Raw genomic sequence first — 70,418 nt, 5'->3', positions numbered from 1 at the left:
GGTTGCGATGACTGCAGTTTACTCTCAAATGGTTCAGCATAATGATAACAATGTGTGCACTTGTTTGTGCATGTCAGCAAATATGATAAAACAGTAGGAATTGTTGAAGATAGGGAAGAGGGATGTAGAAGTTCATTGCATTATTGCTGCGATTTTTCTCTAAGTGTCTTACTTTTTCAAAACAAAAAATGCAACAAGCCTTGGTGTCAGGCTCTTTGGATCCCAGCCCGGGTGCTCTTTGGTGTGTCCTTTAGAAGCTATTAACTGCTCTCTGTCAGATGGGAGTAAACAGTACCTACTTTGTAGCGTTGTTACAGGTAGGAGACTAAGTGTAATGGCTCATACTACCAAGGGCTTCCTGGGAGCCCAGCACTGTCCTGAGGGCATGTACAATGTCCCAGGCAGAGCCTTTGTTTCCAGCACTGAACCATGATCAAATAACGGTAGTACTACTATTGGAGCCTCGCACAGGGAGAAGCGCGTAGCTGGTGCTCAATGATATTTTGGTAGTTAGAAGTAGGCTGGGGCTTCACATTAGGGCCCTTCTGCTATGACAAATCCAGAAGTGATAGATGCTGTGCAAAGGGAAGGACCAAAAGTCCCTCCACACTTTGATGCATTGGAGTGTGGGAAGAAGTCACCAGGACTTCTGCTTACCCCTGATGCCGGCTCATGATGTCCTGCAGGAGCTTGCGGGCGGACAGCTGGCCCAGCACCTTCCGGTAGCTGTTGGTGAAGATGGCGTCTGCATACCGAGGGATTCTATATGGAAGGAGTCAGAGGTCAAAGGGCTGGGTGGCAGGGCCAGGCAAGGAAACAAGGGGAGCTGTACTCATCATGTCTCTGTAAGGTCCTTCAGCCCTTTGCCCTGTGCATCCCCAGGGAGGGTAGGATCCAGGCCGGGAGGCTTCTCTGGAGCTCAGAGTCTGCCCCCCCTCCCAGAGATGGACCATGGGAGTTGCTGAGGAGATGGGTGGGGGGCAGCTTAGAGCTCCATCCTGCACCCCATAAATCATCCCCCAGTGGGTTGCAGAGATGGTTTTGAGATGTTAGGAAACTAGGCCCTGGTGGTAGGACTGCTTACCTGATGGGCAGGGATGGCGGGGAAGAGTGGGAGCCACTGCTGAGGGTGAGGATCACCAGGAAGAACACCCAGAGCAGCATCTTTCACCCCTGCAATGGCTCCTAGAAAATGATAGAAGGAGGTCAAGGGTAGCTATAGCCAGAGGAATGCCCTTTGCTGGCTGGGCCCAGCCCTGGGCTTGGCTCTATGCAATCCTTAGAGCTTGTCCTTTGGAAGCTGTGATGTAGGAAAAAAAATCCAGACTCTGGAAGTCAGACAGACCTGGGTTCAAGTCCTGCTTTTGCCAGTCACCAGCTCTGATTTTCTGCATCTGTAAAATGGGCACAGTAAGCTACCCTGCTGACCCTATAGGGTTGAGTGGAAAATTAATGATATTGGGGAAACTGCCCCTTGCTATAGGGCATTATATGTGGAATTCAGGCCCCATAGGTAGGGGGTAGTACCTTCCCCTGGTAGCTTAAGTCACCCCCACCCACTGTGGCACTGACAGCCAGTGAGCAGGGCCCACAGCTCAGGCCCTGAGTCATACAAATCTCAGCTCATATGTGGGTTCTAGCTGTGTGTCCCACTAGCTGTGTGTCCCAAGACAAGTAGCTTCTGCTTTCTGGGTCTCAGTCTCCCTATCCATAAAATGGAGTCGATAACTATACTGACTGCATAGGATCCTTGTCAGTGTTAGGTGACACAAAAGTAGCTTGGCACATAAGGAATTCTCTGAAACGCCTGCTGCTGTGACCTCATATCAGACCCAGGCAGGCTCCTGTCCTGTTTTGTTATATATGCGAACTCAGGGGGAAGGAAAAGCTATATATCTTATTCCAGACATTTCGATTCTGCCGAAGGGTTTTAGCATTGAAAGAGACCAGGGAGCCTGAGTAGCCAGTGTGGCAGTCATCTAATAGATCATGTAATTACCCTTAATTGGGGCCTACTGACACCGTGCTCTGCAATCAGGGGGAAAATAGGCAGTTTGGGGTGGGGTGAGGGGAGTGCCTGCCTTAGCGGGGAGCCGAGCCTCCCCTTGTAAGTCGGACCTGCCCCCCTCCATGGAAGCGGAGTGACTCAGCTACCTAGAATTGGGTCTCCTCACTTCCCATGCCCCTTCACCCTCAGCAGGATATCCACTCCATGGGGATAGAGACAGGGACCCCTCCTTTCCCAACATCACCCCATGTCTTCCATTTTCTCTCCTGTCCCATTGAAGACTGATTTTCAGCAGACAGGGGTGGAATCACCTTTCCTTTTCCGGGCTCACCTGCCTTCTTAGGATGTCACCTCCCTTCTACCAGACACCAAGGTCTTGACTAACCCAGGCATGCCTGGAGACCCAGCGGGATCTGCAGAGACAGCTCCTTGCAGCCTGAGACCCTGTTCCTCCAGAGCTGGTGTGTAACCCTGTTTGGTGTGCAACCCCTCCACTCCCTCCAGCCACTGGCAGTCCTCCAGCTCCTGCTCAAATGCTCTCTGCCAGTGAGTGACGGGGAGCTCACTACCTACAAATCAGTACATCCTATTTCCAGCCAGCTTTTCTTGTTGGGAGGTTTTTCTCATCATGTCAAGTGCAAACTCCTTTGTCCTGCAAAGATGTGCTAAGCTTCTACTCTTCTGGAAAGGATGGGGGCTAGAGAAAGGATGAAACCATGGCATCTGCCCACCTTCCCCCCAACCCTCACCCAGGCTTTGACATCCACCTGCTGGGCTACCACAGCTTCTGCACCTTCATCCACATGACAAAGCCCTTTAGATGAGTTTTGCATCTGCCTTAGGCCTTTGCTGTCCCAGCCAGAGGATCTCCATGTTCTATCCTCCTCATTCCCACCATATCACATCTGGCTCTCCTTCTCCCAGCCTGGCCCAGCCTTCCTTGCAAGCCACGAAATTTCCTAAGCAGAGAGATCTTTGGAGGTGAAGAGGGCCCCTTCACGTTGCTTTTTCTGTTTCTTGGCTGCAGCCTGGACTTTCTTGCCTTCTTTGCTGCTGATCTTTTAAAGACCTGGGCACATCCAGGCCCCTAATCATTTCATTCCCCCGCTCAGAAGCCCTTGGTTGCCCACCCCGTCCAGAGCAAACCCCAAACCCCTGCTCTTGGCTTAAGCTCTCCTCACCTTCTGCACCTTCTCCTGTGCTCCCCAGCCCCAAGTTCCACAGACACACACACACACACACACACACACACACACACACCTCGCTGCGCCAGCCCACACAGCCCATCCTCACAATCTCCCCTCTGGAGCAGGTATCCCAGTCTTCATTTTACAGCCGAAGAAACGAGTCCAGGGAGCAGAAGGGCCTTTTTCCATGGTCCTCCATCAAATTAGTTTCGGAGTGGGCACTTCAGAATGGGCCTCACAGTTCCCAGGCCAGCAGGCTTCCTCCGGCTCCTTGAGGCAGCCTCCCAGATACAATACCCTATTCACAGCGCTCCCTATTCATGGGCGCTTCAGAATTCATCACCTGCACATGGGAAGCGGTTCTGAAAAAAACTGAAAGCTTTTGCTCTTTGTCATTAGATCTCTAGGGAAGAAAAAAGGGGGACAAACAGGAACACCTGCTTGGTCGGCCCCTTCCTATGTATGTCCAATGGTTTCAGGGAGTTGAAAATAACCTGATAGGAGGGCAAGTCCTAGCAAATTCTGTAAACCCCAGCTTATTTGGAATGCGGCTAAGCAACCATATAGTCTGGACAACTAAGGAACACAACACTGGCTGCAAACCATGTGCCCCAGGATGGGTCAAGACCCCATTGCAATCTCCAGGCTAGAACCTAATCCATGGTGTGGTAAAATTCCACTAGACAAAATTGGGAAACAAAAGTTTTTATCCCTTATAGCCCGATAAGAATAGAGCATGTATCACCAAGGATAAAATAGCTACTGACAGACATACTCCACACAAGTGGTCTACAGAGACAGCATTCCAGTGAATTAAGTGTAGCATAAACCCAAGAGTATCATCAACGACTCCCTGAATGCTCTGAAGACATTTTAAGGTTTATCATCTACTGTTATGAATATTAGTTAGCTTTTTGCAGTGTTTACAGATGAATTCTGTGGTTAGATCTATTTGAGGTCATCTGGATTCAGGATAAATGGGCACTTGATCTACATTGGTTGGCACCTCTTGCCAGCCTCTATGCCAAGAATGTCACGAGAATTCTGCAGATGCATCTTCAGCTAATGATAGAGATCAGGTCTCAAGGGTCCACTTTTGAACAGCAAGGAAGAAAATCTCTTACTTTTCCTAAACATACTGCTTTTGTAATTTAAGAATGTTGAAGCGGGCAGCCCGGGTTGCTCAGTGGTTTAGCGCTGCTTTCAGCCCAGGGCCTGATCCTGGAGACCTGGGATCGAGTCCCATGTCGGGCTCCCTGCATGGAGCCCGCTTCTCCCTCTGCCTGTGTCTCTGTTTCTCTCTTTCTCCATATCTCTCATGAATAAATAAAATCTTAAAAAAAAAAAAAAAAAGAATGCTGAAGCACTGACATCCTGATCCAGTTTATAAACTGTTTCAGCAGTAGTTTTCCAAATTGAAGGAGATCTAAGTTTTTAATGAGGAAACATCTTGAATTGTCATTCAAAAGAGGGACACCCGGGATCCCTGGGTGGGTCAGCTGTTTAGCACCTGCCTTTGGCTCAGGGTGTGATCCTGGAGACCCGGATCAAGTCCCACATCGGGCTCCCTGTGTGGAGCCTGCTTCTCCCTCTGCCTGTGTCTCTGCCTCTCTCTCTCCATGTCTCTCATGAATAAATAAATAAAATCTTAAAAAAAAAAAAAGAGGGACACCCCCACCTCCTTCCAGAAAGCGTTTGAGGAGGCTTATGTTGAAAGACACAAATACTTTGGACCGTCAAAGCGTGGATCAAGAGACAAGCGTGGGGGTAATGAAGCACTCCAAGGGCAGATAATTGCATCTGAAACCTTGAGTAAGGAGCGCAGGTGCAGTTGAGCAAGAAAGCAAAATGTTATCAATTTCCAGGCAATTATGTTGAATGGATTCTGAGCGAGATAGATGGGTGGTATTGATTTGCACAGCCACTTGGCTCCTTTCTGATCCATGGCAGCACCCCACTGTCGACGGGTGACTCGAGCCAGCTCATGTCTTGTCCCAGATGCCTGCCTACACACCTGTGAAGGAGAGCTGAGACCTCACCCGCCCCAAACAAACACTTGAAACTCATCTGTCTGCCTGCTACCTTTCTGTGGTTGGGGTGCCACGTATTCGAGACAACCTCAACATGGTGCCAGTCATCTAAAGCATGTTCCAGATCCCTTAACCAGGGGCCCGAAGGGGCTCACAGGCAAAAAAGATGGTGGTGGGCCTCTTTGACTTGGTGTCTCTGACTTGGTGAGAAGGTCAACCTTCTTGCCCCATCCAGCCCAGCCCCCAGGGCCACCCTCTCTCACCTCCGACGTGGCAGGTGTCCCTCTGCTATGAGGCGCTTCTCCTGCTCCCTGGACCTCAGGCTCAGTGTTTGCTGCTCGGCAGCTGCGTGGTGCGCCCATCATTTATACCTTCATTTTCCTAAGCGTTGTCAGCGTCAGAGAATCAATTACCCAGAAGTGAACCAAAGGCCCGTTTTTAGCATCACACTGACAAACCTTAATAGGGGAAAGAGGTTTTCCCCCTTGCAAATGAAGACTTTTATGGAACTTTCCCTTTATCTTGGAGGGAATGACAGAGCACAAAGTAATAGCATTATTCTGAGGTGAATAGAGAGTATAATACCGCTTCTCTAATAATTGGAGGCATCATAACCATGAAACACCAAAGGGTTCATTCACTCTCTGGGTTAGATGTGCCTTTTCAAACCTTGATATCATTTTGTTTTTGTCCACGCACCACTTTATTTCACTTTAGGGTAGTCAACATTACAGATAAGTGTTCTCCTCTCCTTGGCGAGGAGGGTTGCTTGCTATCTCTCTCATCCAATTATTGACATTTCCCCCTGTTCCATTTACACCTGCTGGGGCCACAGGCCAGCCGAGGCAGCTAGCCCGGGAAAACCCGCTGGCAGGTGTCGAGGCAGCCGAACACGCGGAGTGGCCTCAGAATGTGTGAAGTGAGAGGAAAGATGGAAAACCTTGGGAGGGCTGTGGTGTTTCAGGATTTTATGAGCCCGGAGCTAAAGAATCCTCGAGAATGGCATAAAAGTGTGTGAGGCAGAAGTGCCAGCTTCCCACACGGCTGTTGTGGAAGAGTAGAGAGAGCTCTAAGCTTCCAGCCCAGAGTCCCGCTGCCCCGCATGTGTCTGTCAGTCATGACCCCTCTGACCCTTAGCAAATTACTTCTACCCTCAGGCCTCAGTTTCTAAGCCTGGAAACTTGAGGACTGCCAGCGAATAGCAGCTTTCAAACTTCAAAAAAAAAAAAAAAAAAAAAAAAAGTGGCATAGACCTTTCTCTGGAAATCATCTTCTTCTTCTTCTTCTTCTTCTTCTTCTTCTTCTTCTTCTTCTTCTTCTTCTTCTTCTTCTTCCTTCTTTTTAAGATTTTATTTATTTACTCATGAGAGACACATACAGAGAGGCAGAGACATAGGCAGAGGGAGAAGCAGGCTCCATGCAGGGAGCCCAGTGTGGGACTGGATTCCTGGACCCCAGAAGCACCCCCTGAGCCGAAGGCAGATTCTCAACCACTGAGCAACCCAGGCGTCCCTCCTCCTCCTCCTCCTCCTTTTTCTTCTTCTTCTTCTTCTTCTTCTTTTTAAGAGTTATTTATTTATTTGAGAGAGAGAGAGAGACAGAGTGAGTCCAGGGTGTGAGTCCAGGGAGAGGGTGACTAGCAGACTCCCCACTGAGAAGGGAGCCCTGGATCCTGAGACCATGACCTGACCTGAAATCCAGAGTCAGATGCTTGATTGACTGAGCCACACCACGTGCCCTTTTCGGGAATCTTCTATGGAAGTGCAGTGTATAAAGCAGATTTATTTATTTATTTTAATATTTTATTCATTTATTCCTGAGAGACACAGAGGCAGAGACATAGGCAGAGGGAGAAGCAGGCTCCCTGCAGGGACTGGATCCGATCCAAGGATTCCAGGATCATGCCTTGGGCGTGAAGGCCGACGTTCAACCTCTGAGCCACTCAGGCGTCCCTATAAAGCAGATTTAAAACATGAGACTGCTCTGGTTGAAGTGGGGCAAGCGAAGACTCCCTTTGGCTGCCCCTGAAGGAAACCAGTAGTTTCTGAAGGAGTCTCCCAGCAGTTTATTGTGATCTTTCTTCTTAGCCTGCACTGCGCTGTGTTCTTGCCACACAGCACACAGAGGATGTTTCCCATAGAAGCAGGGGCAGAGTGGCATGTCACTGTGCCAGCCTGGACACAAAGTGGTCAGGTCAGCCGGGTCCCCAGGGACTAAGCATGGGCAGATAGGTGGGAGACAACCCCCCCCCCCCCAATACAGCCAGGAGAAGTGAGGTTATTTCAGGGAATGCAAGGTGGGGGCTGCATAAACTAGAATAGACACCAGGCCAGAGAGCAGATGTAGGGCACGTGAAGCAGGCTGGAGAAGCCATGGGGATCAGAATTCAGCCTTAGTGGAAGCTCCCTTGCCTGGCAAGCATTATGCTAAGGGCTTCATGCCTGTTCTCAGTTTTCTCATCTGTAAGATAAGAATCATAGGGCCCAACTCATAAGGGTGAGGATTAAATGCACCAGTGCATTATGTACAGGCCTGCTATAGAACAAGTCTCAAGAATTAGCTCTTCCCATTTTTATTATTGTAGTTGTAATACACGAGAAAACAGAGGCTCAGAAAGGTGACCCACTTATCCACAGTCACACACCTGGATGTGGGCTCAATTCCAGGGCCCCAAGATTATGACCTGAGTTGAAGGCAGATGCTTAACCAACTGAGCCACCCAGGCACACCTCTTCTACTCCTTTTTTTTTTTTTTTTTTAAAGAACTTTAACAGTTTTATTAAAGTATAATTCACACACCATAAAAGGCATTTGTTTGAAGTCTATGGTTCAATGAGTTTTCATAAGTTTATAAAATTGTGTCACTATCACACAATCCTGTGTGGAATACCTGTTACCCAAAAGTTCCCTTTAGCCCATTTGCTATCAATTCCCACCCCAACCCCAGCCTCAACAACCACCGATCTGCTTTCTGCCTCTCTAGGTTTTTCCTTTATGGAATTTGGCAGAAAGTTCATATGCATTATGGAGTCACATGATACGTACTCTTTGTCATCAGGCTTCTTTCACTCCACCTCTTGCTTTTGAGATTCTTTGGTGTTGATCCAAGTGTCCACTTTATCGCTGAGTAGCATTCCATTGTATGGAAGTCTGACAGCTTGTTTACCCATTCACCATGATGAACATTTAGGTCGATTTCAGTTTATTTAGAGGCTATTATGAAAAATGCTGTTATGAACACTCGTGTGCAAGACTTTGTACGAACATGTGCTTTTGTTGCTTTTGGGTGGTTACCTAGGAGTGGAATTGCTGGGTCATATGGTAAGTGAATGGTCAGCTTTTTAAGAAACTGCCAAACTGTTTCCCAAAGTGGCAGTGCCATTTATATTCCTGCCGGCTGCAATGGAGAGCTCCCCAGGCTATTCTAAAGCGAGCATTTCTTTATTCCACAAACACCTATGAAGCACTGAATTAGGCCCACACAGCGCTTGTCGGACCAGGTGTTCATCAGTTTCTGAAGGCCTGGTCCTATTTCTAACCTTAGAGGAGTGGGATGGGCCTCCTCCCCCCCCCCCCCCACATTTTCTTGGGTACTAAAAGGCAGGCACTTGTATTCAAATAGCTGCAGGAGGCAGGCAGGTGAGAAGCTGAGCAATTACCTCAGGCAGGGAGATCCAGAGACAGACATACTGTTAAACGTTCCCAGAATCGAGAGCAAGGAAAAGTCATGTAAAGCTCAGAGAGCATCAGACAGGAGAGAGAAGCATGAACCTGGGGGGCAAAAGGATTTGGATTTGAAACTCAGCTCTGCCACTTGCAAACTGTGTGATTCTGGGCGAGAGGTTTAATCTCTCTGGGCCTCGGCTATTGCATCTGTACAATGGGGATGATAATATCTACCTCAGCAGCTTGTGAGGATCAGAAATATGCTTGTGAAATGTCTGATGCATGTGGCAAGAGGCAGCTGTTTAGGGTAGTTTTTAATGATCAGAGCTCCTAAAGCTGGGCAGGGTGGTGGCGAGGAGAGCTGGGTGCTGTCTGGGATGATGGGCTTCATTTGCAGTATATTCTCCAACCCCTTGAGGTTGAGGATGAGGGAAGAGGCCAGAACAAGCCTTGAGAGGAAGAGCCCAGCCCCCTCCACCAATTCCTGCAGGCAGCCAGTGGCCTCATCCTTATCTTCTGAGAGGCGGTGGGAACGCCTTGCTCACCGCCGGCTTTCTTCCCAGGACGGGTTTTAACCCAGAGTTAATTAGCGAGATCGTGCCTGCACTAGGAGCTAGGGACTTGAGCTGTGGAAAGAAAGCGCCCCAGAGAAAGGCAGGCTCTAAAAGGCCCCAAAAGGCTGGGACAGAGAGGCTCCACCGAGAGAGAGACAAGCCGTGCATTTGTGTTGCAAATTTCCAGTGTGCTGGAGCCAGCCATTCAAGGAGGGTGATGCTAAAGGCGGTGGGCCTGAGGGTTGGAGGGGGGCACGGGGAGGGAACAGAGGAAGTCAACAAAAGGGGGCCTGTCTGAGGGCCTCAGACCCTGCTTTGTAAAAGCTGCTTTCATCACCCTCCCTGGATGGTGGCAGCGTTCCCAGCCTGAGGCCAGTGTACAGGGAAGGGGAGCCTGGACCCCAGACTCCCAGATTCCCTTGACACTCCACACCCAGCATGCCTTCTAGGCCTGTTTTTATGGAATTGGCAGCAGCAGATGTCACAGAAGTACTCATGAGTGCTATATCAGGGTAAGGGACCAGGGTTCAAGTGGTTGGCCTTCTTGGGGGTGCCTCAGGCAAAGTCACTGAGCCTCAGTTTCCTCTTCTATAAAATGGGGCTAATGGGGTCTTTTCTCCCATTTTGTATCCCTACCCAGGTGGAAGTGCCTGTGATTGGTTGGTGATCCGATAACTATCAGAAGTTCTTCTCTTTCTGGAAAAAGTCTGTATTTGGGAAGGTCATTTGGAGAGCTTTTTTAGAGAGGTGAAGTGGATTGTATTTAGCAAATCAATTAAGTAATTCTGGGTTGCTTGGAAATGTTACTCCCATAAGTATTTTAAACACTCACTTTGCTTGGAATCTTTGAGCCTGCCCCAAGGCAGTTATGAATGTTAACCAGGTTGGTTTTCTGGGTTGATCGATGCAGTGCAGGTGTCAGGCACGCTGACACAGGAAGGCTGTCCCCAGCTGATCCCGGAGGCAAGCTCTCTTTGGTGGAGATGTGTCCAGGCTTTAAAGACCTCCTTGGATCCCACCTCTGCAAGAAGGGTCCCCATACCCTGCTCCTCCCTCCTGGCCTGGCCTTGTGATTCACTGACTTTATATGTGGGAATGTCTCCTTTCCTGAGACACTTGGGACGTCTGCAACCAGATATGACGAATTTTTGAGCTTCCTAAAACTTTATTTTCCCAGATTTATTGAGATGTAACTGAAATCTATTAACACTTTCTAATCAAGGTGTGGTTCCTTGACCAGCAGTATCAGTATCTTCTGGGACCTTGTTAGAAATGCAGAGTCTCGGGCTCCACCCCAGACTGACCGAATCAGAGCCTAAATCCCTTTGTTCCAGGATTCTAAAGGTGTCAGGCACCTAAAATGGTCTCTGAAGGCCTGTTGGTTCTCTAAACAGGGAGGAAGGCCGTGACCACAGGCAGCCGGGAGGTGTCGCTATTCCCCAGTCTTTGGGGATATCAGGCTTCCCTACAAACACCAGAGGCCCCCCAAGTTCTGTTTGCTGTGAAATCCAGGAGCACGAGGGGTCCAGGTCAGCTATGTCTGTCGGGCCACCTCCTCCGCAGCCCCCCTGGGGACATCTATCTTTCTCTGCCCACTTCCTGCCCTGGGTTCTCAACTATGTTTCCAGTTAGGGGAGGCTGTGTGTTCTGCAAGCTTAGCCCCTGTCCCAGGATCCCCAGGAGAAAGCCCGGAGGAAAAAAATCTACCCTGCGGAGCCTTCTTTCAGCCTGGCTCATCAGGCAACAACATGGCCAGGCAGAGGAGGGGGCATCTATCCGGTGGGAGGCCCCTTCTCATTTGCAGAGTTGGAGGATCTTAGGGACAACAGGACCTGCAGACACAGCCAGAGGAAGTTCCCATTATTTGACTATCTACAGGAAAACCCCACAGCCTGCCTGGGACTCCAGTTTCTGGTTTCCCATCTGCTCGGTGTTAGAACCAGTTTATGGCTTCACTTCCCCTTGGTGGTTGTAATGCAGTCAATGGATCTCCATTAGCTATAGATGCAGCAAACCTGAGCTCCAGAGTCAGGGCCAAAGACCAGAGGCAGAGCCACTGGTTTCTCTCCAGGATTGAAGTTTCCAGTCTGGCCACATCCTCCTGACCTTCCCCCATCACGTGTCATCTGGTCTCTGAACACCCAGGCCACAGAGCGGAATGCGGATCAGCTTCTACAGCCAGCCCCACCCTTCAAGCTGGAACTCTAAATCCCAGAATCCACCCCCAATCCATGACAGACACCTGGCATCCTGCCTAACTCCAGCCCCTGGGTCAGCCCAATGCGTCCTTACCTAATTTCTTGTAGGAATCCAGTTGTCCTGGTGTTGAGTTTAATAAGTTCTTTATAGATTTTGGAAACTAGCCCTTTATCTGATATGTCATTTGCAAATATCTTCTCCCATTCTGTAGGTTGTCTTTTAGTTTTGTTGACTGTATCCTTTGCTGTGCAAAAGCTTCTTATCTTGATGAAGTCCCAATAGTTCATTTTTGCTTTTGTTTCTTTTGCCTTTGTGGATGTATCTTGCAATAAGTTACTGTGGCCAAGTTCAAAAAGGGTGTTGCCTGTGTTTTCCTCTAGGATTTTGATGGAATCTTGTCTCACATTTAGATTTCTCATCCATTTTGAGTTTATCTTTGTGTATGGTGAGAGTGGTCTAGTTTCATTCTTCTGCATGTGGATGTCCAATTTTCCCAACACCATTTATTGAAGAGACTGTCTTTCTTCCAATGGATAGTCTTTCCTCCTTTATCGAACATTAGTTGACCATACAGTTCAGGGTCCACTTCTGGATTCTCTATTCTGTTCCATTGATCTATGTGTCTGTTTTTGTGCCAGGACCACACTATCTTGATGACCACAGCTTTGTAGTACAACCTGAAATCTGGCATTGTGATGCCCCCAGCTATGGTTTTCTTTTTTAAAATTCCCCTGGCTATTCAGGGTCTTTTCTGATTCCATACAAATCTTAAAATAATTTGTTCTAACTCTCTGAAGAAAGTCCATGGTATTTTGATAGGGATTGCATTAAACGTGTAAATTGCCCTGGGTAACATCGACATTTTCACAATATTAATTCTGCCAATCCATGAGCATGGAATATTTTTCCATCTCTTTGTGTCTTCCTCAATTTCTTTCAGAAGTGTTCTATAGTTTTTAGGGTCTAGATCCTTTACCTCTTTGGTTAGGTTTATTCCTAGGTATCTTATGCTTTTGGGTGCAATTGTAAATGGGATTGACTCCTTAATTCAGTCTCATTGTTAGTGTATAGAAATGCCATTGATTTCTGGGCATTGATTTTGTATCCTATCATGAAATGGGCAAAAGACATGAAGAGAAATTTCACAGAGGAAGACATGGACATGGCCAACATGCACATGAGAAAATGCTCTGCATCACTTGCCATCAGGGAAATACAAATCAAAACCACAATGAGATACCACCTCACACCAGTGAGAATGGGGAAAATTAACAAGGCAGGAAACCACAAATGTTGGAGAGGATGCAGAGAAAAGGGAAGCCTCTTACACTGTTGGTGGGAATGTGAACTGGTGCAGCCACTCTGGAAAACTGTGTGGAGGTTCCTCAAAGAGTTAAAAATAGACCTGCCCCACGACCCAGCAATTGCACTGTTGGGGATTTACCCCAAAGATTCAGATGCAATGAAACGCCGGGACACCTGCACCCCGATGTTTCTGGCAGCAATGTCCACAATAGCCAAACTGTGGAAGGAGCCTCGGTGTCCATCGAAAGATGAATGGATAAAGAAGATGTGGTCTATGTATAGAATGGAATATTCCTCAGCAATTAGAAACGACAAATACCCACCATTTGCTTCAACGTGGATGGAACTGGAGGGTATTATGCTGAATGCAGTAAGTCAATCAGAGAAGGACAAACAGCGTATGTTCTCATTCATTTGGGGAATATAAATAATAGTGAAAGGGAATATAAAGGAAGGGAGAAGAAATGTGTGGGAAATATCAGGAAGGGAGACAGAACATAAAGACTCCTAACTCTGGGAAACGAACTAGGGGTGGTGGAAGGGGAGGAGGGCGGGGGGTGGGGGGGAATGGGTGACCGGCACTGAGGGGGACACTTGACAGGATGAGCACTGGGTGTTATTCTGTATGTTGGTAAATTGAACACCAATAAAAATTAATTTATTAAAAAAAAAAGGAATCCAGTTGTCCTGGATCACAGCAGAATAGCTGTTATCTCTAGATGCTTACTATGTGCTAGTCATGTAACATACATGATCTCATCCAATAACCTTAAGGGTTAGGAGTACGAAGCGGTTGCATTTCACGGTGGAAGAAGCTGAGTGTTGGAGCCACTGGGTAACTCTCCGCTCTCACTCAGATAGTACATGGGGAAGCCAGGGCTAAAAGTGGCACTTGTCTACCTCCAGACAAGCCCTAGTGCCCTGGAACAGTGCTACCCCTGCCCCAGCCTCAGCATCTTAGGACTGATTTCTGCCAGCATCTCACAACAGGTATCAGATTTCCCTTTGAGCAGCATCAGTAGGGTCTCTGTGGATCCTGTGAGATGGAGTGATAAGTGTAATGAGTGAAAATTTCCCATGGCCGATGACAAAGATGGCACTATACATTTCACATGCACTTGTCGTGGGGATAGTGACATTTCTTATTCACATCAGAACTTTGATGGTTTCATCAGTGAGCCTGGAACCAAAAATCCTAGGCTCACATTTGACCCAATTCACATATCCTTCAGGTTAGAAATAGACTCAGGCATGCATGAGCTTTTCAGAATATTAATCAATGATGAAAATTCATCATTAATTTATTTGCATATTTCATCATTCATTCAGGCTTTCATCCATCTTTTGACAGTTCACCCATCAAACATCAATGTAATTATGCCTGCTGGGTGCTAAGCATTATGTTTGGTAGCCAGGAACCAAGAAATGGTAAGATGCAATTCAAATCAATAGATATTTCTCTAGTGCTTGCTGTGTGCTGCTGTTCAGTGTGTTGAGGGTTCAGGGATTCTGTGGACTTACCTTGGTGGAGATTTTTCTAACTAGGAAGGCAGGCAGGCAAACAGATATATTAGATATGGTGTGATACCTACGGTCTGTAATAGAGGTGTGTGCCACATGCTAAAGGAACAGAGTGGGTGGGGAATCTGCTCTGTTAGGGTGTAGCAAAGGCTGCAAAGGAGATGACTTTTAAGCTGGACCCTGAAGAGAGGGGAAGAAACTTTACTACAGCATGAGCAGAAGCTGGGAGGCATGCTCAGCATGTGACAATTTGTTTGGTGGCTAGAGGGTCCTCAGGCCTTTGCATGCATTGGACCTGGACACCCACATTCAGTTGTTGGGGATAGCGCACAGGGTTCTGCAGTTTTGTTTTTTTAAGTAGGCTCCATGCTGGGCATGGGCCAACTCAGGCTGAGTTCATGACTATGAGATCAAGACCTGAGCTGAGATCAAGAGTAGGACACTTAACTCACTGAGCCACCCAGGCACCCCATGGGTTCTGCATTTTTAACCAAGGCCCCGGGTGATTCTGATGCAGGTGTGAGATACCACAGTCTGAGCAACCCGGCTTCACTGGCAGGAATTGCAGAACATGATTCTTGAACAATATGTGAAGGCCCAGCTGTGTGGGGTGTCAAATACCATGCTTAGGAATTTGGGCCTTTTCTCTTCTCAGTGGAGAGGCCCCCATGGGAGGCTTTCAAGCCAGCAGCCCAGAGGGGGTACTGAAAAACAGAGTGGCCACAGGGAAGGAACGTGGCCAGGAAGCTTTTACAGCTGTCCAGGTCTGTGGTTCTGAGGGCCTGAGCCAAGACCACACCCCCTACCAACAGCAAGGAGGTCATTGGGAGCACGTGGGGTGGGCTTTGAGAGGGCTCTGGAAGATGGGACCACTGGGCCTGGGGTAGAAAGGACAAAGGAGGCAGAAGGATGGGGAGATGGGGAGAATGAGCTGATGTTTCTAGCTGGGGGCCTGAGGGGTTGTGAGGGGGAGCAATAAGCTCTGATTTACATGAGGTAAGTTTTTAGGACTCAAGGGACCTCTAGAAGGGAGCAGGTAACAGGCAGTTGAAGCCAGTCTGGAACTTAGATCTGGGCCAGAGGCCAGTGCAGAGAAAGGAGCCAAAGCTGTGGAGCATGGGTGGGATCTCACAAGGAACATTGCAGGGCAGATAGCTGCAGAATCAGAAACGGTGGTCAAGAAGAAAATTAGAAAAGGACACTGTTTTGTCATCAATTTATGACTTCCGTGTTGCAGATGGGAAAACCAGGACTAAGACATAAATGTCATGTCTTTGGTCAATGTGCTCATCGGGGTGGATCCAGGACTTTGAAACTGAGCCTCTTTTGGCTCAGCATCCATATTGTCTTCTCTACTGAGACTCCAGGAAGCAAAACCCATCCCCGGAGACAAAATAATTGAATTCATAGATCCAGGGTGGGAGGCTGGAAAAGATGCAGCAAAAACAACTGGCGAGGGGAAGATGGTAGGAAACAGTCCATTAAGGGAGCCATATTTTTCTTTACCTTTCCCCACTAGCATATTTTGAAGCAAATACTAGACCTCTTTATCATTGCACCCATAAATATTTAAGTATGTAATCTCCAAAAGATAAGGGCTCTTTCTTTAACATAGTCACAATACCATTATCACACTTTTAAAAAAACCTAACAATAATTCCTATTAAGTGAACCTACTGAGAGCAATTTGACGAGACCTCAGAATAGAAGCCGGGCTTGCTTATCTTGAGCCAGTATTGTCACAAAGCCATGATAAGGAATTTAAATTTTCCCCAGATAATTACAGAGAAGGCGAACAGGGGATTGGAAATGCAGATTTGAGAAGCTTGTCAGGGCCCTGGGAAGGAAATGTTATAAAGGGGAGAAAAAAGAAGTCTGGGAAGATTTGCAGAGTACAAAAGAAAAGAATCTTCTTTCTGACTTCCCTTCTCTTCATCCAAAGGCCTTTAGTCAGAAATGTGAAATAGGAACCGGGTCTAAAGTGAAACCAAACAGATTAAAAATAACATGAGTAGTTGTTAAGATGCAAGAAGACAGACTTCTGGGGCTCATTTCCCACTAAGACTCTCCTGACCGATCACTTCATAGTGAGCTAAGGACTGCTCTGTTTCTGTTCAGAATGCTAGCCTCCTGGGAGGTCCTATATATTGTTTATTAACTGGTTTACGAACTGGACTCTGCCCTTCTGCTTGGCATCTGGAAACCTGGATTCTGGGTCCAGCTCCTCTACAAAGTTGCTCTGTGACCTTGGACAAGTTATTTCACATCCCTGAGCTAATCTGCAACGAACATGAGGATGTGAGACCACAAGATCTCAAAATTCCCTTCAACCTCTGAATTCTCTGACCCAATGAACACCTAATGAAATGTCGCCCATCCCCAAGGGTTTGGGCTTTGGTTTGATGTTACCCTGTATCAGCAAAATGCTTGGCTGACTTGGTTGAGCAATGCCATGAAGACCCCACGTGTTTATTACGCAGGTCCTTGCTTCCCAAACACCCCGGTTGTATTTGACCCCCCAGAAGGAAATCCAAGCCACCAAGAGGTGGCTCCACGTGCGCTCACGGGAAACCAGTGGGTAAGGAGCAGATGGAAATTGCCCAGAGCCATCTACAGATGGAACTGGCTGCCTGAGGCCCAGGAAGCAAACCATAGAAATAAGTTTAAAGGACAGCCCCATGTTCTTTCGATGGCAGGTAAAGGAACTGATGAATGGCAACCAGGGATTTGGGGCCGAGATGGAGCTAAAGGTAAGCAAGTGGTCTTGAAAAGCTGTCAGATCATGGTGCCATATGTTGCTGGCATTCTGGGCTTTGGCTGGGGGAGCTGCATTAGAGCAGAGTCCTAAAAACCCAGGTTAGAGCGGAGCCAGAGGAAGACACCTAAGCACGTGAACCAAAACATGGGGAGAAATTCAGACCCCTCCCTGGACAAGAAGAGCAGCCCTTTCCTGAAAGCCTGCCCAAGGTCCCCAGTCCCGGCACCCCACCTCCATCCCTCCGCCCCCAGCCTGGCTCCTTACCCCACCAGTGGCCTGACTTTCATTTCTTCAGTTCCTCCAATGTGTTCTCTCCCTCCCATGAGAGGGTTTCTGCTGGAGTCCTGTCCTCTGCCCGGATGGCAGCTCTCTTCTCCTGGTAGCTTCTGCTCAGAACTTAGCTCAAACCTGTGCTTTCATGAAGCCCTCCTTGACCTCCCTACCTAAGACAAAGCACTCCATTTCTAGGTCCTTCTACCATTTCTATCATTGTGTACTTAAAAAATAAATAAATAAATAAAAGCACTCAACACTGCTACAATTTCCAAGTAGTTATGTGATTTTTTTTTTTAATTTCTTGAAATAACTTCAAGCTTTCAGAAAAGTTGCAGAAATAATACAAAGAACTCCCAAATACCCCTGGTCCATCTTCAACAACTGTTAACATTTTGTCACATGTGTTTTATTATTTTCTGTTTTCCCTCTCTGTGTATGATAGATTATATAGGTTATATATACAAACTACATGTATAGCTAATATATATATGATCATTATTTTTTTTTGATCATTATTTTTTTAACTACCTGAAAAAAAGTTGCAGACATCTTGCCCTTTACCCCTAAATGTTTAAGGATTATTTCCTAAGAACAAAATCATTCACTTACATAACCACAGCACAATTAAATCCTTTGATTCTTTGAGTAATGTCTGCCTCTTTTTTTTTAAGATTTTATTTATTTATTCACAAGAGACAGAGAGAGAGAGAGAGAGAGGCAGAGACACAGGCAGAGGAGAAGCAGGCTCCATGCCGGGAGCCCGATGTGGGACTTGATCCCTGGACTCCAGGTTTATGCCCTGGGCCGAAGGCCGGTGCTAAACTGCTGAGCCACCAGGGATCCCCTGTCTGTCTCTTTCCACTCAAATGTAGACTCCATGAGGGCAGGGGCTACTCTGGCTCACTGCCCGAGCTCACCCCCTATCATACCGTCTGGCACATCGTTGGTGCTCTACAAATATTTGTTGAATGTATAAGAAATTGGGAAGGACTTGTCAATGCTGCATTCTACCCTAGCCACAAGCTTTCTCACTCAACAAGATCCGGGTGTTGGATTGGGGTTGGTTGTTTGAATTTGTTGCCCGTCTCCATTGTGGAGAATAAGAATCCCACCGTGGTAAATTATAGTGCCTGAAGATTTGGCTTCTGTCATTTTAAAATCCTCCCTAACCAGCCTTGGCCCTTGCTCAGCCTCAGTCTTGAGTGGCACCTGTTGGCTATTGCACCCAGTTAATTAGCTCCATGAGAGAGTTCTGGCACAGACAGCTGGAATGCCAGCCAATCTTTCCATGCAACTGCTTGTATGAGGTGTCGGCCTCTGCCTTGGAAACCTCCCGCTGTAGGCTCTTGGCCCACTAGGTGCTTTGAGCTACCTTGCAACCTGTGTTGGGCCATCCTGTGGGATGTTATAGCTGCTTAGTTAACAGAGAAGCTGATGGAGGGGATGGAGGGAATGGATGTGCTCCAGAGGGAGCGAGAGCTGGAGCCCACAGCTCATGGAATCTTGAGTTGGAGAGGTCTTTAGAGATCTTTTAGGACAGAGGTTCTAGGGGAGCCTGGGTGGCTCAGCGGTTAAGCATCTGCCTTCAGCCCAGGGTGTGATCCTGGAGACCTGGGATTGAGTCCCACGTTAGGTTCCCTGCATGGAGCCTGCTTCTCCCTCTGCCTGTGCCCCTGCCTCTCTCTCTCTCTCTCTCTCATGAATAAATAAATAAAATCTTAAAAAAAAAAAAAAGGATAGAGATTCTCTAAGTACAGTTCTCCAAACCACAGTATTTGCACCTCCTGGGAACTTGTTAGAAATGCCCACCCAGACCTGTTGAATTAGCACCTCTGGGGATAGGCACAGCAATCTGTATTTTAACTAGCCCTCCTGGTGATTTCGATGCGTGCTCAGGTTTGCAACCCTCTGCTCTAGGCCAATCTCGCCAGTTTTCAAGGGGGGGAGCTCAAGCTCCTGGAAGGTCACCCTGGTGCCTCTTTTCACACAGAAACCTTCTCTGCTCCTTGCTGCCTTTCCGCAGCTTGCTGTTTTTTTTTTTTTTTTTTAATGTTTTCAGAATCATAAATAAGCTTTTCACAGGCTATTACATTACCATGGCAACGTGGCAGCTGGCTAGAAAGAAGCAGGTAGCACAACTGCCTTGGGGGGTCTCAGTGGAACTAAAGTAATTGTGATTTTTCTCTCTGCTGGGGTCATTCTCTTTATTCAGGGCCTCTTTGTTTCTCTCTTTTCCTCCTTTGTTCTCTTTTCTTCTCTGCTTGGCCCTTATTCCTACCTCTTCACATTAGGAGCAACATGTGTTCTAATTGTTTTAGATTTTCCAAGGGCTGCCAAATCTGACCTGGGCTTTGAAACTAACAATCACACTGCAAGGTGGGCGGATGTGAGCAGGGCTATTTGACTGCATTTGTGTTCCCATCAAAATGTTGTATTAATTTTTAAAAATTGATTAACTTAACTTTCAAGGAGTTACATGCAGAGTGCAAAATTAAAAAGGTACAAAACAGGACACATTAAGAGGGAGTCTCCCAAGACTCCTGGGGTCCAGGTCCCCTCCCTGTGAGGGGGGGCATGTCCCATTTCCTGTTTCTTGTGCATCTTTGCTGGGATAGCCCATGCACACATAAGCATATGCTTTTATCTCCTTTTTAAATATACACAACTGGCAGCATTCCATACCCACCATCGTGTACCTTGTTCATTCACTCAATGATGTCTTAGTGATCCTTCTCTAGCATTTCCAGTTGTCTCATGCTTTTTAATAACTGCATATTCCATGGTGTAAATGTACCATCATTTATGTAAACAGTCTCCTGTTGATGGTATTTGGGTTGTTTCCAGTGGTTTGTTATTTTCATTCCCATTTTACAGCTGGGAAAGCCATGATTCAGAAAAGGAAGTGATTTGTAGATATTACCATAGCAATTGTGGGCATCTGTAGGCATTGCTCAGCTACAGAATCAAAGTAAAAAAGGAAGAGTTGATTGACTCCTGAATTACAGAAAAGAAGGAGCCATCTAGGCACCTGTTTTCTCGCCCTGCTAAGTGTCTTTCCAGTTGACTTACATTCTGCTAACACTGCCAGATGATTGATGTGTAATTAAATAATTGTTTGTTGAAGGATTTTAAATCTGTCTTCCCTGCTTAGATGATAATCTCTGTTAAGGCAAGGGCGATGTTTTCCTCACTCCTGGACCCCTAGCAAGTACTATACTCCTAGCAAGCCCCGGGTACACATTAGGTGCTCAATAAATCCTTGTTGAATGAAAGAACAAATGGGCCAGGATTGTGCGTGGTTAAGACACTGGGCTCAGAGGCCTGGGTTTGAATCCTGACCCTGATAGTTATTAATTGTGCAAACCAAGACCCATCTCTCAACTTCTCTCTCAGTTTTCTCGGCTGTGAAGTGGAAACTCTCCCTGGGGGGGGGGGGGGGGGGGTGTTGCGGGGAAGGAGGATGGAGTGAGTGAATGCAGGCCAAGCATCCATCACAGGGCCCTGTACACAAGGGAGGGCTCTGCCGTTGCTCTCAGCTTCTTTCAGCGTCATGCACTGCGGGGAAATTGTGATGAGGGAACTGAAAAATCTTCAAAGAGGAGGGCATTTGAGCTGAGCACTGAAAGAGAAATAAGATTCCAGCTTCTGTGGCGAGTGCCAGATCTCTTTACTGAGTTCATCCAACTACAAAATGGAGATGATGACACCCAGTTTCTTTCTCCCTCTGAGGAGATGTTCTGGCTTAAAGTCCCTCAAGAGGAAGATACCACACAATTAAAAGACACCATTATTATTCAGCTGGAAAAGTGCCTTCACAGGACAAGTGAGCTAATCCCTGCCAAATACGATTCTGCTTGTGCTGTGTGTAATTGAATATTTAGTGTGGATTTAACCCGGGGAGCCAACTGTGCTGTTGGTTAGAGTCAAGTTTAATGGGGCACTTAATAAACACGGAGGTAATTAATATCATCCAGATGCTAGATGCATGTGAAGTTTGTGCTGCTTCTATGACTGAAGCATTTCAGAGAGATGAAGTTCTGGACTCACTCCTTGTGGGGAATTGGAAGTGCAAGCCCTGGCCTAGGTCTTTGCTTCTGTTGTAATCTCCTTCTGGAGAGTGAATGCCACTTACTCTGGGATGTCTTTGGTGATTGTCAAAGGTCTGATGCTTCTCCTTTTTAGAACTTCTCTGATGAGCTCTCCTTTGTAGGACTCAAAATATCCTATTGTATTAGTTTGTTTCTATGTCTCTCTCCCCGACCAGAGCGCAAGATCTTGTCCCCAGTGTTTACCTGACATGCAGTTGGTACTCAATGAATGTCTGCTGAATAAAACTTTTCAGGTTTCAGGACTGTGGGAGATCTTGGGTCTCAAGAACAAGTGAGAGTGTCTGGTTTTTCCTGGGATAGGCACGTTGGTGCTCACATGTAATTTCTCTTCTGATGGAAATTCTGTTTGCTGACCTCTCTAATGAGCCCAGCATTGGAATGTGAACCTCTCCTCCTTGTAGTAGACTGGCTCCTGGAAAATCCTAGAGCACAGGAATAGGACTAGGCACCTTGTGTTTCTAGACCTCTGAGAGTAGAATCCAGTCCTGAGTTCATACCTTGTAGAAAGCAAGAGAAGAAAGTTGGTTACCTGCTACAAGGCTCTTGGAGGCCCAGAGAAAGAGTCTGGGATGTGATGAATCTCCACTGCTATTTGGGCTCTGCTGCCTCTGAGAGAAACGTGTCCTTGGCCTTTCTGGCATGAGGAAGATGTCCAGATCACCTGAAGGAAAGTGGACCCTTGTTTTGGTCCTGCATCTTGGATTTATCCGGGTCTGCCACACTCAGCATTCTTGGTTTCACACCAGAGCTGAACCTAAGGCAGAAGTAGGTGATGAAACACTGCAGAACCGGACTCAGGCAGGAACCACCCAAAGCCAGGTGGCTAACGTCCTGCCGCTAGAGCCTCCTGTTCTGAACAAGGTCCCCAAATCTGGAATCGCCGTGGTCTCTGACTGACCTTTACAGCTGGAATTTCTGCTTCCAGATCAAATCTGGGGTGGGTATGTACAGTATTCATGCTCTAGTAGGAACTGAGGTAAGAATGTGTTCACTTCATCCATCTGCCTTCATCCATAGGGAGAGAGGAGACTGCCTCTTCCTGTTTCTGTTTCTTTTTTTTTTTTTTTTTTTTTATTCTTGAGAGATAGAAGGAGAGACAGAGGCAGAGACACAAGCAGAGGGAGAAGCAGGCTCCCTGCAGGGAGCCTGACTTGGGACTCCATCCCAGGTCTCCAGGATCACGCCCTGAGCAGAAGGCGGTGCTAAACCAGTGAGCAACCCAGGCTGCCCCAATCACCTAATTTTAACTTGATTACCTCTATAAAAAAATCATACCGGGATCCCTGGGTGGCGCAGCAGTTTGGCGCCTGCCTTTGGCCCAGGGCGCGATCCTGGAGACCCGGGATCGAATCCCACATCGGGCTCCTGGTGCATGGAGCCTGCTTCTCCCTCCGCCTGTGTCTCTGCGCCTCTCTCTCTCTCTGTGACTATCATAAATAAATAAAAAAAAATTAAAAAATAAATAAATAAATATAAAAAAAAAATCATACCTTTATGTATGATTATATTCTGAGCTACTAAGGATTGGGACTCCAACATAACCTTTTTTTTTTAAGGCAGAAGATGTAGCTTTCTATTCCCATCCAATTTTACTTATTTATTTTTAAGATTTTTATTTATTTATTTAACAGAGAGAGTGAGAGAGCATAAGCAGGGGGTAGTAGCAGCAGAGGGAGATGGAGAAGCAGGTTTCCCACTGAGCAGGAAACCTGATGCAGGGCTCCATCCTAGGACCCTGAGATCATGACCTGAGCTGAAGGCAGATGCTTAACTGACTAAGCCACTCAGGGGCCCCTCCAACATAGCTGTTTTTGGGAGGAGATATAATTCAACACATAAAGACAGAGAGGGTCTGTCTCCCATGACCCTCCTCATCACCATTCCACAGTGAGTCCCTTTAAGGGCAAGTACCGACTCTTATTCTACATTCCTGTACCCTTCAGGCTTGAGCTTCTCTTCCCTTCTTATGCCCCAAGCCTTTCCCACAGCCTTTCCACCTCCCACCATGCGGTTTCCTCCCCCTCCTTGCCTGGCAAAATGCTATTCATTCTTCTTTTCTTAGTTTAAATGTTACCTTCACAGAGAGGCCTTCCCTGATCACCCTATCTTGATTGTATCTCCTACCTTATTTTCTCATGGTTTCCCCTCCTTCCCAACACATCTCCTGATTCATATACATTTCTCTGTGTGATTGACTAATGGAGGTGTCAGACATGAATTCCTACTCTGTAAGCACAGTGAGGGTGGGACCCACCTGCCAGCCACCGTCTTCCCAGTTCCATAGTACATGATCCAGGGCAGAAACTCCATAATTATCTGCTGAATGAATAAATGAATGCTACATTTTCTATCTTCCATTCCACCTCACATAGCATGGAGTTAGTGGACGTTGTCTGAATTATAATTATTTTAGTATCCTCTAAGAGTGAGCTTTTTTTTTTTTTTTAAGACTTTATTCATGAGAGACACAGAGAGAGAGGCAGAGACACAGGCAGAGGGAGAAGCAGGCTCCATGCAGGGAGCTCGATGCGGGATTCGATCCCGGGACCCCGGGATCATGACCTGAGCCAAAGGCAGATGCTCAACCACTGAGCCACCAGGTGCCCCTAAGAGTGAGCTCCTTGGGGGTAAGATTAGGTTTCAGTTCTTTTTTGGATCTCTACCCTCCAACCCCTCCTCTGCGAGCTGCCGTGTGGGAGTTCTCTATGTTGCATGGCAAAGGACCCTGAAAATAGGAGCTTAAAGCAGTAACGTTTATTATTTCACAATTTCACTGTATCTCCGGTAACTAACACAGAGCAGAGTATGGCACTGTTAATTTTCTGGGTTTTTTTCTCAAGTACGTTCTGTGCCCACGACTCGGAGATCAAGGGCCGCGCGCTGTACCCCAGGCCCCCCGCCGCCCCCCCGCCCCAGCCCGCCCCGGGTGAAGGCCTGGAACGAATCCTAATAATGCGCTTCCGTCTGGACGCTGAGAATTCTTATTTGCGTCCCCTCTTTGCAGGCTCCTAGCTCAGGGTCTACCATAGGATGAAAGCGCCTGTAGACGTCTCCTAACCGTCTGCTGAAATGGGCTCAGACACAAAGGGGCTTTGAAACACCGGGGAGGTCTGTTCCCGCAGCCCCAGGCCCCCCCTCCCGCTCAAACCCCCCGAGTCGGGACAAAGGCCGGAACCCTAGCAACGCGGGCGGAGCTTGACCCGCGGGTTGCTAATGCGTCACTTCCGGGATCTGCGGCGGGAACCACTTCCGGGGGAGCGGCCGGGCGGCGCGGGAGGTGAGTGCGGCAGCGCGGCGGCGGCGGCGGCGGGGCCCGGGCTCGGGCTCGGGCTCGGGCGTGGGCGTCGGGGCGGGGCGGGGTCGCGGGGCGGCGGGAGCGGACGCCGGGTTGGGCTCGGGCGCCGCGGCCCGGGTGCCCCCGGCGGCGCGGCTCGGCCGGGCCGGGGACGCCGTGCGCGCGGCGAGAATAACTTCCCGGGGCGCTCGCAGGAAGTTACTTGCGGGAGGGAATTGGAGTCCCTGGGGGGGCGAGGCCTCGCCCGGTGCCGCCCGGCGCGCTCGCTCGGAGCCCGGGCCGGAGCCGGGCGCTCCCTCCCACCTGCGGAGCGTCAGCGGCAGCCCCCGCCCCGGGGTCAGTCTGGCCGGAGTTGGACTCCAGAGTGGGCTCCCAAGTGCTGTGTCGTCGTGGGCCTTCTCTGGTGGTCTCCTCGGTTCTCAGTTTCCTCCTTTGTAAAATGGGCGCATAGGCTTGTGGTGAGGATTAAATGAGATGGGGAAGGCGAAGCGCTTAAGTGCACAGTGCATGCTTATTGTAATGAACCAGTGTTGATCTTAGTTGATCTTAGCTAACGTCCGTGCTTTATTCGCTTTTGCTCAGCGTCCCCCGATGTCCTTTTATTTGTGTTTTTTTAAAGACTTTATTTATTCACGAGAGACAGAGAGGCAGAGACACAGGAGGAGGGAGAAGCAGGCTCCACGCAGGGAGCCCGACGTGGGACTCGATCCCGGGACTCTGGGATCACACGCCCTGGGCTGCAGGCAGGCGCTAAACCGCTGCGCCACCCGGGGATCCCCCAGTCCCCAATGTGCTTTTAAAAAAAATAAAAAGATTTTATTTATTCAAGAGGCAGAAACATAGAGGGAGGGAGAAGCAGGCTCCCCCCTGGGAGCCCCATGCAGAACTCCCATCTCGGGATCCTCCCCCAGTGTCCTTTATCTGCTCCAGGATCCTGTCCAGGATACATTACATTTAGGCGCGTCTCTCTCTCTCTCTCTCTTTTTAAGATTTTATTTATTCATGAGAGACCCAGGCAGAGGGAGAAGCAGGCTCCATGCAGGAATCCGACGTGGGACTGGATCCCCGGGCCTCCAGGATCACGCCCTGGACTGAAGGCGGCGCTAACCGCCGAGCCACCCAGGGATCCCCTAGTCGCGTCTCTTTAAGGTTCCTCTTGGCTTTGATGGTTTCCCAGACTTTGCTTGTTAGAGCAACTTGGCAGTTTTGAGTAAAATGATCCTCAGTTGAGATTTGTCTGATGTATTTTCGCATGATTAGTTGGGAGTTGGGAGTTTGGGGGCAGAAAACCACAGAGGTAAAGTACCATTCTCATCACATCAAGGGTACATGCTATTAGTATAAATTGTCACTGTTGATGTTAACCTTGGATCACTAGCTTGGGGTAGTCGAGTTTTTCCACTGTAAAATTTCTTCCTTTTCTCCCCTTTCCCATGTACTCTTGGAATAAAGTCATTTTGTACAGCCCGCACTTAAGAATGTGGAATCATGCTCCACACTTAAAGGCGGAGTATCTACATAAATTATGTGGAATTCTCCATGGGAAATTTGTCAGCTCTCCTACATTTATTTATTTACCTGTTCAATGATTTAGATCAGTATGGGCTCAGATACTTATTTTCATACTTTGGGTTATAATCCAGTAGTACTGTATTTTATTGCTCACACTGTTCCAGCTTTGGCCATTGGGCACTCTATCCCTTTGACATGTCCCAGCAAATGTGTTTTTTGTTCTGTGGGTTTTTTTTTTGAACATTTTCTGCTCAGGCTCATCTTGTATATTTCGTGCCTCAGTCCTAGAATTAACCATTTCTTGGGAGCCTTGGTTCCTTTTATTGGAGAATGTATTAAATGCCAAGACCTGGTTGTTAGGTGTGATCATTGCTACTGGGATGCCCATGCTTCTAGGTCCTCAGTGCAAGAGACAGATGTGTGTATACTAACCTGTATATATACACATATCTATAAATACTTCCCTGTGTTGCCACCTGTATCTATATTAAGCTAAATATGAGTTCCTAGAGATATCTGCGACTCTCATCAATTCCACATGGATCATTCTAGCCTCCTCTGGCTTATCTGTAACTTCCTACTCCATCTGTGACTAATCTAACTCCCACCATCTACCATCCATTTACTCAGTTGTTCAATTTCAGTATACATATATAGTGTTTTCAAAATTGTTAACCTCTGTCGCCTGTGGGAAGTAACTATCAGGTAGAGTGTACTGTACATGTGTACTTCCTTTTACCTTCAGTCCTACAAACTCCACTCATTTTCATAGTTAACTAGGTTGGCACCTGATAGCCACCCCTCTCCTTTCAACTACTATTTTTGTAAAGATTTTACTCATTTGAGAGAGGGAGGAAGGGAGGGAGCACATGCACATGAGCAGGGGGAGCAGTGGGGGAGGGGCAGAAGCAGATTCCCCGGTCTGGACCCTGGGATCTTGACCAAGCTGAAGACAAAGACTTAACTGAGAGGCTGGGCCACACACGTCCTGCCCCCACCCCAGCCCTGTGAAGTTATTTAATACATTTGTAATACATTTAGATTCAGAATGTCACATTCTTTGTACCATCCTGGGATACTTTGACCTCTGAAATGATTTTTTTTTAACATTTGCATACATTAAATTTTATTCTTTGTGTTGTAAAGTTCTGTGGGTTTTGACAAATCCTTAATATCTTCTATTCACCATTACAGTATCATACAGAATATGATCCCTTTGACCTTCAATCCCTTTGACCTTCAGGGATTATGTTTAACTTCTTTCTTTCGGATTTTACTTCAGCAGTGCCATTAGCTCTCTGCAAAATATATCCATATCCTCAGAACTTATCATCCCCTACTGCTGCCACCTGGGTGCAGGCATGTCTTTTTGACTGTTTCAGCAGCCTCCTGCCTGACTGGTCTCCACAGTCCCAGGTCCCACTCTTGTACCCCTGCAGTCTTTTCTCAACAGGGTAGCCAGAGGGACCATTTAAAAATGAGTCAGACCCTGCCATCTTCTTTGCTAAGTACCTTCAAGAGTCTTCCCTTTTACTCAGGGGAGAAACCAAAAGGCTTTATAGTGGCCTCCTGGCCCTACACAGCTTGTTTCCTTTCTTGTTCTTCTTGATCATAAAGCTCATTCCTGCTTCAAGACCTTATTCCCACTGTTCCTCCAGTGGGTATTTAAATGACTTTTCCTGTGCTTTCTTTTTGGCTCTGCTGAAATGTTACCTTCTCAAAGAGGCCCTTCCCTCACCATCTCATATCAAATCATACTCCTTTATATTTTCCCATAATACCCAACTCTGACATTATACTCCATGTGTATGTGTGTGTGAGTACCCCCATTTGGATGAGAACTCCGTGGCAGAAGTTAGAATAACCCTTGACACACAGTAGGTGCTCAATAAATATGTATCCAATGAATGAATGTCTCAGACCACTAGTGTCTGGCATTCATGGGTGAGCCTCAAGGATTTTAATAACCTTATGAAATTATTTGTTATGTTTGGTAATAGATGAGTAAGTATTTTTTATTAAATTCTGGCAGGGGTATGAGATTTCCCCAGTGTATGAAAACCTCTGCTTGGGCAGCCCTGGTGGCTCAGCGGTTTAGCACCGCCTGCAGCCCGGGGTGTAATCCTGGGGACCCGAGATGAAGTCCCACGTCCCTGCATGGAGCCTGCTTCTCCCTCTGCCTGTGTCTATGCCTCTCTCTCTCTCTCTCTCTCTCTGAATAAATTTAAAAAAAATCTTAAAAAAAATAAAGGCTCTTTTAAAAAAAGAAAACCTCTGCTCTTAAAGCAAGTCTGGTGCACTGTAGGCTAGAGACACTGCAGGATAGCTCTGCCTCGACTCACTGGGAAAGCCTAGGCAAGCCCCATGCTTCTCCACTCCTACTCCTCATTGTTAAATGAGGCGGTTGAGGCTTCTGTTCTTGCTTTCCAGGTGGGATACAGGCAGAGGCTTCATCATTCACCAAATATCTGAGTCAGGCCCTGGAACAAACTCGGGGTGGGCCCAGGGCCCTTGCTGTCCAGGGCCTTAGAGTGGACCAAGAAAAAACATTAGTCTCCAGACTCCTTATTTCTCAAATAATAAGAAATATGTTTGAATTTTGGCTCAGAACACACATACTTGGATGTAAATAGATGTAACTGAAAAAAAGCTTCAGGATACAATACTGACCCTTACTAATGGGATTTTTTTTCCTTCCTTCCTAATGTGATTTCTTTCTTTCTCTTTCTTTCTTTCTTTCTTTCTTTCTTTCTTTCTTTCTTTCTTTCTTTCTTTCTTTCTTTCTTTCTTCTTCTTCTTCTCCTTTCTTTCTTTCTTTCTTCTTCTTCTTCCTTCCTTCCTTCCTTCCTTCCTCCTCTTTCTCTTTCTTCCTCCCTCCCTTCCTTCCTTCCTTCCTTCTTTCCTTCCTTCCTCCCTCCCTCCCTCCCTCTACCCCCCACCTATACCAGTGGATGGAAGGAGGGCAGGGACAGAGAGAGAGAGAATCCTTAGGGAGGCTCTGTACTCACAGTGCAGAGCCTCATGCAGGGCTCCATTTCACTTCCCTGTGCTCATGGCCTGAGCTGAAATGAAGAGTCAGGCGCTTAACCCACTGAGCCACCCAGGCGCCCCACTAATGTGATATTTTCTATTGTCATTTATTTAAATCAAGTGTTAGCTAATGAAGTTAAGGAAAAAATGCTTCTTGCAGCCCCCTAAGTGGTTTCCACGACTCACTGATGGGTCACTGCCTGCATTTTGAAAACCACGGACCTAATGGGGAAGCTCTCAAGCTCTGGAGTGGAGGAGCCAATCAGTTTGAAGCTTGACTTTACCATTCATCAGCCACCTGGTCCCTGGGCAGGGCACATAACCTCTCCCAGTTTCCTTGTCTTTGTTAGTAAAACCCACCTCCCCAGGTGGTTGCGACTTGAACCAGATGCTGCGAGGTGTGGTGCACAGCTGTCAAAGGATTGCTTGTTGCTGCTGCAACCATGGTGGGGGGGGTGGGGGGGCAGCGGGGCGACAGCCTGGCACAGGCACAGGGAGGCTGAGGGCAACCGCCTCCCACTTGAGATCTGAAGGATGAGTAGGACTCATGTGACTTCTGTACTCAGGAATTGAAGACCCAGAAACACTGGCAGGAAGGCTGGGAAGTCAAGCACAGGGGTGTAGAGAAAACTAGGTAAGCATTCTAAAGCATACATAATCTGTGTCAAGCAGATTTTTTCACAGTCACCCTCCCATTACATCTATGCTATCCTATATAGAAGCCTTTGCTTGAACAGTGACGATTCACATCTTCCTAGCCTTTTTTGATCTTTGGCCAACAAAATCAGTTCATACATGGTTGCAGTCACAGTGTTCCTGTAATTGTTGTCTCTTCAGCGAATGTTATTTCGCCAAGACTTTCCACTGACCTGATATGCATCGTTTATATTTGCCATCTTAAGGGGGAATATGCCATGATGTGCAGTAATTGGGTTAACTGACTCTTTATTGTTGGACACTTCAGTTGCTTCCTGTTTTTCACTATCATGAATAGCACTACTGTGAATTTTTTTGTACCTGAAGCCTTTTTTCTTGTTTTGAATTGTTTCCTTACTGTAAATTCTAGGAAATGAGTTATTCAGTCAAAGGATATAATCACTTTTATGGCTCTTGTTATATATGGCCTGATTGCCACTAAAAAGCTTAAATGCATTATTGCTTTGAATAGATATTATTGTTTGGCTCATGAGAATATCAAGACTCCAAAGTGTAGCTACTTGCTGATAGAATCAGGCTTTTTGCCCCCATGCCCAGGCCCAGTTTTTTTGTATTTCAAATGTTCATAACAGTGTTGCTGTTAGTAACACTAGTTAATCTAAGTATTGATAAGTTCAATAGGCTTGTTAACAGCATGAAGCTTGGGACCAAGGGCATTTTTAAGAATGCGTACTTTAGGGGTTCCTGGGTGGCTTAGTCGGTTAAACCTCCAACTCTTGATTTCTGCTCAGGTTGTGATCTCAGGGCCATGGGATCAAGCCCTGCATGACCCACACTCAGCAAGGAGTCTGTTTATCCCTCTCCCTCTGCTCTTTCCCCTGCTCATGCTCTTTGTCTCAAATAAATAAAATATTTTTAAAAATTTTCAAAAAATGTATAGTTTGTGAGCTGCAACTGAAAAAAATGAGAGCGCCTTCTCATACCTTGGTGTTCACATGATGGTGCCCTGGCAGGGCTGCACATTTCCTCCAGAGAAGCTGTTCTCGTGGCTGCCCTGGAATTCACTTCAGGGCCAGTTCATGAGCCACCCCAAACAATCTGCCTGTGTCTGAGCGTCATACCTTGTATTTGACCAAAAATGGTATTCCTGAGCTTGAGGCCCCACCTGATTCACCACACTTGGAACCAGATGATGTTGGGTTCTTTCCAGAAGTCAAATCCTTCCTGAGAAGATGAAGATCTGCCAGCTCTGAGGATTTTAAAAGGGCCCTCAGGCTTGGAAGGTGACTCCCAAAGAAAGCAGAAATGATGTGAAAGTAGCCACCCTGTTGGCACAGGCATGTAACCTTCCTAAGTGTCCAGGTCAAAAGGGACACAGTACTTATTTGCATAAGTCCCACTCTACTTACTGAGAAGGTCACTTTACTATCCTTTAGTCACTACTCTGATGATGGTGCAAAGCAGTGAAAGATCCTAGAAACTTCCCTTTAGCCCAGGGTTATGCGGGGAATACAATGCAGGCCACATGTGTAATTTTACATTTTCTAGTAGCCACGTGTAAAAAGTAGAAAAAAGGGGCGCCTGGGTGGCTCAGCAGTTGAGTGTCTGCCTTCAGCCCAGGGCGTGATCCTGGGGTCCTGGGATTGAGTCCCATGGACGGGCTCCCTTCACGGAGCCTGCTTCTCCTTCTGCCTGTGTCTCTGCCTCTCTCTCTCATTTTGTCTCTCATGAATAAATAAATAAAATCTTAAAAAAAAAAGTAATTTTTTTTCATTGTGGTAAAATGTATATAACAAAATTTACCGTTTTAACCATTTTTTTTTCCATTTTAACCATTTTTAAGTGTATTCAGTGGCATTCACAGGGGTGTCTAACCATCATTACTATCTCCAGAAGTCTTTCAGCATCCCAAACTGAAACTCTGTCCCCATTAAAAACTAAGTCCTGTTTCCCACCCCCCAACCTCTGCTAACCTATCTCCACACTTGATCTTAGTCAAAAGGCCGAGAAGCAGTCTGCTAACCTATCTCCTAGTTTCTGGCTCTTTCTAGTTTATAGTTTCTTTGCCTATCTAGGTACCTCTTACAAGTGGCATCAAACAACATTTGCCCTTTTGCGTCTGGCTTATTTTACTTAGCATCATCAGGGCTCATCCATGTTTTAGCAGGTGTCAGAATTTCACTCCTTTTGATAGCCAAATAGTATTCCTTTGTATATATGCCCCACATTTTATTGATCCATTCATCTGTTGATGGGCTCTTGGTTGTTTCCATCTTTTGGCTGTTGTGAATGCACCTCTGAACACTGGTGTACATGTTGTATCTGTTCAAGCCCCTGCTCTCTGCTCTTTGCGGGTATATACCTAGGAGTGCAGTTGCCCTATCATATGGTAATTCTGTGCTTAACTTTTTGAGAAACGACCAAATTGTTTTCTAGTTTGTATTTTCACCCTCTTGATAGTGTATAGTGTCTTTGGGTATACCAATTTTTAAATTCATCCTGATGAAGTCCAATTCTTTTTTATTTTGTTGCCTTTTTTTTTGTTCTTTTTTATTTTGTTGCCTGTGCTTTTGGTGTCCCATGTAAGAAATCATTGTCAAATCCAATTTCATGAAGATTTTTCCCTGTGTTTTCTTCTGGGAGTTTTATAGTTTGAGCTCTTGAGTTTAAATTTTTTTTTTTAAGATTTTATTTATTTATTCATGAGAGACACAGAGAGAGGCAGAGACATAGGCAGAGGGAGAAGCAAGCTCCATGCAGGAAGCCTGATGTGGGACTGGATCCCAGGACTCTCAGATCACAACCTGAGCCAAAGACAGACACTCAACCGCTGAGCCACCCAAGTGTCCCTTAAGTTTAGCTCTTTGATTCATTTTTGCGTACATCTTTGTATATGGTATAAGGTTCCAGCCTCATTATTTTGCATGTAGATGTGCAGTTTTCACAGAACTATGTGTTGAAAAGACTGTTCTTCCACATTGAATGATGCTGGCACCCTTATTTGAAAATCAGTTGACTGTGTGTGTGAGGATTTATTTCTCAGTTCTCTATTTCATTAGTCTATATCCTTATCTCAGTACAATACTGTTTTGCTTTCTGTAGCTTCCTAGTAAGTTTGGAAATCAGAAAGTAAATCCTCCGGTTTTGTTTTTAAAGATCAGGTGAAATTATTAATACAACTTAATCTAGTATATCATTTCAACATGTAATCAATATAAAAAATCATTAATGAGATATTGTACATTTTATGTTCCTCCTATGTCCTAACTTGCGTGCATAATTAATTTAACAACCTTCTTAGTTTGGACCAGCTGTATTTCAGCTCTCAACCACATGTGGCTCATGGCCACCATATTGAACAGCTCAAAAAAAAATTTTTTTTAAGATTTATTTATTCATGAGAGACACAGAGAGAGAGAGGCAGAGACATAGGCAGAGGGAAAAGCAGAATCCATGCAGGGAGCCCAATGTGGGACTCAATCCCAGGACTCTGGGATCACGCCCTGAGCCAAAAGGCAGATGCTCAACCACTGAGCCACCCAGGTGTCCCTGGACAGCTCAAATTTAGCAGGAAATTGCATTTTGGCACACCTCTCTGAAAAAACAGAGGGCTTTGGAGTCAGGTGGGCTTGGTTCCAAAGTCAGTTTGCCCCCCCTCCTTTTTTTTAAAGATTTTATTTATTTGAGAGAAAGAGAGCATGAGTGGGGGGCGGGGTGGGGCATAGGGAAAAGCAGACTCCCTGAGCAGGGAGCCCGATGCAGAGCTTAATCCCAGGACCCTGGGATCATGCCCTGAGCAGAAGGCAGCCACTTAACTGACTGAGCCACTCAGGCGCCCCAGTTTGCCCCTTTCTTGTTGGGGTGGGCAGAGGAGGCCACTTGTGGGTACTGTGGTAGAGGGGAAGAATTTGGTCATACCAGGGCAGGAGGACAGCAATAAAGAAGGCATGCTGGGGAGGTGACACTTGAGCTCAGCCTTGGAGGTTGAGTAGGGGCTTCACCAAGCAGTCAGAATGGAAAAGGGCATTCTTGGCAGAGTTTGCAGCCTGGGCAGAGGCCCAGGATTTTGAAAGAGCCCATGCTCTTGGAGAACTACAGGCAGTTCTTTCAGCTCCACCAGGGTATTAGGAGTGGGGGCCGTGGTGAAAGGAGAGGCTGGCTAAAGCTAGACCTGCTACCACTGGCCACTCCTGCCCCTGTCATTCATGTGCCCAGCATCTCTTACTTGGATTACTGTCAGTAGCCCCCTTACCGGCCTCCAAGTGTCTACTCTGCACCCCCTCACCTCACCCTTTAAAATGTAAGTCAGATAATGTCATCTCTCTCCTCAGAACCCCTCAGTGGCTTCAGTCAATCCAGAAATGACCTAGTGGGTCAGCCCACATTCCTCCCTGATCTTTCCTCCTTCTTGAGCACTCTTCTATGGCTATTTTGAACTCATTTCCTGCCCCAGGGCCTCTACACTTTCTTTTCTCTCTGCCTGGATATGCCTGTTTCAGATGTTCCAGTGGCTCACTCTCACACTTCGTACCCCTGCCACTCAATTCCCATCTCTTCAGAGAGCCCCTCTTGACACCCTATTCAAAATAAAACAATGCCCTTCATAAGTTTTATTCAAAACAGTTGTCACTAGCTGGCACAGCACATCTGGCAGAGGTTGTCAGCCTCTGCCCTGAGATGTAGGCCCCAAGATAGCAGGGATTTGTCTTTTTTGCTCTCTCTTCAGTGCTTGGTGTTCAGCAGGTATTTGTTGAATGAATAACTGGGTGAATAAGCGAACAAATGAACGAAAACCTGAAACATAGCAGGCCTTCAAATGTGTGTTGATTAGAGACTTTTGTTGAAATGTTTGCCTTTACTTATTTTTCCTAACTTTGTATTTATTTGTTTGTTTATTTATTTATTTATTTTTAAATTTTTATTTATTTATGATAGTCACACACAGAGAGGGAGAGAGGCAGAGACACAGGCAGAGGGAGAAGCAGGCTCCATGCACCGGGAGCCCGACGTGGGATTCGATCCCGGGTCTCCAGGATCGCGCCCTGGGCCAAAGGCAGGCGCTAAACCGCTGTGCCACCCAGGGATCCCTTTTTGTTTTTTGTTTTTTTTTTGTTGTTGTTGTTGTTTTAATCCTAACTTTGTATTTAGAAAAATTTCAAATATAGAAAAAAAGTTGAAAGAATAGTCCAATGACTGTCCATGTCCACTTGATTCAAGGACTGTTAATATCTCACTGCGTTTGCTTTATATATTCTTGCAAGTATGTGTATGTTTGTGCAAGTGGAAGCGTTTAAAAGCCAGTTGTAGAAACATGACACTTAACCTTTGTGTTTAGAAGTTGGCTCTGGAAAGTGGTGAATCAGAGGAGACCACAGGCAGCTGGTGGCCGAGGCCATGGCCTCCGACCTGGACTTCTCACCTCCCGAGGTGCCTGAGCCCACTTTCCTAGAGAACCTGCTGCGGTACGGACTCTTCCTGGGGGCTATCTTCCAGCTCATCTGTGTGCTGGCCATCATTGTACCTGTTCCCAAGTCCCATGAGGTGGTAAGTCCTTCCCTGTGAGCCTCTGCTCCTCAGACTGGGTTCTAGGTACTAAAAATAGATACCATGGCAAAGAAGATCAGTTGGGACTATGCCAAATTCCTGCCTAGTGGCATTGAACTATGTGACCAACACTTTATTTGTTTACACGTTAAGCAAATTTTTATTTACTCCTTACTACATGTCAGTCTGTCCATCCTCATGCAGCTTCAAGTCCTTGAGAGAAGGGCAGATATGAAGCAAATATGCATGTTTCCATGAGAAGCCCAGGGCACTGTGAGGTTGCATATCAAGGTGGGGAGGACCTGGTCTTAACCTTGGGGCAGGGGAACTGAACTGCATTTGCATGGAGTCTACTTCAAGTAACTTAGTGAAGGTGACTGTGGCCAGAGCACAGAAGGACATGATGAGAGTTGCAGCTAGAAGAGTGAGTGGGGCCCAGAGGATTTTAAGTAAGAGACTGACATGATCAGATTGGCTTTTTGTTGTTTTGACTTTATTCTTGGCTTTTTGTTGTTTTGACTTTATTCTGTAGGTCTTTTTATTCTGTAGCATACTCCTTCCACTACCCTCCCTTTTCTCATGACATTGATTTGTTGGGGGAAAGCAGGTCATTGTCATCTATAGTATCCACATCCAGGATTTAGCTGATTGCCTCTGTGTGGTGTCATTTAACATGTTTCTCTGTTCCCTATATTTCCTATCAATAGGAAATTCAGTCTAGGGATCCCTGGGTGGCGCAGCGGTTTGGCGCCTGCCTTTGGCCCAGGGCGCGATCCTGGAGACCCGGGATCGAATCCCACATCAGGCTCCGGGTGCATGGAGCCTGCTTCTCCCTCCGCCTGTGTCTCTGCCTCTCTCTCTCTCTCTGTGACTATCATAAACGAATAAAAAAAAAATTAAAAAAAAAAAAAAAAAAGCTACGGGGTTTGTAGACCTCAATCTTAAGCCCAAGTGCATGGAGACCAAGTTCTAGGCACCTGTTTTGCAATGGAGCTATACTAGGCCTCTTGTTATTTTGTATATGAGCAAAAAGTGTCAAAGCAATAAACAAAAAAAATTTAAAAAAAAAAAAAAAGGAAATTCAGTCTAGTTGCTTGAGTCAACTCAGATCAGGTTATTTGGTGAGAACACCTCATAGCTGGCGCTGTGGACTTGCTGCTATGTGTCACCAATGTGCATGTGGTGTCTGCTTATCATACATTTAGAGATGCTGGGAATGATCAGTGGGTTTAGGTGGTGTGAGCTGATCCCTCTATTCAAAATTTCCCACCAAAAACAAAACAAAACAAAACAAAACAAAATTTCCCACCAGTCTTTCTTGTGTTTTCAGCATCCATTGCTGGGCTTCATTATTTCCTTCTGAATTTATTAGCTGGAATTCTTCAATGAAGACTTTTTCCTCATTGCCTATATGGTTATTCTGAAATGCTGTTCATAGTAAAGGCTGGATAAATGCTTGTTTTTTTCCCCCTTTATTGATACTCAGAACAGTGAGCTTGGACTCTAGCAGTCTCCAATCTTGACCAATGAAGCTTTGATTTTCACATCATTTTGAACATATATATATATATTTACTTATATCGGTTTCTTTTTTTTTTTTTAAGATTTATTTAAGAGAGAAGGAGTATGCATGTGTGCATGGGCACAGGGGAGTGGGGCAGGGGGAGAGGGAGAGAGAGTCTTAGCAGACTCTGTGCTGGGCATGAGTCAGATGCAGGGCTTGATCTCATCACCCTGAGATCATGACCTTAGCCAAAACCAAGTGTCAGGCCCTTAACCGACTAAGTCACCCAGGTACCCCTTGAATATATATTTTTATATATTTGATATGTTTTTAGATTTTTTTTGTGCTCAAATGGTCTCAATGGGAGCCTCATCAAGTTGTGTGAAATAATGTCACCAGGGAAGTTCATTTGAGGCTCATTGCCTAGGACTTTTCTTAGAGATGGGTCACACAAGCACCCTCTGCTTATGGACCAGAACTCCAGGCTTCCAGAAGGAAAGCCGGTATTCGGCATAAACCATATTGTTTGGTTTAGGTGCAGTGAGTTACTCTTACCAGTTCTAGGAATTGTGAGAACCACCCAGAATCCAGTTTTCCTGGTGCCAGCCAAGGGCCAACCTTGCAAGTAGACTTGCCTAAAGATAGCAGGGTTTTTTTATGTTGACTCTATTCCATACACTTAAAATATATTATAATTTAAAAATAACTACATTGTTTTTTACTACTGACAGTAAGACTCAAAATGAAATATAAGGTTTCTTTGTGGTTCTTTCTGGCCTTAAAAATATGCCCCAGTAGGAATGTATGGTCAGAATACTGGGTTTAGTAATTCTTTTCTTCATATAGTTATATTCCCATTGTGATATACAGTTAGGCTAACTTGCTTCAACTTATTGTGAATTTTTAAGGATTTGTTTCTGTTTTGATTTAATTAAAAATTATGTAGAAATTTATGTATAATATTTCCCAAAGTCAAAATGATACAAGATACAATTGTCTTTAGAAACAGAAGTCTCCTTTAATCTCAATATCCTCCACCTTAGTTCCTTCCTTACTCCATAAGTAATAATTTTTATTATTTTGATTCTTTTGTTTTTTATTAAAACATGAGCAAATGCATATATGTGTGTGTGGTGTGGATATACATACATATGTATATATATAAACATTCTCCCTTTTGATGCATAAAAGATGGCATACTATTAAATACAGTTTCCCAGGGCAGCCCAAGTGGCTCAGCGGTTTAGCGCTGCCTTTGGCCCAGGGCATGATCCTGGAGATCCAGGATCGAGTCCTGCATTGGGCTCCCTGAATGGAGCCTGCTTCTCCCTCTGCGTGTGTGTCTGCCTCTTTCTCTGTCTCTTGTGAATAAATAAATAAAACTTAAAAAAAATACAGTTTCCCATGTTTCTCTTTTCACTTAACATATAGTATATTCTGGAGATCCATTTTTCTTGGAGGTGACTGTGTCCCAGAGATCCTGCTCATGTAGCCGGGAGGATTACAGCGATTTACTGATGCAATGGGGAGCCTTGGCAAAGGAGCAGCTTGGGGTGGAGCTGGGGAAGAAGCATGCTAATGAGTTGTTTTATTTATTAATTTTTTGAAAGATTTTCTTTATTCATGAGAGACACAGCAAGAGAGAGGCAGAGACATAGGCAGAGGGACAAGCAGGCTCCATGCAGGAAGCCCGATGTGGAACTCGATCTTGGGATTCCAGGATCACACCCAGAGCTGAAGGCAGACGCTCAACTGCTGAGCCACCCAGGTGTCCTGAGTTCAGTTTTAAATAGGTGCCTTTAAGATACCAGTTGGTTGTGCCACATAAGTGGTTGGATCCACAGGTCTCTAGCAGGAGGAGGGTCTGGGCTAAATGCTGATCAACTGTGAGAGTTGAGATGTAATTGAAGCTGAGCAGTGAGGTTGAGGTCTCTGGGGCAAGAATCTGGGATGAGATGAGCAGAAGACCTGGGCTGCAGCTCTTCGTGGGCTGCAGCCACGAAGAGCTGCAGCATGCATTTATTTATTTATTTTTATGTATGTATGTATGTATGTATGTATTTATTTATTTATTTATTTATTTATGAGCTGCAGCATTTATGGGGTGGGCGGGGAGGCACAGCCAGTGAGGGCCAGGAAACCTTGGTGACTATGGACAGACCCATGGCTTCTGAAGGTTCTGTCCATCTCCGTTTCTTATTCTGGTACTTTGAGAAGGAGGTCATGATTGGAGTTTTTCCACCGACAATTGTATCACACTCTAAAAACGTAATCCCTCTGCTCTGGGGCTCTGTCCTCACAGACATGGCATGCTATTGGGTATTATAAATAACAAACATTTTTACTGTCATTGGCCACTGATGAAGCCTACTAAGAGTCCCAAGGGAAGGAGGTGATGAATGTTTTTATTTTATAGGCAGAGATGTAGAGTCAGAGATGTGTGGCCTTTTGGATTGTTGCTGCTCACCTCCTGTCGTGTTCTTAACTCTTCCAGGCTGGGCACAGAGGCCTGGGTCAGTTTAGCAAACAAGGCAAAGGGGGTGCCTTTTACTCATCTCTTTGAGGCTCTTAGTGGTGCAGTGAGTTGAGGCATTTTAAGGCAAGGAGTTGACAAAGGGCTCAGCTGTGTGCCTGTTCCTGTTCCCCCCACTCTCCCACTCTGCCATTTAGAGGTTAATTTGGGACAACAGCCTCCCTCATCTTTTGAAATATGAATATAGTATATAACGTCTCGTTTTAATTTATCTTTCAGTTTAACAGAATAAGGCTCACCTAGGTGAATTGTCTTCATAACTGAAGCTTATGGTTTTTAACTTTTTTTAAAAGCTTTTCAATGGATCAATAACAAAAATTACAGTACTGGTAATTAAGCTTTTTACTGGCACATCAGGCCAACAAATGGCCCCCAATTATGCAGGGATTCTACTGCCGGCTTTCCTCAGTGTGCCCCCATAACGCAATCTTCTCTTACTCCCCACATTCCCAATCCACCGAAGGGAACACAATATTCTGTGCACAGTCTCATGAAGAGAGGGTGAGTGCTGAGACTGTTCAGAGGTTGAGCCTGGCAGCTAGCTGGGATTTGGAATTTGGATGGCAATGGTGAAAAGAAGAAGATTTTACTTGGGACCAGGGAGGTCTTGAGGAAGGGTGCTTGTGGGGATAGCTGGTGGGAACCTCGGGCAGCCTGAGGGCAGGAGGGAAGTGGAAGGTGTCACTTGAAATGGAGGGTGCCAGGAGGTAGGAGAGGGTAGAAATGGGGGTGGGAGGACCCAGAGAACAGTCTTGCTCTCTTTGCCAGTTCGCTTAGGGCAAAATCATCCCTTTTGCTTGGCCTATAGGAACAAGGTTTATTAGTGGCTTTTTGGGTCAGAAGATAATATTTTTGGCTCTAGATGATGGGAAAGCCTTTGAAAAGCAAAAGAATGTCTTTCCTGTTGTTCCAGTAAGCCGATTTTTTGCAACTAGTTTATGACTTCAGTACTTCAATACTTAGCAGATTATTTGAAAGCTCTTTTGGGGGTAATCAGGGAAGAAAAAAGGAACACATACAAATGCTTCCCACCCCACCCCCTTCTTTTCATAGTGGGAGCAAGAACCAGTTTGCTAAATCAAAACTAAAGTCCTTCCAGTCCTAAGCCAAAGGAGAACGTGTTCTTGTCAACACCTTATTAAACCAAGACCTGAGAAAACAAACATTTGTGTGAGCCTGATTGAGGCCTGAGCCACACTTAATCCAAGCATTTTCTTGTCGGCTGGATCCTAAAATATGAGATAGTAGATCCTTACACCATTTCTGTCTAGCCTAGGATGGCAGATACATGTCATCTCTCATGCCAAGTCTGGTGGAGTGTGTGGTGGCCACAGTGAATGGGTTCTGGGCCTGCTCCTAGGCTCCAGGTAAAGTAATTGATTGTTGATGTCTGCTGTGAGCAAGAGCCTGGGGAGTTCTTGAGCTGGTCCATGATTCTCCATCTGTCTTCACCTGCCTGGGGGATTTCCAAAGGCCTGGGTTGCTCCCAAAGAGATTCTGATTTTGTTGTTCACTGTAGCCTGCATTGGTATTTTCTTGAAGTGCCAAGGTGATTCAATTATGCAGCCACTGGTCTAGTCTTTAGACTGTTTCCCTGAAGCACAGACCAATTTTGGGAGGGTAGGTGATATTCAGTTTTACATTAAGTTTGAAATAATAGCAAGACATCCGAATGGGAAGGAAAGAACGAGTGAGAAGTTGGGGATAGAGACCTGGGGATTATTATATCTACATGGCTAACTCCTTGAAACCTTAAGAGTGAATTACTGAGCTTTTCAAGGGAAATTAGGATTCAAGAAAGGCCTGAGCTTGGGGCATTCCCAACCTGCTTGAAGTAGTTTCTGTGCAGTGTGGATATCCTGAAAAGATGTACATGCTGTCCCATGCAGCTGGGCCTCTGGAAGGGGTGAGAACCAGGTACCCTGTCACTCACCATCTGCATCCCCTTGGTCTCCCCTCCCTGTCTATCTCCTGTCTTTCACTTATACCAGGGCCCTGTTTCCTCTGCTCACTGTCTCTGCGGTGAGATGAAACATGGCTACTAAAGTAGCTTCTAGAGTTTATGTCTTTCAGCTGCGGCATCTGGAGGCTGCCTTCTTGCTTGGCCCCAGTTCCAGAATGTCCAGGGAAGGAACTGTAGCTGACCCACCTTGGGACAGCGAGGGCCAGTGTGATGGGAGGGGAGAGTCCTGTGGTGTGATCTCTTCGGGGTGGAAGGGCAGGCCATGTCCCAAAGGAGCAGTAGTGCTGTGCAGACAAAGCTGGGGTCTCTGTTCTGGTGGCTCACAGAGGACAGGGCAGAGCAGTGGGCAGAGAGGACTGCGGTATCTCAGAAAACTGCCGTCGTCTGAGAGAGCACATGTACAACCCGGTCCCCACGGAGGTGGTGTGACAAGGAAAAGCAGCCCTCCAGAGTTCTGCTGCAGTAGAACAAAGTTTTTAACAGAGTTCCTAGATCCCTAGGGGGTCCCTGGATAGGCTTCAGAAGTCTGCAAGCTCCCTGAAACTGTGAACAAAAATGTGATGTTTTTACACTCAGACATATTTTCTGGGAAGACAGGCTATAGCTGTTCTGAGAGTGAGGTGTGGTACTTTAATGAGGTGGGAGCTAAATTCCAGGAGTTTCAGGAGTGGGTGGTGAGGAAATATAGGTAGTGAGCCTCTCTCCCCCCCCTTCCCCAAAGGCCTGTTGGAGCTTACTCCCAGTCTCTTTTGGATGCATTTCTACACAGAATGTTGATCCAGTTAACCCTGAGCAAGTGGGTGTTGACTTTTAGTTCAGCGACTCACGAAGCAGATAGTAATGGTTCATCCGGCAGTGAATCACAGAATTTGATTGCTGACTGTTCCCATCTCTCCACATGTATGTGTCACATCTCCCCAACTGCTGTCAGCACTGAGGCCGGTACCTTCACTTGCACCCTGCTGTCTCGATGTGGACCATCACAGTCTCTTTTTGCAGTCATGAGGACTCTCTGTTGAAAGTTCTGAAACTCACCTCCAGCAGTTTCTCCAGAAAGAAATTGTATTGGTTCTTAAAACTGAGAGTTTCAAGGCACAGCTGGGTTCAGAGGCTCACAAGGTCTTCAGGGCTCTGTCTCAGTCTCCTGGCTTTCCTGTGAGCGTTGGCCTCCTTTGTAGGCCCTCGCCACGTGTCCAGGAGGTGGCTGCAGCAGTCCCAGCTGCATCCTCATTGCTCATGATTCACAAGCAAGAGAAGCCATCTCTCTGCCTATGCTCACTTTCCAGGTCCCCTGGAAGGCCTCTGGCTTGACCACATGCTTACACCTTGCCCCACAGGTGGGAAGGAGCAGTGGGTACCATTTCTGGCCAGGCCACGTTTAAGTGGCCACACCTGTGGCCACAGTGAATGAGACTCCCCCCCCTAGAACTACATGGGACAGAGAAAGGGCAGAGCTGCCAGGCAGAGACAGCTGATGCCCAGTGAGATCCAGTGAGAACTCACAGAATTGATAGAAAAGTGGTGGCTTTCAGTGTGATGCCCACATAGATGTCACTGTCAGCCAAAAAGCTCTGCACTTTTGGAACCCTGGAAAGGATGGAGCCTTCCCAGCAGTGGCCTAGAAGTTCTGGACCCTTTTGGAAAACTCTGTCTGAAGCTGCCAGAGTAAATAATTAACTCGGGCAAGTGTATATTATACCTACTCTCAACACCTTAGGAGACAGGCTCGTAGAACTAACTTTGCAGTTTCTGCCCTGTATTTTTTTAACCTTGGGAGTAGTTCACAGTTGAACTGGGTGGCAGGGTGTTTTTTACTTAACGAGCCCTCCTGGAGAGATTGCTGTGTGGTGGGCAGGGTGATGGTATAAACACAGTTTTGAGACGTATACCATCTCATGGGAGAGACAGCCGGACACACAAAGAGCCGCAGACCAGCCAGTGGGAAGGGCCTGTAGTCGTGCTGAATTGTGTCTGGAATAAGCTCCGAGGCTGTTCTCTGTAATCACCGTTCTCTTGCCTGCCAGGCACGTCCCGGACACTGTGTCTTCATTCGCCTGTTGAGCCCACATGGAGGGCCTCCCCCACTGCCTGTTTCAGCTAGCCCTGTCCTCTCAAGGTCAGGGCTAGGTCCACCTCTGCGAGGTCTCAGACCCCACCCTGCCCAGGGCCTGGGACAAAGGCACACCTGGTCTGAGTGTGGCCCACCTTTCGTGTCCCTAAGCCTGTGTCCTGCGCTATAGAAGGAGGGCATGCATACCCAACCCAGAGTTCCTGGGGATCAAGTGAGGTAAGGTGTGTGAGGATCTATGCACGTAGCACTGTGGTTTTCTTTCCCTGGACCACTTGAGAGGAAAGAGTGGTTTCAGTCTGTATGGAATGGTGCTTTGTTCTGATTTATCAGACTAAATCCACACTCAACTGTATAGTGGAAATCATAAAATTCTGAGTGCTTTCCCTGCCGGAAGGGATTTGATGCATTGTGGCACAGATTCGATTATTTGAATCTGATGAATAGCAGCAATTTTCTGGCCTCGTAAGCAGCTGTGGAACTACTTCATTATTGATGAGGCCTGTGTCCACAGAGGACTGGCGCCTCCGCAGAGCCAGGAACCACCTGCGGGGGTGGGGGGGGAGGTTTTCTTTTACTCCTGACGGCGTGATTGCTGAAGAAACTTAATACTTGCTTCAGATGAGGCTCAGAGTTCCCAGATTTAAAGGTGGGGCTCTAGTACTAGGAGTCTGCCTAGCTTGTACCAACAACATGCATTTGAAGAGTAATTAAAAGGCAGCCATCACTCGGTCGTTCCTGCTAGCTAAAATTTTGGAGCTATAGCTCTTCGTGACTAGGACCCCACCCAGCATCTGAATCATGTGCTTAAGAGCTGCTTTTGCTTCCCTGTAGCTTGGGGGGAACTTGGCTGCACCCTACTGGATCAGTCACTGAGACTCAGCCTCAGTTTCTTTGCTTTGTAAAATGGACTTATAGTGGCTGGCTCATTAGGGTGATGGAAGCTTAGTGAGTGGGTGTTTGGTGCGCGTCGCTAGGCGTGTGTTCTCTTCATTACCCCGTGGTGTCTGGCACAGAACCTGTACGCACTGGGTACATGTAAGTAGGGGGAGTTCTGGGAGCCTTGGCAGAGCAGGAAAAGGAACAAAGCATGTGGCCAGTACTGGCGGGCTGGTAGCTTGGAGTGACAGTGGGCTGCACGAGAGGGCATGCCAGGAGGCAGGGCCAGCACTGAGTGGAGTGACCCTGGAGGCCACCAGGAAGCTCTTGGAATTTGCCTCCTACGAAGAGGGGGACCAGGAACACATTTAAGGCAGAAGACAGACATGGTCAGGACTGTTGTTTTAGACTAGACCAACATCTATCTGCGTGGTGGATGGTGGGAAGAACGTGTTGGGGGCTGACACGGTGAGGGTGGGCAGGCGGGAGGCCATGGGGTCTGGCCTGGTGCAGTACTGTCTGTACAGAAGGACCGGGCCGAGTCGAGAGCCCCTGGGAAAGTAGAATGTGCAGGGCCTGGGGGTGCACTGGAAATGGGGGCACGAGGGAATGGCGAGAACCCAGAAGTGACTTGGAGGTTTCTAGCTTGGGTAACTGGATGAGTGATGATGCCAGAAACTGAGGTGGGAAAGGGAGGAGGAGTTCTGGGGTGAGGAGGAGACTGATAATACATTCAGATGACTCGATGGCTGTAATATGTACACACACCCACAGAGAGCTACTTTCAGCCATAAAGAACAAAGCCGGCGCGAGGAGCCCTGACCCACTCTCCTGACTCCTGTCAGAAATTCAGTCACAAACAAGGGGTCTGAGTAACCCATCAGCAGAATCTAGAACAAGCTGTTCTTGTTGTTCTCCTGTCAACTGTGCAGCCTGTGGGTCTAGGAGCTGCTAAATAGAGGGTGGACTTAACAGTTAACTCATTCTTGGTCCCCAGCCCTGAGGTCCCTAGGACACACAGGACAGACTCATCCTGCCTCTGCTGCTCACCCCCTGACTCCTTAGGCAAGTCACATAACTTCTCTGAGCGTTTCTTCGTTTGTCTGTACAGTGGGACTTGTCATGACACTTTGCGAGGCTAAAATGTGTCCATGCCACATAGCCCAGGGCCTGGCACACTGTAAATAACAGTAGCAGCTGTTGTGGCTCTTGTTATTACTGGTGGCTATGACTAGCCATACTTTAGGGAATGTGTATTGGGTTTGAAATCTGCTTGTGTCCTCTGTGCCCATGGGAAAACTGAGACCTAGTCCTAAGTGTTTTTTATATGTACATATATATGTGTGTGTGTGTGTGTGTGTATTTATATTTGTAGATATTTATTTATTTAAGTAATCTCCACACCCAGTGTGGGGCTCAAACTCACAACCCCAGGATCAAGAGTCACATGCTTCACCGACTAAACCAGCCAGGTGCCCTTAAGTATTCTATTTTCATGACGATAAATAAGAGTGAAGTTCCCATAACTTCAATCCCAAGATGTTGCTTGGTCTTCCATTTCTTTCTTTTTTCTTTTTTCTTTTTTTCTTTCTTTCTTTCTTTCTTTTTTTTCTTTTTATTTTCTTTCTTCATTCCTTCAGTCATTCACAGTTGAAGCTGTCCCAAGGAGTTTACAAGCTAGTAGGGGAGACCAGCACAAGAACATTTAACTGTGGTAACGTGTGATGTGGCACTCTGCAGTTCCTCAGTAGTGGAGGTAGGGGTGGAGGAAGGGATGTGCCCTGCTAGAGATAGAGGAGCAGGGAAGGAAGGCTAGATGGCGAGCAGAAGTGTGTTAGGCTGGGCCAAACCACAGGGAGGGGTTTGCTGGGTGGCTAAGAAGGGTATTTCTCTTGTTAGGGGTGACCAGTGGAAGCCCTGGCACCTGACCCAGTATGGTCTGGAGAAAAGCCCAGAAGAAGCTGGAAATGTGGCCTCCTTAGATGCCATGCCATGTGTGGGGCATTAGGCTGTGGGAGATGGAGAGCCCCTGGAAGGTTTAAGGTGAGAGTATCTGCACGAGGCATGGCATAAAGCAGGGAGGTTGGTTAGCAGTGGAAGAACTGAAGTTGGGACTTGGGTGCTAGAGAGAGTGACCATGTCAAGAGGCAGAAGGGGTCGAATCATCGGGATGTGGTGACTGGACAGTTGGGAGGAGAGAGTAGTGGGGTCACTGGGACAGTGGGGAGAAGGGCCTGGCCTACCAGAGAAGGCGCCATGCTTGGTCTGGGACAGTGGAGTTGGAGGTACCTGGAAGAGGCCAGTCCCTGGCAGCTGACAGAGAGCTGGATCAGGAAAAGGTCTCAGGAGAGGTCTGGGAGGGACCAGAATGAATGAGGCCCCTAAGAAAGGGTTGGTGGAATGAGGGAAGCACTGTGGCTGGCAGGTGGTTGTCACCATCCCTGTGGATTCTGCACTGGGGCCTACTGAAACCAGAGGAGGCACCTAGCTTTTGAGTTTAGAGGGTTGGGAGCTCTGGAGATCCTGGCAGGCTTGGCAAGTTCCCTGTGCGTAAACCATTCACCCGATCAGGGCCTGTTTGTCTAGGGCACTGGGAGACTGACCAGTTAGTTTCCCCGGCCTCGTAGGTAGTGCACTGGGGACAGTTTCCAGTTCCCAAGGTCTCCAGAGACCGTGCCCTGTGATTTGCCTTCAACACTAGCCTCGCTGTTCCGCTCTGCAGCCCTCAGCCTGTGCACTTGACATGCTGGCTCCTCTGAGGTTTGGTTTTGTTTGTTTGTCTTTCTAATGGGCTTTCTTCTTTTTTCTCTCTTCCTTTTTTTTTTTTCTTTCCCTTCTTTGGCCAAGTTTAAAGTATCTCTGCAAGTTGACAGGCTGGGGGAGCCCAGTGTTTCCATTAGGGAGCTGGCTGGGGAGGGGCTGGCCCCCTTGTTATCTTGGGAGGATCACCTGTGGGTACTGGGACTGGGCTGGGCCTTTCCCCCTAGTGTCTCCGCTGGCAGGGTGGAGTGGAAGCAGTGATGGCTGATAAGAGGGAGCTGAGACCTCTAGAGTAGGCCCCACTAAGGTGTGGGCCGCCCTTCCCAGCCCCGGCCACGCCTCCTTGGTCAGCCCGAGGCTTGAGGCACAGGCCAGGGAAGGATAGAGAGCAAAGCAAGCTGGAAGCTGGGAGTTGGCCAGTTAAACCGAGGAAATAATTTTCTCTTCCAGAAATGTGCTCCTTCTTAGTATTCTTAGTCTGCTTTATATTTTCCCATTTTTAATAGAAGGACACAGGTACTGAGAAACGTTTTGTGTTTCTGTCATGCTGGGGCCGTTGGGGAGTGTGGGCACTTGAATAAAGGGTCAGCCACTGCCCAATCCATTTCTTCTACCAGGAGATTAGGGGCTGGCATTGCCAGGCCTTTAATGTTTTCCGGAAAAGCTAGGAGTCCAGGTTGAATGGGAAATTACCAGTTGGCTCAAATTCTTAAAGATAAATGCTGGAAGCCAAGTGAAGTCCACCTGTGGCCAGAGGACACCCGGGGACTGTGGTCAGTATTCTCCAGGCCAGACACACTTCACTATAACATCCTGCCCAACCAAGGCACACTGGGACTTATCTCCCGAGGGAGGAGGGAGCACTACAAGACTGAGTCACTTCCAGATTCATCTCTGACATGAGCCTTTGTGGCTGTGGCACACTGAGTCCCTTCCCCGGAGTCCACTGTCTTCACCCGTGCAGTGAAGGCCAGGGCTGGGTCTATGGTTTTCAACCCTTTTTTTTTTTTTTTTTTTTAAAGAAGTAGAGCCTTTGTATAAACCAAATCTTATAAGGAACGGGACACATATAAAAACTGGGGCTGCCTGGGTTGTAGGGAGAGTCTGGAGTTCTGCCCCAAGGCTGCCCTCTGCCCTCCCTGACGGCTGCCTCCGCCAGGCCCCACAGAACAGTGTAGTGGTTGCCCACCTGCAGGCCAGCGCTCTCTACCCCTCCAAGCCCTGGCATGCTTTGCGTTGAGTGGGAGGAAGAGGACCACAGGGCTAGAAGGAGAGCGAGCTGCAGTGGGTCTGCCCCGCAGCTGGCACCTCACCCCCTGGTATGTGGGGATGTAGGCATTGTGAGGAGCCAGCCCCTGGGCGGCCTCCTCGCATCAGCCCTCCATAGCATACGTCACTATTTCCATTTCACAGGGGGGTAAACCAAGGCACAAGAAGAGGAAGTGAGTTGCCCACAGTTCACTTGGCTGGCATGTGGAGGGGCTTAAATTCTACCCAGGCCTCCAAGGCTCCAAAGGCTTCCTCCTGCTCTGGAGCATCTTCCTTTGTTCTTCACGGAGAACCACCCTGCTCCCTGGGTTGGGGGCTGGGGCAGCCCCTCAGGTCTGAGGCTCCTGGGTCCCAGCGATGATGGTTCCTATCCCCGGTGTTTCTGGGCCAGTGTGCTTTAGTTTGTAAAGTTCCTTTCAGACATGACCTTGTTTTGCTGGTGTCAGACTTGACTTGTCTAAATAGGACTCTCCTTTCTATTGCTACGCAGGAGGCAGAGCCCTCTGAGCCCAGAAGTGCGGAGGTGACGAGGAAGCCCAAGACTGCTGCTCTTTCCGCCAGCAAGAGGCCCAAGAAGGAGGCAAAGAAGAAGCGATAGAAGAGGAGGCCTGTAGAGCCAGGCGGGCGAGGCAGGGGCCTCGGCGGGGAGCCCTCCTGGGACTCAACGTCCTGTTCCCTCCGACGTCCCAGGGTCAGGGCTGAGGTGGCTGGGCCACTCTCTGACCACAGATATCTGGACAATCATGACAGTCCCCAGGCCCCAGCTGGGCAGCCTACCACTTCCTCTTCCTTCTGCTTCTGAGACAGTTTAGAGCCACAGGGACTAAACCCTGTGTGCAGAGGCTGTGCAAGAAGTCTGTCTGTCCAGAAGTTGGGTCAGCTCTGAGTGACATTTCCATACTTAATCATTATGTCCAACCTTCAGACCCATACCTTGTGGATTTACATTGCATTTTAGAGTCGTGATCTCATGCTGACACACACCGCCCCTCCCATCACTTGTGCACCACAGATCTGCTAATCAGTCACCTTTGTCTCTGCCATACAGATGGGGTCAGGCCAGGCCTTCCCTGTTTGTTTAGGTCAGGACGCCATGGCTACTGCGATGTCAGTGGTCTCACAAGCATGACAGCCAGGTCCGAAGATGCCTGGTGGCAGAGCCAGCAGGCAGGCTGGCCGGCCAGGGTTTGCCTGGTTCTCCTCTGGCAGACAGAAGGGATTTGGCTACATGAGTGCATGTTCTTGGGCTCAAACTTTCTTAGCCTCTGAAATGGGGGGCTTGTCAGTCTCAGAGCAACCTCTTTTCAGCCCATCATGGCATATTCAGTGTGTGCCTTTTGGCTTCATCTGTACACGTCCCCTTTCCCCTCAATTCTTTTAACTCCCATAACAGTGAGGAAAAGTCATCTGGGCAAGTAAATGTCAATAAACTGCCTCACATGCTGAACCTCCTGTGTGTTGCCTGCTGCTTAGCGAAAGAGGTATCCTGGGTCCCTTGCCCTGGGTGCAGGGAAGGGGCTCACCCCCATAGAAGTGGGGTAGTGGGGCTGAGGAGGTTCAGAGCAGTGCTGCAGGCCAAGCCATTCTGGGACAGGTTTCAGGAAGGGTCCAGCCAACTGCTTCATGTGGCCCTTAGTCACTGGAAACACTCGTGAATGTCCATGCGTGTGTGAGAGTTTCCACCAAGGCTGGGCCCCACTCATTCCCCATTTCCCATTGCCAGAGGAGGACTCTGCTCATTCTCCAAGCAGCTTGAAAAAAAAAACAACTAGAAGACCTCACGTGGCGTGGGGCGGGTCACGCAGGTCCAGTCACGTGCCCTGAATCAGCTGCCAAGGAAAAGCCTCAAGCTCTGGTAACTCTGATTTGCCAGGCTGCTTTCCAGTTTGCTGAACACTTTCCCAAATATCACAATGAGTGAGGGGCCTGTATCACTTCCATTTTAGAGATGGGAGCCTGAAGTCCAGAATATTTGAAAGTGCCAGAAGTCGGGCTTGGACCCAAGTCCATGGCCCCTTTCCTTGGTATTTAGGAAATACTCAATGAGTGTCAGTAGGTGCAGCGTTTAAGGGTCCCCACTAAGGCCTGGGAACCCTAGGGGCTGGAGCATCAGCGGAGCAGGACCAGGTGTGGCCAGGTGTTTTTCACAAGAGTCCCTTCTGATGCCTCACACCAGCTGGGCTCCCTGGATGCAGAAAGGAGGAAGCTTGCCTAGCCCAGTGGGAGACTCCGCCATGGAAAGAGGCTGGGGGTGGGGAGTTGTCCAATGTGGGAGCTGCAGATCCTGTGGGAGCTGAGCAGAGGGACACCCAGCTCAGTCCAGGTGGTCAGCATAGCCACCTGGCAGAGGGGAGGTAATGAACTGAATCTGTTGTTTTTTTTTTTTTTTTAAGGTTTTATTTATTCATGAGAGACACACAGAGAGAGGCAGAGACACAGGCAGAGGAGAAGCAGGCTCCATGCAGGGAGCCCGATGTGGGACTCGATCCCGGGTCTCCAGGATCACACCCTGGGCTGAAGCCAGCGCTAAACCGCTGAGCCACCCGGGCTGCCTGAACTGAGTCTTTATTAAAGTCTGGCTGGAGGTGAGGCCAGAGGGAAGTCATGCTGGGAGAGCAGGGTGGTGGGGGTGGGGTGGGGGCAGACCTCTGGAGCAGACCTTGCCCAGCCTCCTGCAGGGGAGACAGCTTCTGGCTCATAGCTACAGGGCTGCTTTGGTAGGTCCAGCTCCCTTTTGTTGTCTCCCTTGGAGGCTGTCCTCTCATCTCTGCACACATTCCTCAGAGATCTGGCTCTGACGTTAAATTCTACCTACATATCTGGTGAGATCTCCCAAACAAATCCCTCCAGACCCCTACCCTGACCTCCAGACTTCCACATCTGACCAACTGCTCCTGTCTCCATCTGGGTTCCCAGCACACATCTTGGAGCAAATTCCTGATTTCTCACGGCAGTCCCAAATCTGCACGTTTTGTGGTCATCCTCATCCTAAAAAGCATCTTAATTCTTCCAGTTGCTCAGGCCAAAAACCCCTGGACACATCCCTAACGCCCCTCTTGCAGCATGTCTCTCTACTTCTGACTCTTAAGTGGTTCCTTGTGATCTGACTTTCAAAATCCTGAATGAGACCTGTCTTGCCACTTCGCTCTGCTGCCTCAGCCCAGCCCCCAGCCTTTCACCTGGTGGCTGTAGCAGCCTCCTCATGGGTAGTCCTTTGTCCACACAACAGCCCGAGGGGTCCTGCTAAAACCTGTAGGACCACAGTCCCTCACCTTCCATCTCACTCAAGGAAAGGTCAAAGTCCCTACCGGGACCCATGAAGGCTTGCAAGAGCCACTCACCTCCTTCACCTTTCTGCCTTGTGAGAGGTCATGCAGTCCTAGCCCACTCCACAGCATTTGTACTGGTCTCCAACTTGCCAGAGGAGCCCTGCCTCAGGGCCTTTGAACTTGCTGTTCCCACTTCTTCTTGGTACTGTGTCTTACATGGTGGACAGAATAATGGGATGCCCAGAGTTCCAGGTCCTAATCCTTGGAACCTGTGGTTATGTTACCTGATGTGGCAAAGGGACTTTGTAGATGTGGTTAAATTAAGGAGATGGGAAGATTATTCTGGATTATTGAGGTGGGCCTAGTGTCATCAAAAACGTCCTTATAAGGAAAAGAGAGAGGCAGGAAAGTCTAAGAAGGCCATGTGATGACAGAAGGAAAACAGAATAATATAGGATCACAAACCAAGGAAGGTGAGGTCTCTAGAAGCCAAAAAAGGCAAGAGGATGGATTCTCCCCTGGAGCCTCCAGAAGAAGCATAGCTCTGCTAACATCTTGATTTCAGCCCAGCAAGACCCCATTTTGGACTCCTGACCCTAAGAACTATAAAGTATTGGATCCCTGGGTGGCGCAGCGGTTTAGTGCCTGCCTTTGGCCCAGGATGCAATCCTGGAGACCCGGGATCGAATCCCACGTCGGGCTCCCGGTGCATGGAGCCTGCTTCTCCCTCTGCCTATGTCTCTGCCTCTCTTTCTCTCTCTCTCTCTCTCTATCATAAATAAATAAATAAAATTTAAAGTATTACATTTGTGTTTGTATTACATTTCTGTAAAGTATTATATTGTGTTGTGTATTATATTTGCGTTGTGTAAGCCATTAGGTTTGTTAGAACTGCAGTAGGAAATGGATACACCTCACTTTCCTGGGGTTATCACAGAGGGAAACCTTCTCCAGCCAGCTAGTTTAAAATTTTCCCCCAAACTTCCTGTCCCTCACTTATTTTTCTCTCCTTACCATATACCACCAGCTAATGTACTAGGTATTTTACTTCCTTTGTCTATTGTCTTACCCACCAATTGGAATGTGAGCACCAAGAAGAAAGGAACTATTGTTATTCTTGCTCCCACTTGGATCCCCAGAGCCTAGAAGAGTGCTGGGCTCAATAAATATTTACCATATGGCTGATAGTAGGGGAAGGTGGCCTGCCTTAACAATACAGCTCATAAGTAAATGTGACATCTGCTCATATGCTTTCCCTGAATGATTTCATTCTATTCTCAGAGCAACCCCATGAGGTTGGTAACATTATCATCCCCATTTTACAGATGAGGGTATGGAACTGCCTGGAATTGAACTCATACAGCCTGATTCCAGTGCTGGCCTGCTAAGCCATGTTGCTATTTTCTCCCTTTCTGCTCTGGAATTCTCATGGGAAATTTTCTGGGGGAGAAAAGGTTGGGTCCAGGTTCTGGAGGCTTCACAATCCAGAGGACTAAATCACTAATGGCAAAATTATGCTCACCAATGAGGAAGAGGCTCTAAGGTAGAGTTGTGGCTGTTTTAATTTTACCGAGGTAAAATTCGTATAACATAAAATTAGCCACTTTAAAGTATATAACTTAGTGGCACTGATTAAATTTACGACGAGGGCACCTGGATGGCTCAGTCGACTAAGTATCCAACTCAGTTTTGGCTCAAGTCATGGTCTCAGGGTCGTGAGATTGAGCCCCTGTGAGTCTGCTTGTCCTCCTTCTGCTCCTTTCCTGGATTGTGCTCACTCTTTCTCAAATAAATAAATCTCTTAAAAATTTAAATTAAAAAAATAAATTTATGAGGTGCAACCACCACCTCCATCTAGTTCATTTTTTAAAAGATTTATTTAGGGATTCCTGGGTGGCTCAGTAGTTTGGTGCCTGCCTTCAGCCCAGGGTGTGATCCTGGAGATCCAGGATTGAGTCCCACATCAGGCTCCCTGCATGGAGCCTGCTTCTCCCTCTGCTTGTGTCTCTGCCTCTCTCTCTCTCTCTCTTTCTCTCTGTCTCTCATGAATAAATAAATAAAATCTTAAAGAAAAAAGATTTATTTATTTATTTTAAAGACAGATGCTCAACTGCTGAGCCACGCAGGTGTCCCTCCATCTAGTTCCAAACCATTTTTGTCACCCCAAAAGAAAATCTCATACTCATTTAACAATTTCTCCCCATTCACCTCTCCCCCAGCCCCTGGCAACCATCAGTCTGCTGTCTATAAATATAGATTTACCCATTCTGGATATCTCATACAAATGGAGCCACACAGTATGTCTGGCTTCTTTCACTTAACATGAGTTTCTGAGGTTCATCTATGTTGTAGCGTAGTGTATGTAGCACTTCATTCCTCTTTATGGCTGAATGCTATCCCATTGTGTGCATGCGCATGGAGGTGTAGCTGTGTGGTGTTATCAAAGGAATTCACATCTCTGATTTTCAGAGTCCACCAAATGGAGATCACACAATAACCTTGCAGGGCAATTGTAAAGATTAGACATGCTGGGGGCCCCTGGCTCTTTCAGTCAGTGGAGCGGACAACTCTTTTTTTTTTTTTTTTTTTTTTAAAGTACATGACAGTGTTAGATGTTAATCATCAAAGACGTAGGTATATATATTTTTTAATTTTTTAATTTTTATTTATTTATGATAGTCACAGAGAGAGAGAGAGAGGCAGAGACACAGGCGGAGGAAGAAGCAGGCTCCATGCACCGGGAGCCTGATGTGGGATTCGATCCCGGGTCTCCAAGATCGCGCCCTGGGCCAAAGGCAGGCGCCAAACCGCTGCGCCACCCAGGGATCCCGGAGCGGACAACTCTTGATCTCGGGTTTGTGAGACTGAGCTCCACACTGGATGTAGAGATTACTTAAAAATCTTAAAAAAAAAAAAAAAATTAGACACACCTTGTGCATATGAGGTTCCTAGAGCCTAGTGGGTAACTTATACATGGTAGCAGTGAAAACGATTATTCAACCAGATAAATGTATCATTAAAATATTCTGACCTTGGAGTGCCTGACTGGCTTAGTCTGTAGAGCACATGACTCTTGTATCTCAGGGTTGTGAGTTTGAGTCCCACATTGGGCATGGAGCCTACTTTAAATAAATAAATAACATAACATAACATAACATAATATAACATAACATAACAACATAACATAACATAACATAAACCACCTTCCCAAGATATTCTGATCTCAAGTCAGACATGATCTTAGCTTCTTCTGAAAACAAGCATGTCCTTAGCTGCTCAGTCCTGGGAAACCAAAATTAAGGGAGAGGTTCTGAGGTTGAGCACTTGCTTGCTTTTATACTCACAGAGCTCTTTATATTTCTAGCAGATTTTGCCATCAGTGTTTCCCTTGCACATCTATTCAATAGTTTTTCAAATAATGGAGTTTGAAAGACACTGGACAGTGAAGGGGTTGGGGAAGAGCTATCTTTAAAGAAATTCTAAATAAGCCCACAAGAGGAGTTCATTAGTCATCAGGGGAATGCAAATTAAGACCACAGAGTGATGCCAGAATGACTAAAACAGAAAAGACTGACCACATCAAAAGTTGAGTAGGATGTGGAGGGACTGGAACTCTCATACCTCACTGATGGACAAGTCAAACAGTACAACCACTTTAGAAGACCATCGGGAGTGTCTTTAAAAAGTTCAACATAGGGGGATCCATGGGTGGCTCTGCAGTTTGGCACCGCCTTCAGCTCAGGGCGTGATCCTGGAGTCTGGGGATCAAGTCTCTCATCGGGCTCCCTACGAGGGGCTTGCTTCTCCCTCTGCCTATGTCTCTGCCTCTCTCTCTCTCTCTCTTTCTCTCTCTGTGTCTCTCATGAATAAATAAATAAAATCTTTTAAAAAAATAAAAAGGGATCCCTGGGTGGCGCAGCAGTTTAGCACCTGCCTTTGGCCCAGGGCGCGATCCTGGAGACCCGGGATCGAATCCCACGTCGGGCTCCCGGTGCATGGAGCCTGCTTCTCCCTCTGCCTATGTCTCTGCCTCTCTCTCTCTCTCTCTCTCTCTCTCTCTCTCTCTCTCACTGTGTGCCTATCATAAATAAAAAATTTAAAAAAATAAAAAGTTCAGCATCTGTCTACTCTATGACCCAGCACTCCGCTCCTAGGTGTTTTACCCAAAAGAAAAGAAAATATTTGTCCATGAAAGTCTTGCACTAAATTCTAGCTAGAATACTCATAGCCACATTATTCACAAAAGGCAAAGACCAGAAATAGCCCAGACGCTTATCTTCAGTAGAATGGATAAATCGTAGCATATCATACAGCGAAATTACTACACACTATAAATAAATGATCTACTATACATGCAATAATATGAAAGACCGTCAAAACTATTATGTTGAATGAAATAACCCAAATATACCCACAAAACACACAAATACAATAAACACTGTTTATTCATATGGAATTCTAAAATAGACTAAACCGTGGTGATAGAAATCAGATCAGTGGTGGTTCCCAGGAGAACCACTAGGAAGGGGCACGAGAAAAATTTTCTGGGGTGATGGAAGTGTTATATGCAGTTGCCAAAATTGAATGCTTAAGATCAGAGCATTTCATTATGTATCAATTATACCTTAATAAAACATCTTCCTGCCGGCCAGGCACTAAGCTATGTGCTTTGTAAACATTATGTCATTTAACTTGTCAGCAAATCCCACGAGGTAGATGTTACTGTCTCTGCTTTACAAATGAGAAAAACAAGGCTCAGAAAGGTTAAGCCACTTGTCTCAGGATGCACAGCTAGAAAAATTAGATTAGAACTCAGGCAGTATAATTCCAAAGTCCATGCCTCAAAGGTTCCCTCTTTTGCCTCAGCCCATTCTCTTCCCTAAGATTTTACAGATGGGGAAATTGTGTCTCAAGTAGCACTGGAGACATGCTCGATGCCACCTATGCTTTTTTGGGAGTCAGAATTGAACTGGAATCCAGAGTTCTGGAGCTTTCTAACTGTATCACACATCTTCACTTGGGCAAAGAGGTCAATGCACTCGCTCTCACTTCTACCCAGCTCAAGTTTGGGAGCTGAAAGTACAATTTTTAAAGAGTTGAGTATAACATTCATATTATAGATAGGAGACCCAAGCCTAGATCATAGATAATGAGACTTCAAAATCAGGGACTGAATTTTCCATCTGTCTTTGTATTGCCAGAATAGTTCCAGAGGTTTTCTGTGAGTTGTGGAGGTTCGCCATTCACTCTGCCCACAATTCAGTCATGCTATCCCCAAGCAGCGCCACCCCCACCCCTGCCCCATGCACCAGACTCACCTGTTACTTCCCTCCATATCTTCCTGGTTGCAAGATGTCCAAAGTCTCTAACACATTCAGCCAGCTTCTCTCTACTTAAGAGGAGCGCACATGAGTTTCTCACCCTGTCTTTGACAACTGGAGTTCTAGAGGGATTAGAATCAAGAACAAAAACCGCCCGTCTAATTTGGTTTTAACTCACATCCAATCACTCAGTGTTAAGGGTGGTTGTTATTGGGTTCAGCCCATCAAGTTGTTGTTGTTCTTCTTCTTCTTCTTTTTTTTTTTTTTAAGATTTTATTTATTTATGAGAAACACAAAGAGAAAGAGAGAGAGAGGCAGAGACACAGGCAGAGGGAAAAGCAGGCTCCATGCAGGGAGCCCGACATAGGACTCCATCCCGAGTCTCAAGGATCATGCCCTGGGCTGAAGGTGGCACCAAACCGCTGAGCCACCGGGGCTGCCCCCATCAAGTTGTTCTAAAAGCAATGCTGTCTTTGGTGTTCTTAGAGCACACTACCTGGTGTTTTGGGGGAATTTGGCTGAAACCATGACAGCTGCCTTCCCCCAGAGCTTGGCTCTCTGGGAGGAAAAACATATAACAGAAATATAGAAATATTTATAATACATAAATATGTAAAATATATATGCTCTCCCAGCCTGTGTCCACTAAAGAGAAACTTCGTCTGGAGATTTCTATGTCTCCTCAAAAGTTGCAGGATGTATTTATGGTCTGCCTTTTCTCTGGAACTGGCAAATGGTGCTGTGAATGAATCACCCTGTTTCTTGGGAATGTTTTGCTCCAAGAGCTCGGGGGGGTACAACAAGATGATAAACAGCCTCTTGAATGATCTCTCCTCCCCTCATGGCAGGGCCTGGGGCCTGGGCACTTGCAGGACTGAAGGAACCGAGGAACCCTGGGCTTTCGCACTTATGGAAGGGGCGCCGCAGAGCAGGCTCCAGGGGGATGGCTGGCTCAGCTCATGGCTGTGGTCTCCTCACTCTGGACTGATGAAGTGGGGAGAGTGTCCAGTTGGTTTTTGAGCTTGGAGGCTGCTTACTCCAGCAGCCAGGAGACACTTGCCTTGTCCTGGCATCCAAGGCCTGGCCCTCTTTGGCTCCTAGGCCCTCAGTCCTCAGGGAGCACCGGGTGCCTAGTACCCCCTCAGCTCTGACCAAGTAAGTCCCAGTACGCTTTGGAATAGCCTGAGAGGTGGGAGTGAGTCACCCTTCCCTCCCCTGACCCCTCGCCCTCAGGCCCCTGGAGAGTTGCCACAGGCGGGGGAGGAGCTCTCAAGGCTGACAAAGGGCTTAGGCGGCACAGCGGGCTGGGTGATATCAAAACGGAAATTATTATTCAGAAGCGTCCGTTCCTCTGGCAAATCGCTGAGTCCCTGACTCCAGGTGGGCAGGGCAGCGTCCTGGGGCCCTCAGTCCCCTCAGCTGCTCCCTCTCACCCCTGCCCTTATGAGCCAGACTGAGCCCCTGGAAAGTGTGAGGCTCAATTGCTCTCCAGCCTTCTTTCCTTCCCCTCTGATCCCCCCACTCCCCTGCCCCTGCAAGCCTGGCGGGGGCAGCTACAGCCACTCTGTGGCTCAGTCCCCTGGGCACCCTGTGCTCCTGTCCTCGCTCCTGCGGCCTCCTGGCAACGTCTGACCCAGGAGAAGCCCCTTCTGGGAAGCCCAGAGCCCCTTCGGAGGCCTCTTGCTGCAGCCATTTAGACATGAGGGCTCTTTGGGATGCTGCTTGCTTTCTTCCCATCCCATACACAGTGTTCTGAGTCCTCAGTTTCCTCATCTGCGAAATGGGCCTAACAAAAGCACCTTTTCCAAGGCTGAAGGTGGCACCAAACCGCTGAGCCACCGGGGCTGCCCCCATCAAGTTGTTCTAAAAGCAATGCTGTCTTTGGTGTTCTTAGAGCACACTACCGTGGTGTTTTGGGGGAATTTGGCTGAAACCATGACAGCTGCCTTCCCCCAGAGTCGATGAAGGGGTTAAACGAATTAACATGAATAAGGCAGTTAGTGCCTGATGCAGTGTGTTCAATAAGTGTTGGGTGGAGTATTACTGATTTTTAAAAATCTCCATGGATACCTAGGGTTTCTCTAACATAAATTGGTCAAAACTGAACTCTTGACTTTTTCCCCCTTAGCGGGCTCCTACCAGGGCTTCCCCATCTCAGTAAATGGCAACTCCATCCACCCAAACTATGAGCCTGGGGATCAGCTTGACTCAGCCTCTCTGTGAGTGCACACTCCCAACCCAAGCGAGGGCCGAGGGCTGCGGGTGCTTTCCCTGTGCACTCAAGTCATGCACTTCTGGCCACCTCCCCGTCAGGGCTGAGCCACCTCACCCCTCCCAGAGGATTGGCTGCCTCTCTCTGCCCCCCCTCAGCCTCCTCCCTGCAGCTGCCAGCAGGATCTTTCAAAAACATATGCTGGATGTGTCTCCCTTCCTTGGCCCTTCCCACAGCCTCTGGGCTCCAGCTTCATCTCCCGCTGCCCTCCTCCCACCCACAGCTCCACCCAGTCCCGAGTCACTCTCACCCCAGAGCCTTTGCCTGAAAGCTCGTCCCCCCAAATCTTTATATGGCCATTCTTTTCATCCTTGCAACTTTAGCTAAAATTCACCTCCTCTGAGAAGCCCTCCTGGTCCTCCTGTCTTCATGTTCCCCACCTCCTCCCCATCCTATCCCCCACGGACTCCCACTCTAGCATGTAGCACAGCCTGGATTTCTGCATCAATAGATTTGCCCTCTGGCTTACTGACCACCTCTCACTTCTCTCAGGATCTCAACTTGTGATCTTGAAAGCAGGAACTGTGTGTGTTTTATGAACCAATGCACAACCACCAGCCGGGAAATGTTTCATCAACTCTCAAAGCCTCAACCAGATCGCTAGATCTGTGCTCTGTGACCTTGGGGAAGTTACTCACCCTCTCTGGGCCTTGAGTTCCCAACACCTGGCCGGTAGAGGGGCTTGGCGGTGATGGCATAAGGTGCAGCAGCAGGGAGGGGATGCCACCCAGGCTGGCCCTTTCACCTACTGTGTATTTCCCTGGGCACATTTCCTCTTGTTGACAGAGAGAGTGCTCCATGTTTGTAGAGTTGAATCAAATCAAGTAGTCCTGCCCCAAGGCCCTGGAAACACAGATACCAACACCTCTAGGAATGGGAGGGCTTCAGGGGAGCTAGTTCAAGGCCCAGGGAGCTAATTGAACTATTGGATGACTAACTCTATTTAATTATTGGGAGATAGCTGTGGTGGGAAGTTGAGCACAGGCCATAAAGCGGCAAGAGGCCTGGTTCAGATTCGTGTTGTGGGGAGAAGCCTCCCTGCCAACTCTAGGCCTCCCTCATCCAACCATCTGGATGGGAGAGGTCTCAGCCAGGGACTGTGGCCCCAGGGAGCTGAGGCCTGGGCCAAGACGGGGACTGGGATCCTCCTTGGCTTCTCATGAGATCCCCACCCCACTGAGCTGGCATGGGTATAGGGAGAAGGTGAGGCCAGACTCAGGGCAGGACTTGGGGCAAGGTGGCTGGCTCAGTTCCTGGTCTGGAAGCCTAAGCTCGTGTGCTAGCCTCAGGCAGGGGCTTGGAGGGGGGGCCTGGCACTGCTCCAGCAGACCTGGGCAATCCAGGGCAGAGATTCCTGTTCCAACGAGCCTGGGGCCTACCCATCAAGCCCTGGTCTGCGCATGATGCAGGCCCAAACTCTAACCCTTGGGGCTCTCAGTCTGGAGGTGGAGGTGGGGGGTGGGGAGTGGAAGGGGTAAAATGAGCATTCCTTGTGACAGTGCTGATGAGGTCTGTGAAGCTTTGGCCTAGTCTGGAGGGTCAGAAGAGGGACCAAAGAATGAACAGGATGAACCAGGGAGGCGAGGCAGGGAGCAGGACATGCCAAGTGAAGGGAGGTGAGACAGTGGCATGGGTGGGTAGGTGTGTGGGGGGTGACCAAGATGAAGATCAGACTCAAGAGGCTGGCAGGGCCCTGTGTGGCCTCTTAAGTATGGGTCTGGCTGAAGGCCACAGGGAGTCAGTGAAGGACCAGAGTCGTGTTTTGGAAAGAGGAACACGAGGGCTGTTATGGGATGATTCAGGAGATCAGAGGCAGGATGGTGTCTGGATGAGCCAGGCCCCACCCAGGTGGAGGGGAAGGGACCAGAGGAGGGGTGGTTAGGGTGGTAGAGGCAGTAGGTCTTGGGCGTGGTGGGAGGCTGGGATGCCTGGTGTCTGGCTGCAGTGCCTAAGAGGATGGAGTAGCTATCACTAAATGGGGGACCGAGGAGGGGACCAGTTTCAGGGAATGGAGGATACATTCTGCCTAGGAAAAGGGGGCTATCCTGGAGCCCAGGGTGGGTGCTGGGGGACTGTTCTAGGGAGGGGTCTACAGGATGATAGATGGATGCTGCAGAGCTCTGTGGGGAGGCGGGGAGGTGGAGGTGCTAGAGCTGGGGAAAGGGAGGGGTAAAGCTTGGTGGGAGTCCCTTCTCAGATCTTCTCCCCCTAGCTCCTTGGAGGCAAGGAGCAGGCTTGGTTAGGAAGTGTGAGGGGAATAATTTCTGGAAGGCATGTGGAAATCTATTGGTCTCAGAGGACTGGAGCTCCTGTTGTCTATAGCAGTGACCTGGATAACACTTCTTCTACTGGCTTCCCTCCTTGCTGGCTCTGCAGCTTCTCGGATCCCTTCCCAAGTGAGTGCTTGTCTCAGATTCTGCTTCAGAAGGGCCTAAGACAAAGCCTAGGTGAAGCCATGGGACTGTAGGCTCCTCCTGGGCTAACACGGACTATGTTCTTGGCCTTAAATGCAAGCCCCGGGTCAAAGAGCCCCCCTACTCATTTCTGCCTCTGCCTACAGGGAGGGTTTGTGGAAGTAAATAGGGTGAGCCAAGGCCGAGGGGAGGGGGAAGAGCAGGGTCCTGGGACATCATGGGAGAGAACTGGACACTTCTGGGGGTTTCTCTCTTCCTCTTCAGAGGGAGCCAGGAGCACAATAAGCACCAGGATCCCAGGCAGGTGCATATTCAGGGGCCAACCCAGATTAGGTAGAAAGAGGTCAAGTGCATGACTGGCTCACCCTCGAGGACTTTGGCTCTCAGGAGCCCTGAGCTGTGAAGCTCTGTGACTAGGCCTTGTACTGGGTGTTCAGATCAGTTGGTGAGCAAAGACCCACTGTGATCAGTCACAAATAGCCTATATTACTTCCTATTGCTCCAGGAACATGAGGTTGTGGTGTTTTGCAGAAAACTGCAAAAGAAAAGCACAAAGGAAAACAATAAATAAGCTCATCAGTGATCCCCTATGCCTGGGACAACTGCTAGAAACATGCTAGTGTTTAGCTCTTTTTCATATGCCCACTTAAAAAAAAAAAACAGAGATGGGGGGGATCCTTGGGTGGCTCAGCAGTTTAGTGTCTGCCTTCGGCCCAGGGCATGATCCTGGAGTCCCAGGATCGAGTCCTGCATCGGGCTCCCTGCGTGGAGCCTGCTTCTCCCTCTGCCTGTGTCTCTGCCTCTCTCTCTGAGTCTCTCATGAATAAATAAATAAAATCTTAAAAAAAAAAAAACAAACAGAGATGGGATTATATTATTCTTATTTTTAAAAGGATTTATTTATTTATTTATTTATAGCTCAAACGGGGAGGGGCAGAGGGAAAGCAGAAAGAGGGAGGATCTCAAGCAGACTCCTTGTTGAGTGGGGAGCCTGTCATGGGGCTCCATCTCTCGACACTGAGACTACGACCTGAGCCGAAATCAAGGGTTGGACACTTAACCAGCTGAGCCATCTGGGCACCCTGGCATTATATTATTAATACTATAACATTTTAATTTACTATTATAGCATGAACTCTTTCCATGGGAAAATATATAGATCTACATTGTTCATTTTAAGTCTGCCATTGCAGTTCACTTTATTCCTGGAATCTTAGGCTGGCTGCACTGGAAATAATAGTAACAACAATATATCCGTTGATGGCGGATCTAGCATGTGTGTGTCATGCTAATCACTGAATAGCCATGTGAGGTATGTACTGTTATCTCCAGTTTACAGATGAGAGAAGTGAGGGCGAGAGGGGTCAAGTGAGTGGCCCAAAGTCACAGGGCTATTGAGGCAGGATTCAAAACCAGGTCTCTGTGGCTGCTTTTTTTTTTTTTTTTTAAAGATTTATTTTTATTTATTTTAGAGAGAGAGAGTCGGGGGAAGGGAAGAGGGAGAGAATCTTTAAGTAGTATCCCTCCTGAGTGAGGAGTCCTATGTGGGCCTTGATCTCATGACCCATGAGATCATGACTTGAGCCAAAACCAAGAGTCAGAGGCTCAACTGACTGATCCACCGAGGCACCCCTTCGTAGCTGCTCTTAAAATGATGTTTGGCCACCTGGTGGGGACCCTTGCTTGGCCCCCCATATTTGTTTCCACCCAGCAATTGAGATGAATTGGGGCCCTGTTGTATGCATTTTACCAGTTCCAATTGGAGGGATGCTTTATATCAGGGTTGGCAGGGGGGTCAGAGCAGTCCTCACCATGCTTCCTGCCTATTCTCTTAAGGATCCCTACTTGTCACCGAACCTCTTCCCTCAGCAGTTATGAAAACACTGCTGACCAGAGAGGGGAAGGGACTTGCCTAAGGCCACACTGTGCAGAAACTGCACTAGACTGGGGGCCTGGTTTTCGATTCTCTCCCCAAGGGTGGACAAAGCATGGGGGACACACTGGGCCATAGGGGTTAGAGGCCCAAGCTCCAAAGGACCGTCACTGCAGCATCCATCCCCAATCCTAGCACAAGGACTGCCATATAGGATGAGCAGATAACAAAGCCAGGACAGAGAGGGGTGTTTGTGTCAGGCTTCTAGGAGGGGCCCAGGGGCAAGCAGGGTTTGGATGAGCAGAGAGAGAGAGGAAACGGTGGACCACACTCCAGGGGCACATATGTGGAGGCAGGAGTGGGACAAGGGGAAGGCTGACCAGGCAAAGGGGCTGGGAGTCTTTGAGGGGCCAGAGAAGACCCAGAGGCCCCCAGCATAGCCTGTGGGGCAATCCCCTAACCACTGCAGAGCCTGCCCGGGTAATTCCTGAACAGGAACAGAAGGAGGAAGTTGTATAAGCGACACTCAGCCGGTGAGTGGGAGGCACGGCTTGGTTTCATTTCCAGACTGAGTCCTGGAGTCGTTTGGCTCTGGTTGCCCACCCCCACCCTGGCTCATCCTCGGCTGCCTCTGCCCTTGGCTCAGGCAGTGGTGAACCCCAAAGCCCAAGGAGGCCAGGAAGGAGGCATCAAGGCCAGGAAACAGGGAAGTCCTGTCACATGGAAATGCCCCGAGAGAGTGGCCTGATGTATCTTTCTCTGCCAGCCCAGACAGTGAACTCTGGAGGCCTGGGCTGCAGCTTCCAGTTCCTCCCTGCCTGGCAAACTCTTTCCTGTCCTCCAAGACCTAACTGAAATGTCCCTCCTCTGGGCGGTTCCCGGGGAAACCGCCACCTAGACAAACTGAGAAGTGGCTACCTCTTTCGGCTCCTCCAGCACTCAGACTGCCCTTAAAAGTCCACGGAAAGAATCACTGTTTACTGAGTGTGTGCAGCGTACAAGGCATCATGCTAACTACCTCTTGGCTTTGACACCTTATTGGAACCTCTCAGCAACACTGGTAGTTGGTACAATCACTGGGTGCTTGATGTCACTGGCAGTGGAATGAGGCTCAGCAAGGTCACGCGGGCTGCACGGGGTGGGGCTGGATCTTTTGGACAGGGAAGTTCATGGCTCCTGGCCCTCCAGCTTGGGATGTGTCAGCATCTTTCCCCTTCTGGCTTCAGAGCCCCCTAGGGGCAGGGGCTGGGTCCTTGGACACCTAGCCCAAAGGAGGTGCTGAGCCACGGAAAAATCTTTGAACTTAACCTGCCTTCACCACGATGACAGAGGCTGGTGCCTTGTATACAGTAGGCATTTAATACATTCTTGTGACATCAAGAAACTTTGATCCTAGTCCAGACTGTCATCAACTTGTGGTATGACGTTGGGCAAGTCACTTCCATTCTTTTGTCCTCAGTTTCCCCAGCGTTACAAGGAGGTGCTTAGAGACAGCTCTCTTGGCTTCCTGCCTGTCCTAAAATCCTTTCCTTTGCCCTAGAACATAACATGGCACATACCCCACAGCTAGTTTCCCCTTATTAACAACATCTTGCATTAGTTTGGTTCATTCATGACAACTTATGAAACAATATTGGTATATGATTATTTTTTTAAGAGATTTTGTTTATTTATTCATGAGAGACACAGAAAGAGAGGCAAAGACCTAGGCAGAGGGAGAAGCCGGCTTCCCTTGAGGAACCTGATGCAGGACTTGATCGCAGGACCCCAGGATCATGCCCTGAGCCGAAGGCAGAGTCTCGACCACGGAGCCACCCAGGCATCCCTCGGTACATGATTATTAACTAATGTCCACGTTTTACTCAGCGTTCCTTAGTTTTCCCCTAATGTCCCTTTTCTGTTCCAGAATCCCATCCAGGATGCCACATTACGTGTAATCATCGTGTCTCCTTGGGCTCCTCTTGGCTGTGACAATTTCGCAGACTTTCTTGTTTTTGATGACCTTGACAGTTTTAAGGAGAACTGGTCAGCTAATATTTGTAGAATATCTCTCTACTGAAACTTGTCTGATGTTTTTCTCATGATTACGCTGGGATTATGGGTTCTGGGAAAGAAGACCACAGAGGTGAAGTGCTGTTCTCATCACATCCTATCAAGGGCACATATTATTACCATGACGTTAGCCCTGTTGCTGTCGACCTTGACCGCCTGGCTGAGGCAGTGTTTGTTGGGTTTCTCCACTGCGAAGTTACCTCCCTGCCCCCGCCTCCACGCTGTCCTCCTTGGGAGGAAGGAAGCCACTAAGGAATGGGGAGTTATGCTCTTCTTCTTGAGGGCAGAGTATAGTACTAGCATTTTTTTCTTCTTGAGTATCTACTTTTCCAAGGACTCCCACGAAACATTGCTACAGTCCATCTTTCCAACAAGCCTGGGAATTGTTGGAGATGGAGACATTCCTTGAGGTGGAAGCGGAGGTTCAGGGAGGGGAGGGGGGTGGACGTCAGCGGTTGGGTCAGGCTCTGTGGGGCCCGCCTCTCCCTCTTGGACGGGAAATGGGTGAAGGCCGTGAAGGCTGAGACTCAGACGGTCTGGGCAGGACAGAACCTCCAGTGTCATTCTCAGAGGGACCTGAATTCTTCCTGGCTTTGAACTCAAGGTCCTGCACTCCCTCACATTGGCATGTCGCCTCCCTGAGCCTCAGTTTCCTTAACTGTACAATGTGGATAACAATAACTCCTACCTCAAACGAGAGGCTACGCACAGAGCCTCAGAACAGGGCACTGCCCAGGAAGCGGTGCGCACAGTGACGGTGAGCTGGTGCTGTGATGATTGTTTTTATAAGTCCTCTTTGAAGCCCTCCATTTGCAGGCTGTCTCCTGTCTGCTCAGCAGGTTTCTAACCCCTTCTGATCTGGGGGGGGTCACCGCTCTGGCTGCAGATTTCCGCCCTGCCCTCTGCCCTCCTGCCAGGCCAGGCGGATCAAGGGCCCTAGCTCCTTTCATCTTTTCTCACAAACATTTTGAGACATGGTGGAAGGAGACCTGGGCTGGAGGGGAGCTGGCTCAGCCTGTCTGAGACCCTCCTCCAACCTGCCCCCATGACCTTGGGAGAGTGTCTGTGCTTCTCTGGGCCTCTACTGTGGCCTGAGGGGAGTTGGGGGGGATGAATGGCTGAATTTCTTGGCTCTTGGCCTTCACAGGAACCTGGTGGGGCCAGGTGTCTCCCTTCTCTTCACACAGGTCTTTTCTGCCTGTGATGTCCCCTGTTTTGTCACCAGACTCTGGGCTGGACAGAGAAGCATTTGAACCTCAGGCTTCCCATCTGAATCGGCTGTGCATACCCAGAGGGTGGGGCTGTGAGGATTTGGATCATCTGGAGCTACACTCACTGGTTAACATCATGGTTTGCTTGAGCTCCACCTGGTCCAGGCGCCCTCTGTCTCCATCCCTTCCCGGGCAGGTGGGTGGATGTGGGATGAACCTGCTGGAGGCTGGCCACCCTCCTGGCAGCCAGCCCTGAAGGAGAACATGCTTGGTTGCTCCGAGCTCCTTTGGACTCTCATGGGGCTCAGGATGCTTCTCAAATGTCCTGTGTCTTAAGCCTTTGGGCTGGTTTGGCCTCCCTCCCTGGAATTCCAACCTCCCCACCCCACCCCACCCCACACCAGGTAAGCCTGGGACTTGGCTTCAGCTGGCCCTGACCTGTGGCTGCTGCCAGCACGGATGCTTCCAGGTGCTCCCTGCTACCCCTCCATCTGTCTCCCACTCCGTGATAGCACACTTCCCCAGGCACTTCTCTCCTCGTGACCCTCCATGGCTCTCCAAGGCCTCAGGGACAGAAGCAAGCCTGGGGGACCATCAATCAGTTGCCTCCCTCCTTGTTCAGCCTGCCTCCCTCCCTGCAGTCACTCCATCATAGCAGATCATTCTACCCAGAAGCCCTTCCCAGCTCACTTCCCCCACTTCAGCCTGCCCATCATGTTGTGCCCTATCAGCACTGCCCCTGCAGTGCTTCGGACTCCTGTGTCTTTGCTCATGCTGTTCCCTTTGCCTGGAACATCATCTCTGTCCTATTTTCATCTGTAGTGCTCTCCTCAGGCTTCTACACTCTCCGTAGAGGACCTTTTCTTTTTCCACTAGCCTTCTATTCCATCACACATGCTGGCGGGCGGTGGGGGGGGCTCTGGTGGACCCCTCTCACTATTTCCCCCATCATCATACCTGGTGCAGTGGTCGGACTTCCCTCTTCTGGAGGCTGTGAACAATTCCAAGGTAGAGACCAGACTTGTTTTGTTCACTGCTGCATCTCTAGCCCCCAGCACAGACCCTTGCACCTGGTATATGTGCAATAAATACTGACTGACCAGAGGAGAGAAGAGTGGGGCTTAGCCAGGAACTAGGGCACAGAGAGCATTGCAGGCAGAGGGACCAGCAGGTGTAACATCTCTGCATAGAATGATCTGCTATGATGGAGTGACTGCAGGGAGGCAGGCTTGATGAGGAGGGAAGGTGACCAGGGCCTGCTGAGAGGCCTGCGTGGTTAGCAAGGACCAAACCAGGTTGACGCACTGAAGCACTGGGCATCTCTGTGTAAACTGTAAAGTACAGTGCCATGCAAGGGGCCACACCCCTTCTACAGCCTCAAGCTAGAGCCTACCCACTCCTCCACTCTGAACCCCGTGGCTTCAAACAGACAGCTTGCCGTAAGCCTTCTGGAGAATGACAGGGCTGGTCTGGAATTTCCCACTGAGAGTCTATGATGGGTCAGCTTCCTAGTCGCCGCTCTAAGGGTGAGCTGGTTTGGGATGGGTGTGGCAAATGGGCCATCATTGAACCAGAGCCACCAGCGCCCTGGGTGAGGTACAGATGGTGCCTCAGATCCCATGTTATGGGAAAGCTCTCACCCAGGGGACTGCTGCCAGTTGTGTGGGTCCAGGCCTCCCTGATACCTACCACTCTATCCTTCCTGTAGCTTTGCCCAGGTTGGGTGTCAGAGGAAAGAGGAGGTTTCCAGAAACATAACATGTTGACATCAATAATATCTGTCATTTGTTGGGTGCTTTGGGTCACAAGATTGTCCTTATGGTATTCCAGACCTGGCCCAGGACCTTTATATACCATTGGTGGTCAATAAGTGCTTGCTGTCCATAAACCATGGTGAATAATTTGCAGGTATTAAGCAATGAGTTGCTGTTTTACTGACAATGTTTTAAACAAAATAATGCACAAAGAGTTATTTAATCTACCAGCCCAGAGAGACCAGCAACTCTTGTATCTGTATAATCGTGGAAGTTGGTACAGTTGTTTCCCACACATTACTGATGAGTAAATTGAGGCTCAGAGAGGGCAGGGTCATAGAGTCAATGAATGGAGCAGTTGGAACTTGAACTTTCTATGTGGATGTCCCTAGTCAGTGTGATCTCTCCCGCCAACTGGGCATTATCTGCTCTGTGCCGGGCATGGATCAGACCATAGTCCCTGCCCTCAGGGTGGGGACCAGCTTGGAGTGTGCCTCCATCAGGGGTTTGTCAGGAAGCGTGTGCTGGAAGAGGTGGAATTTATTTAGGACCTTGATGAGAGGGGTGGTGGGGGTGGGGTGGGTAAGTGTTGGGAAGCTAGAAATATGGGACAGGCATTCTTGGCTGGCTTACAGCATGAACAAAGGCCCAGAGGGGTGGTTTGAAACTAGCAAACACTTCCACCGCTCAATAATGAAACCATCATATTGCCACATCCTCTTGGAGGGCCTCCTGAGAACCTCAGCCTCTGGCCAACCCTCAAAACCAGTGGTAGCTCCAGGTAGAAGGTCTCATCTGCGCTTGTAGAGCCAAGACCTGTCCCAGTTGTCACCCCCACCCCACTCCTCTGAGAAAGTGTGTAGGTTCACTGAGGGCTCACATATACTAAGTGTAGGTCACCTGTTTCATCTTACTGGGAGCCTTCTGAGAGAAGCATGATCTTTAGCCCCTGTTGCAGATTGGCATACTGAGATTCAGAGAAGCAGCATGCTAGCCGTCACACAGACAAGAAATGGCAGTGCTGGGACTTGAACCCAGGTCTGTGGATCCAAAGTCTGTCTCTTTTATTTTTTTAAAGATTTTTATTTATTTATTCATGAGAGACACAGAGAGAGGGAGAGAAGCAGAGACACAGGCAGAGGGAGACACAGGCTCCATGCAAGAAGTCCGATATGGAACTCGATCCTGGGACTCCAGGATCACGGCCTGGGCCGAAGGCAGGCGCTAAACCACTGAGCCACCCAGGGATCCCAAAAGTCTGTCTCTTTTAAAGCCCTCTGTCATCCCAGGTCCAGAAGAAGTCTAGAACTTTCAGGTGAACTCCTAAGGATGAATGTGCTGTGCTTGGAAATACTGAACATTTATAAAGCTCACTGGAAGGAAAAAAGACTTTTTTTTTCTTCTTCTTATTTCCAAGAGGTAACTATTCCCTCCAACTGTGTCTAGCATCAAGCTACCAATGTGACACCACTGGACTTGGAATTGGAAAGAGATGAACAAGGTTAGCACCTACAAGTGGTAAGAGTCAGTCCCAGCACCCACTGGATGACTATCCTGTCCCAGCCCTAGTGTGGCCAGTGAAGCCCATCAGGACTGAGAAATAAGGGCTGAGAAACTTGCTCCTC

The 70,418-nt window shown here is 48.0% G+C and overlaps 2 protein-coding genes across 5 annotated transcripts in view; one reads left to right on the top strand and one right to left on the bottom strand.

Annotated features, from left to right (window-relative positions):
* GHRH (growth hormone releasing hormone) overlaps nt 1–1,164 on the bottom strand; it is a 2,302-nt gene extending 1,138 nt beyond the window's left edge. Inside the window, exons 1-2 of the mRNA XM_041733555.1 lie at nt 1,085–1,164; nt 658–762 (exon numbers count right to left, since the gene is read on the bottom strand). Coding sequence (XP_041589489.1) covers nt 658–762; nt 1,085–1,164 — 185 coding nt within the window. The remainder of the gene's footprint in view (nt 1–657; nt 763–1,084) is intronic.
* Nucleotides 1,165–24,756: 23,592 nt separating this feature from the next.
* Nucleotides 24,757–50,074, top strand: MANBAL (mannosidase beta like). 4 transcript variants are annotated; one of them, XM_041733065.1, is made up of 4 exons: nt 24,874–24,890; nt 30,017–30,084; nt 35,443–35,651; nt 49,118–50,074. In XM_041733065.1, exons 3-4 carry the CDS (start codon nt 35,502–35,504, stop codon nt 49,223–49,225), a joined length of 258 nt encoding a protein of 85 aa, XP_041588999.1. In that variant the 5' UTR covers nt 24,874–24,890; nt 30,017–30,084; nt 35,443–35,501; the 3' UTR covers nt 49,226–50,074. The 4 variants fall into 4 exon arrangements, with proteins under 4 accessions (XP_041588998.1, XP_041588999.1, XP_041588997.1 ...); XM_041733063.1 differs by lacking the exon at nt 24,874–24,890 and adding an exon at nt 24,976–25,366; XM_041733064.1 differs by lacking the exon at nt 30,017–30,084 and having other exon boundaries at nt 24,757–24,890.
* The last annotated feature ends 20,344 nt before the right edge of the window (nt 50,075–70,418 follow it).

The sequence above is a fragment of the Vulpes lagopus genome, chromosome 18 (genome assembly GCF_018345385.1).
Source record: "Vulpes lagopus strain Blue_001 chromosome 18, ASM1834538v1, whole genome shotgun sequence".
Taxonomy (NCBI): domain Eukaryota; kingdom Metazoa; phylum Chordata; class Mammalia; order Carnivora; family Canidae; genus Vulpes; species Vulpes lagopus.
The sequence above is the reverse complement of the archived record's forward strand: the minus strand, read 5'-3'. Positions and strand labels throughout refer to the sequence as shown.

What these genes read in the sequence shown, in the direction of transcription:
- MANBAL (XM_041733064.1), top strand. Translation starts at nt 35,502, where the DNA reads ATGGCCTCCGACCTGGACTTCTCACCTCCCGAGGTGCCTGAGCCCACT. An exon ending in TTCCCAAGTCCCATGAGGTG is followed by an intron (nt 35,652 to 49,117) that starts GTAAGTCCTTCC and finishes ATTGCTACGCAG; the next exon opens with GAGGCAGAGCCCTCTGAGCC.